This window comes from Doryrhamphus excisus, linkage group LG21 (genome assembly GCF_037039965.1).
Source record: "Doryrhamphus excisus strain RoL-2023G ecotype Guam linkage group LG21, RoL_Dexc_Guam_v1.1, whole genome shotgun sequence".
Lineage (NCBI taxonomy): Eukaryota > Metazoa > Chordata > Actinopteri > Syngnathiformes > Syngnathidae > Doryrhamphus > Doryrhamphus excisus.
This window is the reverse complement of record NC_136377.1, coordinates 1,918,403-1,988,586: the sequence shown is the minus strand read 5'-3', so window position 1 is coordinate 1,988,586 and position 70,184 is coordinate 1,918,403. Positions and strand designations below refer to the sequence as shown.

General features: G+C 41.3%; 6 protein-coding genes and 1 long non-coding RNA gene across 13 annotated transcripts; 4 read left to right on the top strand and 3 right to left on the bottom strand.

Moving 5' to 3' along the window:
• Positions 1-17,214: 17,214 nt before the first annotated feature.
• Positions 17,215-18,778, top strand: ptrh2 (peptidyl-tRNA hydrolase 2). Its single transcript, XM_058088272.2, has 2 exons — positions 17,215-17,290; positions 17,675-18,778. The coding sequence occupies exon 2, from the start codon at positions 17,686-17,688 to the stop codon at positions 18,199-18,201; it is 516 nt and encodes a 171-aa protein (XP_057944255.2). The 5' UTR covers positions 17,215-17,290; positions 17,675-17,685; the 3' UTR covers positions 18,202-18,778.
• Positions 18,779-18,889: 111 nt separating this feature from the next.
• cltca (clathrin, heavy chain a (Hc)) lies at positions 18,890-42,862 on the bottom strand. The gene is made up of 30 exons (XM_058088257.2): positions 42,568-42,862; positions 37,351-37,558; positions 34,067-34,335; positions 33,800-33,961; positions 33,596-33,709; positions 33,306-33,479; positions 31,117-31,314; positions 30,129-30,329; positions 29,882-30,034; positions 29,666-29,788; positions 29,214-29,351; positions 28,963-29,127; positions 28,686-28,866; positions 27,792-27,955; positions 26,316-26,441; positions 26,111-26,253; positions 25,735-25,969; positions 25,527-25,649; positions 25,197-25,342; positions 24,922-25,105; positions 24,645-24,837; positions 23,813-23,970; positions 23,469-23,741; positions 23,087-23,404; positions 22,715-22,846; positions 22,525-22,635; positions 22,273-22,443; positions 21,975-22,196; positions 20,605-20,680; positions 18,890-20,070 (listed from the first exon to the last, which is right to left on the bottom strand). Exons 1-30 carry the CDS (start codon positions 42,607-42,609, stop codon positions 19,937-19,939), a joined length of 5,037 nt encoding a protein of 1,678 aa, XP_057944240.2. The 5' UTR covers positions 42,610-42,862; the 3' UTR covers positions 18,890-19,936.
• Positions 42,222-53,031, top strand: nherf4b (NHERF family PDZ scaffold protein 4b). 3 transcript variants are annotated; one of them, XM_078787808.1, is made up of 11 exons: positions 42,222-42,239; positions 46,754-46,822; positions 47,941-47,999; positions 48,070-48,275; positions 48,421-48,625; positions 49,400-49,536; positions 50,167-50,371; positions 50,451-50,647; positions 51,808-52,014; positions 52,092-52,292; positions 52,562-53,031. In XM_078787808.1, the coding sequence occupies exons 2-11, from the start codon at positions 46,782-46,784 to the stop codon at positions 52,589-52,591; spliced, it is 1,488 nt and encodes a 495-aa protein (XP_078643934.1). In that variant the 5' UTR covers positions 42,222-42,239; positions 46,754-46,781; the 3' UTR covers positions 52,592-53,031. The 3 variants fall into 3 exon arrangements, with proteins under 3 accessions (XP_078643934.1, XP_078643933.1, XP_057944252.2); XM_078787807.1 differs by lacking the exon at positions 42,222-42,239 and adding an exon at positions 45,721-45,797; XM_058088269.2 differs by lacking the exon at positions 42,222-42,239 and adding an exon at positions 45,778-45,797 and having other exon boundaries at positions 46,754-46,834.
• On the bottom strand, positions 47,825-54,359 carry LOC131138913 (uncharacterized). 4 transcript variants are annotated; one of them, XR_013625207.1, is made up of 6 exons: positions 54,281-54,338; positions 52,359-52,442; positions 52,182-52,285; positions 51,892-52,048; positions 48,528-48,616; positions 47,825-48,140 (listed from the first exon to the last, which is right to left on the bottom strand). It is a non-coding gene; the product is annotated as an uncharacterized LOC131138913 (long non-coding RNA). The 4 variants fall into 4 exon arrangements; XR_013625209.1 differs by having other exon boundaries at positions 52,182-52,308; positions 54,281-54,328; XR_013625208.1 differs by having other exon boundaries at positions 52,359-52,435; positions 54,281-54,311.
• Positions 53,896-57,051, top strand: LOC131138904 (polyubiquitin-A-like). The gene is made up of 2 exons (XM_058088258.2): positions 53,896-54,112; positions 54,660-57,051. The coding sequence occupies exon 2, from the start codon at positions 54,668-54,670 to the stop codon at positions 56,951-56,953; it is 2,286 nt and encodes a 761-aa protein (XP_057944241.2). The 5' UTR covers positions 53,896-54,112; positions 54,660-54,667; the 3' UTR covers positions 56,954-57,051.
• Positions 57,052-57,477: 426 nt separating this feature from the next.
• atp5l (ATP synthase, H+ transporting, mitochondrial F0 complex, subunit g) lies at positions 57,478-59,336 on the top strand. Its single transcript, XM_058088273.2, has 3 exons — positions 57,478-57,642; positions 57,983-58,143; positions 59,144-59,336. The coding sequence occupies exons 1-3, from the start codon at positions 57,591-57,593 to the stop codon at positions 59,240-59,242; spliced, it is 312 nt and encodes a 103-aa protein (XP_057944256.1). The 5' UTR covers positions 57,478-57,590; the 3' UTR covers positions 59,243-59,336.
• Positions 58,376-67,985, bottom strand: ftr82 (finTRIM family, member 82). 2 transcript variants are annotated; one of them, XM_058088259.2, is made up of 7 exons: positions 67,242-67,979; positions 64,129-64,224; positions 62,531-62,764; positions 60,993-61,152; positions 60,859-60,915; positions 60,703-60,780; positions 59,470-60,636 (listed from the first exon to the last, which is right to left on the bottom strand). In XM_058088259.2, the coding sequence occupies exons 1-7, from the start codon at positions 67,836-67,838 to the stop codon at positions 60,116-60,118; spliced, it is 1,743 nt and encodes a 580-aa protein (XP_057944242.2). In that variant the 5' UTR covers positions 67,839-67,979; the 3' UTR covers positions 59,470-60,115. The 2 variants fall into 2 exon arrangements, with proteins under 2 accessions (XP_078643932.1, XP_057944242.2); XM_078787806.1 differs by having other exon boundaries at positions 58,376-60,636; positions 60,703-60,915; positions 67,242-67,985.
• Positions 67,986-70,184: the final 2,199 nt, after the last annotated feature.

Below are 70,184 nucleotides of genomic sequence, written 5' to 3'. Positions count from 1 at the left end.
TATAGGTGGTAATAATGAAGGTAAAGACTGTTGCAATTATAGTCATGTACTTTTACTGTTGTTTTTTGCTTGTTACTGAAACTTGTCTTGTATATTTCTTAGCTATACCTTTTGAGGTACTTTCATTCATTCATTCATTCATTTTCTACCGCTTATCCTCACAAGGGTCGGAGGCAGTGCTGGAGCCTATCCCAGCTGTCTTCGGGCGAGAGGCGGGGTACACCCTGGACTGGTGGCCAGCCAATCACAGGTTTCCTCCCACATTCCAAAAACATGCTAGGTTAATTAGCGACTCCAAATTGTCCATAGGTATGAATGTGAGTGTGAATGGTTGTTTGTCTATATGTGCCCTGTGATTGGCTGGCCACCAGTCCAGGGTGTACCCCGCCTCTTGCCCGAAGAGTGCCAACATGGCAAAGTTTCGATGATGACAAAAGGTACTCACCTACATCAGTGCTTCCCGGTCATCATGATGAGGCGTTGTTCACGCCATTCCTGTCCTCAACTTCACATTATCGGGGTGATGGCGGGACGTCCTACTCGGGAATGACTTGGCAGGAGAGGCTTGGGGAATCCATGGCTGATAAACCACGGTCTCTCTGATGCTGTGTGGAGACAGACCAACAGGGGGAAAGTCTTTAAAAACAAGAGTTTACACAAAACTATGGCCAACTAGTCGTTTGCATTTCTGAATGACACGCCAACCAAGGGGAACCATGTTGGCAGGCGGAGGCCCCACTCCATTATATCCTAACGATAATCATTTGACACCACTAAAGAGCCAAACCGTTCCTGTCCGGACATGCCTCCTCAACTGGATCTCAGACAAAAGCTGTCCTATCTTGTTCCTCTGGTGTCCGTCCTTCCTAGTCTTTGACCATGAACCGATGAAGAAGCGGTTGTCTTCTGAGACAACCTTACGACCTTACGATCCAGACGTTCTTCCGTTTTAAAAATGGAGGCAAGCAATCGGCACTGGACTGCTAAGGAAAGTTTGTTTTTGATCCTAACTAAATTTCATAAACAAAAAACTCGCAATATAGAGTTATTCCAACAAGTGAAAGAAAAAATCGGGGAAGTCGGTATCACATGATGTTGAGGTTTACGTTTTACTGGGCATGCCCCATTGACTATTCTGTTGGATTATAGCGGCGCATGTAGACAAGAGCTTGGAATATTCCTTTCCATGGATACCATTGCTTTCGGAAAGGTCATTCAGAAAGAGAAAAACTCATGTAAACGTGGCTACTGACCTGAATAAATGAGAAGAATCACAGACCTCCAAACGTTGGTAAGTCGGATCTGGGTGAAAACGTAATGTACTACCCAATCCCCACCAATGTGTGGCGCTGTAAACAATCCTATCTAATCTCTCCAGCCATGACTGATTATTATTTAACAGCAGATGAGCCCCTACTTGGATCGCTCTGTGAGACTGTCTGCTTTTTTATTTCATTTATGGCTCTTTGTAATTTACTCCTTTTAATTAAAGCTGTGAGTCAAAGGAGGGCTAAGGCGGAGTGGGATGGGTTTCTGGCACATTCTGACAGTTTGTTGAGCTGCCAGCTTTGTGATCTTGACCTGATAAAGGCCAACGACTTACAGTCAAACACGTCTCATTCCACTCGGATCACACACACAACCTTCGTTGCAATGCTGGGAACACGAATATTTGGTACACGGGAAACCTTTTTAAACATCATTGCTTTAAGAAGGAACTTAAAGTTCACGACACCAAAACATCAATCCTGTTTTCACCGTGAAAAATAACACTGAATGTTGACATACTGTATTTAAACCCTTTAAGGAAGTGACATTACCTTGAGGACCCTCCCCATCTTGGAAATACGCATGGAATATTTACATGTTTATGTCATAAAATTATATATTGTGGTGTGCACGAGTTTGTAAGGATCAGGTAGCGTCGTCAACACATTGGAAACCGCAGGAGGTCTAACAGTCTGATTCAGGGTGTCATTTTACAAAGAACACTAAAATCATCACACAGCAACTTAACACTCAAAAATAAATACACAGGACAAGTACCAATACGAGTTTAAAATAAAAAAACACCTATTTTAACTTCTTCTCCATGAGAAGAAAACATGTCTAACAAGTCATTTCATGCAACATTTTCCAGCAGGAAGATGTCAGGCAAGACGTGACTACCCGGTTTTTAAGTGTGATGCTGTGCACTGTATGCCTGTAGTAGCTTCTTTGTGTGTAAAACTCCATTTAATAAACACTAAAATCATCGCACAGCAACTTAACACTCAAAAATAAATACACAAAACAAGTACCGATACAGGTTTAAAATAAAAAAACAGCTATGTTAACTTCTTCTCCATAAGAAGAAAACATGTCACACTAACAAGTCATTCCATGCAACATTTTCCAGCAGGAAGATGTCAGGCAAGACATGACTACCCGGTTTTTAAGTGTGATGCTGTGCACTGTATGCCTGTAGTAGCTTCTTTGTGTGTAAAACTCCATTTAATAAACACTAAAATCATCGCACAGCAACTTAACACTCAAAAATAAATACACAAAACAAGTACCGATACAGGTTTAAAATAAAAAAAACAGCTATGTTAACTTCTTCTCCATAAGAAGAAAACATGTCACACTAACAAGTCATTCCATGCAACATTTTCCAGCAGGAAGATGTCAGGCAAGACATGACTACCCGGTTTTTAAGTGTGATGCTGTGCACTGTATGCCTGTAGTAGCTTCTTTGTGTGTAAAACTCCATTTAATAAACACTAAAATCATCGCACAGCAACTTAACGCTCAAAAATAAATACACAAAACAAGTACCAATACAGGTTTAAAATAAAAAAACAGCTATATTAACTTCTTCTCCATAAGAAGAAAATATGTAGCAATACCAGTTGAAAGTAAACAAAAGTTGAAATGTGTACCAATACAAGTGTAAAGTAAAAAAAAAAATATTATTTTAGCTTCTTAGTTAAAATGTTTGTTTTTTAATTTTACATTCATATAGGTACTTGTCTTGTATATTTCTTAGCTATACCTTTTGAGGTACTTTTCTTGTATATTTCTTAGCTATACCTTTCGAGGTACTTTTGGTTATGACGACTTGTGTCATACAAAATTGTGCGACTGCTCAGGCTCCACAAGGGACGGCCCCTTGGATGATTGACAGCTATAATCAAACAGGTTAGTAACAGTTGAGCGGGTGACAAAGGGGGGCCACAGTGTAACACTGTGTGTGCTGCGTTTGTTTCAGCTCCTGCGCACATGCGTGTGTAGGAAGGGTGCCGGTGACGCACTGAGGCAGTTAGGCGTTACGCAATGGTGCACCGATGCAATCTGGTGGAACTGGGGTGGGGTGGGACACGAGTCCCGGACTTACATTGGGCGAGGCAGGACAGGACCTGACACACACGGGAGGGCCGGACAATGGCGTACGTGCAATGTCTTTGTATGCCGTGGAGCTGACACCCTTTTCGTGACACACATTAGCTTCTGGACTGTCGCTTCAAAGTCATTTCCTGAGAATCACATTTACTCCATATTTCATAAATAAACATTTTTTTGCTCTTTCAGAAGCACTGTTTCCTCGCTAGCTAATGGCTAGCCCTTGCAATGTGGTGTAAACAATGAATAATGGCGTCTAGAAGGGTGCTATTTATTATCTATGGGGCTATAATAATGTTAATGGACAGAAACAGGTTTTCTATGCTCCAACTATGAAGATATCCAATTTATGAAATTAATTTTGGAGCCGATTAACCGCGATAAACGAGGGATAAATGTATTGTAAATCACACAAATCATCATCAGTATCCTAATGGAAACAAAATTAATAATGGCGTCTAAAAGGGTGTTATTTATTGTCTACGGGGCTATAATAATGTTAAAAAACATATTTAGAAGGTCGGAAACAGGTTTTCTATACTCCAAAAATATGAAAATATCCAATTTATGAAATTAATTTTAGAGCCAATTAACCGCTATAAACGAGGAATAAATGTATTGTAAATCACACAAATCAGTATCCCAATGGAAACAAAATGAATAATGGCGTCTAAAAGGGTGTTATTTATTGTCTATTGGGCTATAATAATGTTAAAAAACTAATTTAGAAGGTCGGAAACAAGTTTTTATGAAAATATCCAATTAATGAAATTAATTTTGGAGCCGATTAACCGCTATAAACAAGGGATAAATGTATTGTAAATCACACAAATCATCATCAGTATCCCAATGGAAAAACAAAATGAGTGATAATGCACATCACTACTAGCAGGTACCGCCGCAAAACAGGAAACAGAACGCCAAAATAAGAGCACAAAAACATGAAGTCAATAAAAAACAAAACGTCATACAGAACATAGCAAAGCCTCCATTGAGATGAACAGGTGACGAGATCCGTGCCTAACATGACGAGGAAGGAAACTGGAATGATAGCGATTGTTGTGTTTGTTTACGAGGCATTGGTTGCACGTCATGCGTTGAGCCGAACAGACAATTCTCTGCAGCTTCGTTAAACACCACCTGTGTGTAAAATCCCCAACCGCGTGAAAAACGTCCCGGTATTTCAAGGAACTCAAGACTCCTGGTGAAATGCGTGTCAGTTGTCAGTTGGAGCCGGCAAGGGAATTCACATGCGTTTCCTTGAAAATTTATGACTGACTGTTATTTTGTTTCGTTTGCTTCCTCGCATTATGTCATATGTATGCAGGTGATTGTTCCCTAGTGTGCAAAAACAACACGTGGGGTCTGTAAAAGTGAAGTCTAAATGAGCTCGTCAACACATTGGAAACCGCAGGAGGTCACTATTCAATATAACAGTCTGACTCGGGGTGTCATCTTGCAAAGAACACTAAAATCATCGCACAGCAACTTAACACTCAAAAATGAAGTCTAAATGAGCTTCTCAACGCATTAGAAACCGCGGGAGGTCATTATTCAATATCACAGTCTGACTCGGGGTGTCATCTTGCAAAGAACACTAAAATCATCGCACAGCAACTTAACACTCAAAAATAAACACACAAGACAAGTACCGATACGAGTTTAAAATAAAAAACAGCTATTTTAACTTCTTCTCCATAAGAAGGAAATATGTCTAACAAGTCATTCCATGCAACATTTTCCAGCAGGAAGATGTCAGGCAAGACATGACTACTCGGTTTGTGAGTACGACGCTGTGCACTGTATGCCTGTAGTCGCTGCCACTTATACTCCAGTGCGACTTATTTATGTTTTTTTCTACCTAATTATGCATTTTTGGCCTTGTGCGACTTATACTCCGGAGCGACTTAGTCCAGAAAATACGGTATTTTAATATAATAACAATCGGTTTTCTTGAAATGTACTGTATCTTTTCACAAAAAGCTATTTTTCTCTATTTTCTCCTGTAGTTGGGAGCTGATATTTTCCTGAAACTTACTTAAGTTCTACTGCTCAATACTAAAGAACAAAAAAACATAGAATTACAATTTTTTTTTTGACTGACCTGGTAGCTTCCGTGTTTATGTAGCCGTAGAACACAATATTCTGGAGTGTATAAGTTAAAATATCTAAAATCCAAATAATTTGAAAACTAAAATTCGCTTAAAGCCTCATAAAAATGTAAAGTAACGTAAGGAAAAGTAAAGTCAAAGAAAGGTCAATTATTTATGTTGAAATGTTTTGATATTTATATAGCATTTGAAAATAGACCTGTAAAAAATTTATAGTAAAGTTGCTAAAAAGTTGCAAAGAACTCTGACCCTTACTCTAAAAAGCATCGGAATCAAGGAAACAAAACAAAGAATCGGAAATTCAAACCACGCCCAACCCTATGTACCGTATGTACATATGTATGTACATTATATATAAGAGCTTATATACACCACCTTGTCTACAGTATCAAAGCATTACAGTAGACACGCTCTCTGCGGTCCTGGCCTCCATTCTCTCAATGACACGTATCAAAGTGACAAACAGAGGTTAAAAAAAACAAAAAGTTGGCAAGTGGAAAATTTACTGGGAATCATCGAGCGCCACGCGGGCATGTGAGTCATATCTCAAACAAAGCGAGTAGGCCTTCACGCAGGCCAGCGTGCAGGTGTTTGTTCATGGAATTTCACTATGAGACACACTAGCGTAGCAGTCAGGTGAGCTGGAAATGCAGCTAGCCCGTCTGGTGGATACTAAAGTGTGTGTGTGTGTGTGTGTGTGTGTGTGTGTGTGTGTGTGTGTGTGGACCTTTAGGATGCTTCAAGTGATGTTCAAGCTGAAGCTCCCAAAGCAACCTTTACATTACATTTCCATGTCCTTTAATGGGACCCGTGCCGCCGTGTGCTTAGCTTTACATCCCAGGATACGACTTTCCCAAATTTTCTCCACAATTTTTAATGAATTAATATAAAAGAAGCTATCAAAATATTGCTTTTAACCTTAAAGTTGCTGCAAAAAACCTGACGTATTTGTCTTTAGACTCAAAAACAGCAATAACGAAAGTCAATAATAGCCAAAATAGCCAAAAATGCTACAAGGTAACCTAGCGTCTGTGCATGAATGTGTATGAAAATAGGCTTGAATGGATTGTATGAATGAAATATGAATGGATGTCAGTGTCACTTATTTATGTTTATGTATATTTAGGCTCTTTTTTTAATAACTTGTATGTATGGCCGTCAATCATGCACTATTGGTTTGCAATATAATTTTGTTGTATCATAACAAAAAGTATATATATAATCATTTATAATTTATATATATATATAATATTTTTATATATATAATATATATAATTTATAATTTATATATATATAATATAAAAATATATTAAAAAAAATATAGAATATTATATATATATATATGTAAAATTATAAATATATATATATAAAATTATAAATGATATAATTGAATTGAATGAATGAAGTAAATCATTGAAAGGGTGACGTTTATTGACCATGTAAATAGAATAGAACAGAATAGAATTATCATTTATAATTTATATATATATTATATAAAATAATATATATATATATATTTTTTCTATTCTATTTACATGGTCAATAAACGTCACCCTTTCAATGATTGACTTCATTCATTCAATTCAAGGAAAAGCGGAACAACCAATAGGAAAGCCAGTCTTTGTGACACCGTATGAACATCCTGACCCCCCCCACCTCCGTGGCCCCCTCCTGAAATGATATCACTCCAACGCTCTTGCCCCGACTTTACTGTTTTCATGGCGTGTGAATTAAGAACCAGCCCCCCCCCCCTCCAGAGCAGCGGGTTAAAATACACTTGATGCCGTGCCAAGCGAGAAGTGTGCTTTTTTTTCCTCTTTTTTTCCTCTCCCAACGCTGCATGGTTTTATCTTTCTCCAACAAGGAGTTGATATCCCACCGTCACAGCGGGATGCACACACTCAAAGGGGACATACTCTACAAACACCGACCCCGGGGGCCATTTTTCGGCCCTCGGTATATATTCGAGCCTTGTTTGTCACTCTCCGGGACCACTAGGGAAAGAAAAAAAAACATTTGATTTGATTTCATATCAACATTTGCAATAAAAGTGACCTATGTAATTATTATATGAGATTCCAACCCCTTTAATACCGACCGTTTTAGATAATTTTGACTGATCTTTAAAGATACACAGAATATTGTGTTCCATGGCTGTATAAACACGGATCCTACCAACGGAAAGATGACACTCTTGTCTTTTATCAGAAAAAAAAAGTTTATTTCTACCTTTTTCTATCCTTTAGTTATCAGCAATAAAAGATAGGGAAGTTTCAGGAAGGTGGTGGGGATTGATCTCGCTGCCACGTCGCGTCTTTGGGCTCAGTCATGTCAAGAATCACATCTTCAATGAAAGTAAAAGGAACCTTATTTTTATTTGATTTATTTGTTATCATTTGTGTGCATTTTCTGTACAGAAAACTAATTGTAAATCTCTGGGGAACATGGATTCAGTTAGCATCCGTTTTGGTTAGAGTCAGACCCTGTGGTAGGAACTAATGACGCGAACCAAGGTTCCACTGCATATGACGAATATGTACAAATGAAAAAACTCTAATAGATGTTTTTATGATTCGGTTGTCATTGAATGTTTTCACCAAAATTTTGCCTCGGTTTTCGTACAACATTGTACGTAAAAAAAGTTTGGCCTGTACTGTTTCATTCTGCAAAATTACGTCCCCAAAAAACAACCTGCTTATTTTATGATTTCTTTTTTTAAAGATACAAGCACAAGAAACATGACTGAAAAAAAAGAAAAATGTTGAAAAAAATGCATCTCAGCTTTGAGATATTCTGACTAATTTATAATTGGATACTAATTGTATAATAATTGGATGTTTTTACCGTTTATCTACTTTGGATTGTTTTTCCGCCCCTTTAATGTACAAAATGTAGCCAAGTGGCCCCGCCCGCGTCCTTCTGTTTTTCTGCATCAGGACCTCGCTGGAAAAACTTTGGACACCCCTGGACTAAACCAACCCCAAGACCGTTACAGTGCTGCTGTCTTCAGTGACTGATGAGAGCATTTCAGGCTTTGCACCGCCCTCTACTGGAGATATTCTAGTACTGCAAATACAAGGCTTCCTGCCGACCACAGCATGCAGTTAGTGAGTGATGTGTGTTATTAGCCACAAAGCACCAGATAGCATATTAGAATAGGGATTACCTCCATTACCCAACACTACCAGAGAGGATGTTTCATTTTTAGGAAACTTACAATACTGGAAATTGACGGAAAATTATTAGAATCGGATGGGGCTGGGAAAAAAAAGGGAAATTTTAACCAAAAGAATAGAACATTAAATTAAGCCTTTTTCTATTTCATTCTGAAGATTTTGGGGCTGTCGCTTGGCAACTACAGAAGTCATACTTGTAGGTGGCCCCCAGCGTTTGGATCCACTCTACTTTACAGATGCGGTCAAAATTCTGAAGGTTTTGGGGCTGTCGCTTGGCAACTACAGAAGTCATACTTGTAGTTGGCCCCCAGCGTTTGGATCCACTCTACTTTACAGATGATCTCCCAATCCTGAAGGTTTTGGGGCTTTCGCTTGGCAACTACAGAAGTCATACTTGTGTTTGGTCACCGGCGTTTGGATCCACTCTTCTTTACAGATGCGGTCAAAATTCTGAAGGTTTTGAGGCTGTCGCTTGGCAACTACAAAAGTAATACTTGTAATTGGCCACCAGCATTTGGATCCACTCCTCTTTACAGATGCCCTCAAAATTTGGAATGTTATGGGGCTGTCACTTGGCAACTAAAGAAGTCATACTTGTAGTTGGTCACCAGTGTTTGGATCCACTCTTCTTTGCAGATGTGCTCAAAATTCTGAAGGTTTTGGGGCTGTCGCTTGGCAACTACAGAAGTCATACTTGTAGTTGGTCACCAGTGTTTGGATCCACTCTTCTTTACAGGTGCGGTCAAAATTCAGAAGGTTTTGGGGCTGTCGTTTGGCAACTACAGAAGTCATACTTGTAGTTGGTCACCGGCGTTTGGATGCACTCTTCTTTGCAGGTGCGCTCAAAATTTGGAAGGTTTTGAGGCTGTTGCTTGGCAACTACAGAAGTCATACTTGTAGTTGTTGAATGTGCCCGCAGGCCCAAAAAGCCAGCCTCTGGCCGCCAATGGCCCCCGTGCTACACTTTGGACACATCCGAATTACAATATATTGAAGGAAAGGTTTTTTGGCGCCCCCTAGAGCCCCTCAGCACCCCTAGCATGTGATTGAATAAGCAGGCTCAGAGTACAAAACCCTCAGGAAGTGAGGAGGGGTCTAAAGGGTATAAAGAGGTGGCCCCCCACTGAACATGAGGTCCAGGATTTGAACGCAGCATTGATGACTGAGCAGACCCCTGAGCCATAATCTATGCTAGCTTCTCAAAAGACTCTGCTTACAGACCAGGTTTTAGCTTGCTTGGATCAAGTTGCCATGGCGACCGCACCTTGCTGGGGCCTGTCATCCAGTTTCAAGTCGCTTCTTCAGACATTTCAACAACTCTGCTGCCCTCTACTGGTCATTTCCACACATCACTGACAGGCCACACTCAAAAGCACAGGTCACATGGTCTCACGTCATTAAAAAAAAGAACAACAATGTCTTATTATGTCTCTCTTATGGTGTCTACTGCAGTATATTGGCTAATACAAGTGTAAAGGTGACTATAGGGGTGTTATTTCATGTCTAGAGGGCTCTAATCATGTTTAAAACCACACTGAGAAAGTCGCAAACATGTTTTCTATGATCGAACTAGGAAAGATTCCATTTATAAATAAAGAATCCTACTTGGTGGTTTAAACAAGGGATTACTGTAGATGCTAACAAAGTGCGGCCTGGGGGCCATTTTGGGCCTGCAGCTGTTTTTTAATTGGCATATTACTGAGAATTATTGAGCTATAAAAATAATATTTGCCTTGTCAGCAATAATGTCAATAAATTGTGATGAAATGTATGAAAGCGCCTTTTACTTTCAGCAGTTTTAGAGCTCTTTTGCTTAAAGAAAACGATCAAAAACATCATTTTATTCATTCATTGGCGCTAATTGTTTAAACGCTCCAAACACAGAAATCATACCAAACCAAATAGAAAAAATATATATCACATTTAGTAGCATAAAGTTGAAATATTAATGTAAGACTCATAATAAACAAACAAACTAAATCTAATTGGAAAATTGAGTTGAGGAAAAAAGTAATAAAGTCAAAATATTCTGGTGAAATAGTTGGAAAACATTTGCAGATGAGAATAAAGTCAAAATATTTAAAAAAAAAAAGTGAGGGAAAAGTCACAATTTCACAAGAATAAACTCATAATAATAAGATGGGAAAATAATGTAATATTAGTTAATAGTTGAAATATTAAAGAAATAATGTATTTGTAAAAGTCTGAATATTATGAAACTAAATAATTTGGGGGCTAAAAATTGGGAATAATGTGGGGGAGGGTCACAACATTGTGGGAATAAAGTCTAGAATAAAGTAAATATTATATACTATTAAATCAATGATTATGAAATCCAATTATATATTATTAAATATATCAATATTAAATATTGAAAATGTCATCTGTCGATGTATTAAACAAAAAAAGAATGTATCTGCATCAGCATCCTTCTTTAAAATCAATGAAACATTCGAAAAGAGCAACAGCAGCAAAGAGCACAGAGTTCCCTGATGAACCCAATGACACCAAACCCTGCAGTAGCCACTAACGCTCACTAGATGGCGACATTCTGCCTTGAAACTCGCCCACAAACGTGAGACGGGTCACGGAAAGAGTAAGCACACTTCACAATAATGACAATAATGGGGAGGGGAGCATTTAAAAACAAAAACAGCAAAATGAGAGCCTGGTACTTCACGGCGGGACGAGCGTGCATGTCCAGACAGCTATGACGAACAGATGGGAGACCAACGCCAGCAGATGTCTGTGGTCTCTGATCTAATCAACACTACATAGACCCCCCCCCCTTTTCATGAAACACCCAGCAAAAACCCACAAAGAGGAAAGATTTGGAATGACAGAGAAATATCCTCATGCGTAGTCCGCTCCGTCAGAGGGGTCATGGAGTGTGACTGTTCCAGGACTGCCTGTCAAAACAGAGCAGCTATCACAGCCACACTCACTAAAGATCACCAAGGATCACCAAAGCCTCACCAAGGATCACCAAGGCTCACCAAGGCTACGACAGCAACAACCTTTTTTTTTTTCAGAGCTGCGTCACAACACCAGCATCACACACACACGCCGGGAAAAGAACACAAACATCACACCCCAGTGCTGCACAACTTGTCGGAGGAAAATGCCTTACCGAGTCAGGAGGCAAAGATGTGGGAAGAGGAGTGAAGATGCCGTGGATCCCGTCCCGCTGCAGGGGCCTCCCTCGGAGAAGGACAGTCGGGCAAACCACATGGCAGGGACGCACTAACTGAGAGTGAGCAAAACAAGGAAGACAAGAGGGGTGGGAGAGTGTGGGGTGGTGGGAGGGAGGGGGGGGAGGGACAGACACCGAGTTAAGAGAAGGTAGAGAGGAGTGTACAAAACATCCACTTTAAAGGGTGGGAGAGGGCAAGAAGGGGTGGGGGGGTGTTGAGTTTAGAGGACACCACTGTAGGGCAAGAAGAACTGCACCGTGATACAATCATATTACACAACTGTTGGAGTAATATTCCTCTTCCCGGTCATGCACCCACCCCCCATCCACCCACCCAACCCCACCCATGGAGGAGGAGGCATGAGATGACCGAAAGTTGGAAGTGGAAGAGGCTCAACTTCCCAGGAAACCCAGCAACATAAAAACAGTCACTGCCATGCCATGCGGCTACTGGGAAGTGATTGCACAACACTTGACTCTGTGGCCAGGGGAGGGGTGGGGGGGTGCCGAAGGGGGGGGGCTATAGCGCCAGGTTTCAAAATGTGACAGGCAGGAAAAATAGAAAAGTCATTGAGGCCATGGGAGGGGTCTAATAGACCTGTATGGCCCTATCATTTCCGGAAAATGTGCTTAAATGTGCATATGCGTAATATTCAAACCCCCCGCTCAAAAAAAAGCAACAGGTTATGTATTTTTCCCGTCGTTTGTTTGTTTGCGTTCAAAAGTTCTGTCTGGATTTGGATGAAATTTTCAGGAATTGTCAGAAATCGGATATGAAAGAACTGACAACATTGTGGAAATCTTTCAAATTGTACGATGCTAGCTGTTAGCATGCTAATGTTTGCATTTTTATCCGTTTTCATGGGTAAACAACTATATGAACATTTAGCGCTATCGTGCTGGTGTTAGCATGCTAATGTTAACAGAGTAGCGTTTCTCGCGATTTTCATAGTTTGACACTATTGTGCGAGGCGTTGACATGCTAATGTTTGCATTTTTATCCTTTTTCATGGGTAGACACCTATAGGAACATTTACCACTATTATGCTAGGTGTTAGCATGCTAATGTTTGCATTTTTATCCGTTTTCATGGGTAGACACCTATATGAACATGCTAGTGTTAGCATACTAATGTTAACAGAGTAGCATTTCTAGCCATTTTCATAGTTGGACACTATTATACTAGGTGTTAGCATGCTAATGTTTGCATTTTTATCCGTTTTCATGGGTAGACACCTATATGAACATGCTGATGTTAGCATGCTAATGTTAGCAGAGTAGCGTTTCTAGCCATTTTCATAGTTTGACACTTTTATGCTAGGGGTTAGCATGTTAATGTTTGCATTTTCATCCGTTTTCATGGGTAAAAAACTATATGAACATTTAGCACTACCATGCTGGTGTTAATATGCTAATGTTAGCAGAGTAGCGTTTCAAGCCATTTTCATAGTTTGACATTATTATGCTAGGTGTTAGCATGCTAATGTTTGCATTTGTATAACTTTTAATGGTAGACACCTATATGAACATGCTGGTGTTAGCATGCTAATGTTAGCAGAGTAGCGTTTCTAGCCATTTTCATAGTTTGACACTATTATGCTAGGTGTTAGCATGCTAATGTTTGCATTTTTATCCGTTTTCATGGGTAGACACCTATATGAACATTTAGCGTTGTCATGCTGGTGTTAGCATGCTAATGTTTGCATTTGTATAACTTTTAATGATAGACACCTATATGGACATGCTGGTGTTAGCATGCTAATGTTAGCAGAGTAGCGTTTCTAGCCATTTTCATAGTTTGACACTATTATGCTAGGTGTTAGCATGCTAATGTTTGCATTTTTATCCGTTTTCATGGGTAGACACCTATATGAACATTTAGCGCTGCCATGCTGGTATCGATCTGAGCTTTACAGAAGAACATGACACCCTCCAAAGGTTAGAGTTCCTGTTGACCACGAGTGTAATATCTGGGGAATGTCTCATTTTATGTGTTGAAAGAGGGTTTCTCTCCTCCCCGGCCTCCATGTGAAGGAGGACAAACGTGGAGCAGGCTGTAACCTTGGGCCTAATGTAACAAGGTCCTCCCGTATGCTCTTGAGCCACGCGTGGAGCCATGTGCTCGGCGTGTTGGTAAACGGCACTTCCTCTCACTGAGCGCACTACTGGCGGCGGCGGTGGCTTGTGGCGCGCCACATCCTCTTGTCGTTTTACAAAATAAACACGCTGTCGTCACACACTTTACAAAACCACCCCCCCGAGTGCACGCACCGACCTCCCTCGGGGGCCCCTCGGTGTTATATTCGTTATTGTGCAGCCCGTGGAATTTGTCCTTCATCGTCTGGTGTGAAGAATCCGCAACCTCCAGCAGCGTCTAGTCCAATCAGCACGCGTGATAATGATGAAGGGCAGCGAGAGAAAACTGATAAAGACGCAGAGTTAAATACTTCATTAGACCTCTGAGGGGAGACTAAACAATAATGGGGGTGGGGGGGGCTTGTGAGACCGTCAAGGTCGCCTGCTGTCTGTTGTGATGTGTGGTATGAAGCTGTGCTCTTCAACACAGATCACATTATCTTTGGAGTTCTACACGTATTTGGAGCGACGGCAAACAGGGAGCACCAACTTATTTTATTTTTTTACGATAGCACTAAATGTATCTGTGGCAGTCCACCACAAATACATGAATGTATGGGAAGCACTGCAATATTCTAATTCATACTGAAATCAAGTTGAATGTTTCGCTTTAGTGAAAGTGACACTATGGCAGAGATGCAACAATTAATTGGTGAATCGGTGATTAATCAATTATCCAGTTAATTAATCAACTAATTTGGAAAATGTACATTTTTTTATTTACATTCGACAGGTTGAAATATTTCCATTTATAAATGTTTTAAATGATTAATCAGATTTTAAAAAATATTAATCAAATAGATAAATCATTTTCATTTAAAATGTAATTTTTGTAACATTTATAAATAAAAATGATTAATCAAATACATTAATCTTTTATAATTTAAAAATGTAAGTTTTTGTAATTTATAAATAAAAAAAGATTAACAAATCATTAATCAAATAAATTATTTTTAATTTTAAAATTTAATTTTCACAACATTGATAAATAAAAAGGGATTAACAAATAGATTAAAAAATGATTAATCAAATAGATAACTTTTTTAAGTGTCATTTTTTTAACATTTATGAATCGAAATTATTACTCAATTTGATTAATCCTTTTTTTAATCTATTTGCTCATACTTTTTTTTTTATTTATAAATATATAAATAAATATTATATATATATATAAACATCCTGATTCCAGCCTGTCAAATGTTTAATTTCCTTTGTGTTTTAGCCAGATTTTCTGATATGTTGAGGATCAAACCACAAACCAATTGTGTTTGGTTCATATGGATTTGGTTACTAGATTAATCAAAACAACAAGCTTCAAATTAATGGACTCAGAAAAATAACCATTATTTGCAGCCCTAATCATAAGAATAAAGTAAAAACTACCCCTAACACCCTAACATGTCTCCACTAGTACAACACACACATACAATATGGCTTAATCCTACGATATGATGGATGGGTTCAAAGTTTCACCGTGTTAATCAGTGCCAAAACATGAGAAAAAAACCTGCGTGGGTAAGACATAATAGCTCCGGCTCTTGATTGCGCAACCTTTTCTACCAAAACAACTCAGACCTGTTGAGTAACTTTTAAAAGAGAGAGAGCATATAAACCTCAGGACGAAGGCTCTAATAGGGCGCACCCTGGTTGCACACACCTGAGATAAGCATGGAAGATTCAATGAATTCTATATTTCCATAATCTTACACGGGGACCGAAAGAAGATGAGAGTTTCATCAATCGGCTGCAACAAACCACAGGAGAGCCAGTCTAATTAAAGGGCCAGAAATAAACAAATGACTTGGCTTACAGCGTCGTTCTGAGACGCTGCTGCTGGTTTCATGTAACAAAAACACCTCTGACTTAAGGGAAGTCTGATGGCAGTGCTATTAGAGGAAATTAAAGTATGACTGTATAGCCAGTCTGGACTCTGCGTTGTGTTCTTTTGTAAATAGACGAGGTGGAAGGCTGCAATTTCTTCGCCAACCAGAAGATGGCGTTTGTTTCTGTGCACAACAAACAAAATGTACAGCAGCTTTAGCACAAGTTTCCTACAGAAAAGAATAGTACATAAAAAACGAATTCCTTAAAACTAACTCATACAACAACGGTAACTTTTACATGTCGTACATAAAACAACTACGTACTCGGGGTGAAACGTGTAACATATTAATATTTTATATGTAATTAACAATCGCTGCCACCACCGACTAGCATACCTTGTCCTCAGCAGTCCAAACGCGCCAGAAAGGCCGGAAGTGACATCACACGGTGTCAAAGTTCACACACAAAAAAATGCAAATGCAATAATTGACCATTTTAAAAAATGCATAAACAAATACATAAAAGGAACGAATTATTGGTGAAATAAAATTAAACTAAAGTAAACTAACACATAATACAAGCACGTACTGGGGGTGAAACGTGTAACATATTAATATTTTATATGTAATTAACAATCGCTGACACCACCGACTAGCATACCTCGTCCTCAGCAGTCCAAACGCGCCAGAAAGACCGGAAGTGACATCGCACGGTGTCAAAGTTCACACAACAAAAATAAATGCAAATACAATAATTGACCTTTTTAGAAAATGCATAAAGCGACAAATACAAACCAATTATTGGTGAAATAAAATGAAACTAAAGTAAACTAACACATCGGTTACATCTGTAGCTCTGGACCACAATTAATGAAGGGATAAAGGCTGTAGAACAAACACTTCACCACACCAGTAACATTTGTTTTCATCTTTAAAATCATTTAAAAGTCATTGAAATCGTGGTCAAATGATGGTCTCAGTATTTATCTCTCTTGTCATTAACTACCATAGGACCTACTGTATATGAAGGCACCTGTTGGGTTGGTAGCTGCGCCATTACGTCCGCCATATTGGATGTGGCAAATCTGCCCTTAAACTAATGCAAGGAAATAGACCGAACTTGACGAAGTTAATACCTTTTATTCACCCAGTGATAGCCAAATATAATTTATTTTTCAGTCTTACCCGTTAAAGGTAATCCTATGAGATCTAATTTGGAATGTAAACCGGTTGGTATACATTTTGTAGTTATCCTCTCCGTTTGCTGTTGGCACAACCAATATGGCGGCGACGTTGACGTGATTCAACGCCATTGTCATCCGGGTACTGACGGCTCACTGCATGACACGCCCTTCTGCAATCAATTGAGACAGCCTGAGGGTGGCGGTAATACAGGTTTGCAGACTTCCGGTTTTTGATAGCAGAAGAAGAAGAAGCTTAGTTCCACTGTCGGCGTGTTGAACAGTTTCAGTGAGTAAATATTTGCAATTGTTGAGAACCATAACTGAATAAATCTTTCAAAGGGTGTCGATGCATGCATTGTGACAAATAAGTCAGCTGACGTCAGTGTCATTGTTTTAAGGACGCGTTCCGCTGACGTAGTGTTTGCATGTGCTAACTGAAGCTAATGCTAACTCGCCATGCTTGAAATGAAAATAAATGTATGTTGAGCTACTCAGTGTGCCGCATATATTGAAGTACATTATGGGAAAAAATGCTTGATATTATATCACAAAGTTGGGAAAAACTTGATTAAATGTTAAATAAGTTATCAACAGGTCAACATTTTCATGGTAGCACAGAAATCTGCAAAGTGGGTGAGTTTCATCTTTTTTACTTTGATTTATTCTCCAGGTTTTAACAACATGGACGTGCTGTATGGCCCAATGGGCTTGGGTGTTGTCACAGGACTTGGCTGCGGTATCCTCCTAGGTTGGCATCTGCGGACTCGTTTGGGTCCGGCCTCCAGAAACCTGATGGCGTCTATGGGGAACGGGTCCGGTGAAGCAAGCGTGATGGGAGAAGGCGGCGAGTTCAAGATGATCCTGGTGGTCCGCAGCGATCTGAAGATGGGCAAAGGCAAGGTGGCGGCCCAGTGCGCCCATGCCGCGGTGGCGGCTTACAAGCAGGTGCAGCGTAGGAACCCGGACCTCCTTAAACAGTGGGAGTACTGCGGCCAGCCCAAAGTGGTGGTCAAGTCTCCCGACGAGGACACTCTCATTCATCTTCTGGGCCACGCCAAGGAAATGGGGCTTCCTGTGAGCCTGATCCAGGACGCAGGGAGGACACAGATTGCTCCAGGGTCTCGCACGGTGCTTGGTATCGGGCCAGGCCCGGCTGATCTCATCGATAAAGTCACCGGAGACCTGAAGCTGTACTGAGTTGTCAGCTGAACTTCTTGCATACAGTTTTTGTACCGCATTCTGACTATAAAAGTCATGTGTTGCCATCAAATGTATATACTTTCAGCAAATAGCCACCACCTCCTATGCTGTAGTCTATTTTGACATGTCATTACCAGTTCATAGTCACCTCCCCAGAACTGGAAATGGAGCAAAAAGATGAAATGTTGCTAATAAGAGAGCAACATTTCTTATTCATACGACATACCACCTCCTTAAGAGGTGGGGGGGGCTAAAGTACAAGCGCAGTCACCACATCTCCAGGACCTAAGTGATCCATTAAAAGCTGTTTTTGATACTACAGTGGAACCTGAGCGTCAATTCCTTCCAGAAGGTCCGACTCAAACCCAATCCACTGAGGAAAACTATGTTTCCACTGTACCAGACTTGAACCCGCGTTAAATGCATGTTTACTACATATACATGGCGAAGTGTTTACCAATGAGTTAACAGAATAAGAAAATACTGGGATCAAACCCACACCGGGGCAGCAGCTGTACCATTACACCACCAGGGACCGACCAATGAGTTAGTGACGTCGACCAGTCTTCTGCATGCTGTCAATCATTGCAATTTTTTTTGTGTTTTCCAGTATTAGGTTGACAATGTGCATCCTTTGCCCCCCCCCCCTCCCTATGCAAAAATTCCATTGTTTGTGACGTAAGACTTTTTGACAAACCAGAAGCCTTTATTTTTTTTTAGTGGAAAACAAAACCGCCGTTTCATTCATTACAATCCTGATTATGCACAATCAAGTATCCTAGGTGCACAATTTCATTCTAGGATCATTTCAACGAGATTATAAGTTGGAAAAAAAAAAAAAACGAGTTAATGATTTCTCTGTATAGATGCAAACTTGTGATATATGTACTTCAAATGACCACACGAGTCCTGTCTGTGACGTGTCTGAATGACGTTGTGAGAAACCGGGGCAGCGAACCAAGAGTATCGAGCAACACCCCCCTCTCCTGAGTTGGAATGGTCCCGCGTTACAAGAGCATTTAAAGCGCCATGGCATCGGTCTGGATGTAGAAAGTCCTGCATAGACTGGAAAGAGTCGACCTTTTCGTAAAATACGCTCCTAAGACGAATCGGTGGGTGGGGGGCCAGGGGGTGGGGACGTGACTGGGGACAAATGTAGTGTTTGCGGACTGTGGTGGTCACGAGATCAAATGGAGAGAGGAGCACGAGTGGGTTTTGTGACAAGAATATACAATATTAAATGCGTTTTACAGTCGGAGGAAGCTGCGCGCGCACACGACAAAAAGGAAGAGGCTCTACATTAATTTCTTCTCACTATGAGTGCAAATCAGATGCTTCACAACAGACCTTATTTTTAAACCGAGAAGAGAACTCGCTCTTCTCCCTCGCCCCCCCGCCCCTCCCCCGCCAAACCCTATTGTACATAAACCATTCACCATTCAAAACAAAATAGAAGAAATTAATCTAGTCAATACGGAATGTGAGAAAATTCAACTTTGTGATTAAATCTTTGAAAAATAAAACATGAGTCCTTCATGAAAGCTTTAAGGGAAGAAAGTACAAAAAAAAGTAAGGGCTTTGTTTCTTTGTATGATCCCTAGTTTGTGCTCATGTAGAGGGGGGCAGAGAGACAGACAATAACGGTCTGGTGAAAAAGCCTGTGGCCCGTGGATGGATAGTAGCTCCAGCCTGCGTGTGGAGGATATCGGGTGGGTTTTTTTTGGGGGGGTCTTTACATGCCGTAGCCGAAGCCTGGCGCAGCAGCTGGCTGACCGTATCCCGCAGGCGCCTGGTAGCCGTAGCCGTACGCTTGTTGAGGGGCCACGGGTACGCTGGGGCCCGCTGTGAGCATCAGCTGGGGTGTGCCTGCAAAGAACAGGCGAAGTAAAAGCTACGTTAGAGACGCGAGTGCATCCACTAGGGCAACCAAAATGCATTGGCCCGCCACAAATACATTTGGACTGCCACAGATACATTTGCTGCAACTTGCTCACCCCCACTCAAACCCATTATACCTGCTTATAAAATGCTTTATTAATAGTCGGATATTAAAATGTGTATTTTTTTTTAAATCTGCACACTTACAAGCAGATAGGAAACATCACAAATCGTTTTTTTTCACCCAACACCTGTAAGTCAGTTAAATTTAGGTTTAAAATCATGAGATAACGTCGCAAATTTCTTACGACTCGAAGCGCCTAGCCTAGAAGAAATATTTGGAAAAAGACACTTTTACATGTGTTAAGTTACAAAATGTGTCAGTATGTGGCCCTTATTGGAAAAAGGACACCGCCGCTTTAAGGGATCTGACTGATCAATGATTCCATGACTTTTCGTCCACATAGTGACCCAATGTACGTTTGGTTCCCCATTTAAACAGGCATTGAGGAGGATGGTTACCATAGACGATAGGTTGTGTCTCTGTTGCCTGCTCCTCCTCTTTCCTTAGCGACTCTGAGGTTTCGAGCTTGTCCACCTACAAGATATAGAAAACGGGCTTGAGGAACACGTACGTTTGAAAGAACAGTGTGAAGCTACATTGGCCAAAGGGTACAATCATGTTGACGTCCATCATGACATTTCAAGTGGAAACTGAAACAGGATTAAAACCTTGTTCATTCAATTCAGTGTAAACAGGAGCTGTCCCATGCTGTGTCTAAAAGTTTACATCGCAAGAAAGTGGAGGAGGGGGAGGGGGGTTCAAGGGGCGACTCCGGCCCGCATTTGAAAAAGTACCAAAACAGGAACCGCCCTGTGCTGCAAATTCTCAGAATTCACGTTGTCACACATGCTCATGCCCAGTCAGCCATCCAAAGAACGTTTGGAGGAGCCAAATCCAGCCTTCATGCGGTGCATAATGTATAATCATGGACGAGGGGTCACGCCAGTGCAGCCCGCAGATGCTGCAGCGTGGATGCTGGCTTGACCGAAGGGTGAAAAATAATTATTCAAAAGCCAGAAAATTGATATGTGATTGCAAATATATTGAAAACACTGCTTCTTTTCCTTCAAAGTCAAAATGCAACACCTTTGCTAGCTACAGCGGTCCGTCGTTTACCGCAGTTAATTGGTTCCAGACCCAACCGCAACATGCAAATGTACGCAAAGTAGGAGACCTTCTAGACATGAAACATCCATACAGTTACTTGTACACTTGTACAACCCAATACAATTGACATATTAATACAAATGATTAGACATTACATAGACTAGCACGTTAGCATTGACAGCATATTTACAGTGTGCATCATGGCCAATTATGCAAATTAGACAATTATGTCGTCTACCCACGCCAACCCACAGACAGATTACGGTCCTGTGGGAAACAATGTTAATGCCATGCTGTTAATGGTGTTTAACCATTGGGCAGTCTGCACTGGTGGCCATTTTCACACCTTGCAAAAAAAAAAAAAAAAAAAAAAAAGTACAACCATGCATGACAAAGGCTGCAGTCCTCATAGCTAAATCAAACATGTGCAGTGCATGTTCACCTGCTCCTCAATTGCATCAACCTGCAAGAGAAGATGTGCAGCACAGAGGAGGGTTAAAAACGTTTGCTACTTGGAGTGCATTTTACGTCCAGGTATTTATATCGAAATGTTAAGAAGCTAAATATAAAGAAAGGTTATCAAAATGTTGTCGGTATCGGCTTGGAGGGGAAAAAAATACATCTTTAATTTGAACCTTCAAAAGTTCAACAAGTTTTCAACTGTTATACATTTTCATATGTACAACAGTAAGTAAGTAAGTCCAAATCCGATGTGACCCACCTTACTGAGGTATTCCCTCATGACCTGAATGAAGTATGGCATAGAAAAGTCAATGATGTTGTGCCGCCACGAAGTCTCCAGCACCACGTCAGGCCGCAGCAGGTCATAGCAGGTGAATAAGCAGGCAGCAAAGCACTCCTTCTTGTTCTCCTGCAGGAACCAGGACAGCAGCTCCTCGGCCAGCTCCGTGTCTTTAGACTCCGATGCGTACTGCATGGCATCCTGCAGGGGGAGGAACCCCAACACGGTCAGTTTTATGAGAAGCATATGTGATGCTTGGTTGAGGGGAAAAGCGCACCTTGTAGAGCTTGTCCTTCTTGCAGAGCTCCACGCTCTGTTTCCAGCGGTTGTTGCCCTTGAAGAGATACGCGGCAATTCTTCTGAACTCAATCAGCTCGTGCTTCTCCAAACGCTGCGCCAGTGAGATGTTGTCAAAGTTGTCATAGGCATCTATGGATGTCCTCAAAGCCTGTAAGTGAGATTAAAAAAAAAACAAAGTGACGCATCTGAATGGTGTTCTGGACAGCAATATATAAAGCAGCTTGCTCACCTGATAGTCCTCCTCTGTGATGAAGAGGTTGTTAAGTGCTTCATTGACAGACTTGTTGTTGTGGTTCTGCACCGAGCGCAGATAGGGCTTGACCAGTGGCATCTGTTTCACCTGTGGAACCGACATGTGCAAGCGATTACGCGCGTGACACACACCGTGAGCCAGCTAGATAAGATAAACAAACAGTTACCTTGCTGAAGAAGTTGACAGCGCGGGAGTGGTCCAGTCTTGGAGACAGCACGAGAAGTAGATCATTCAGTAACAAGGGTTTGAACTCCAAATAGAACTGGACTGCTTTGTAGTACAGCTCAACATTGGCCACCTGCAAAGAAAGGTTCAAGACGGAGAGTATAAACATACTATGAAGGAAAACAACATGTAAGCTAACTGGATTACTATTATAAATGATGACTTCATTTAATAATTTGTAATTCTCGTAATTATGCCTTCACTTTCTGACAATTCCGACTTACCATTGGCATATGTTTATTCTTTCCAAATTCCCACCCCATTTGTGATCATGTAAACGTACGAGACCTCCGGACATGATATCCAAAGATACCTTAGTTATGATGTCTTTGAACTGTCCTTCCTTCCAGGCGTCTGTTGGGTGGTTCATCATGGTGATGATGGCGTTGTCATATTCCTCGTACTTGTCGTACAGGAAAACAAGCTCGGCCCACAGGTGCGCTTGTTCCGCCGCTCTCAGGACCTTGGGGATGTTCACCCGGGACCAGAAGAGCTCCAGGTGTTCCCGCATCTTCTGGGGTTTGAACTTGGAGTAAAGGATGGCCAGCTCCGTGAACATGCCCATGTGGGCACGCTCCAGGCCCAGAGCAGCCTCCAGCATTGTGATCAGCTCCTCGAAATATCCGCGGTCCTGAGAGGGAGGATGACAACAGGTCAGTGAGGAGGTCAGCGTCATCTTTCTCCTTCTTACTTACCTGGTAGTAATTGATGAGCTCTTCCAGCTCGTCTGCGTGCACCACAATGTGGAGGCCGCACATCTGAGCCAGTCGGAATTCCTGGCCATCCACACAGGCGAAGCAGACCTCCTTCCAGGTGCGGGTGCTGTTGGCCTTACGGGCACCATCCACGGCAGCCTGGTATTCTCCGAGGTGCACAAGGGTTGAAGCCAGGCGACCGAAGTTGGAGACGTTGTTGTATAACAGCTTGGCGGCCTCGAACATTTTCTCATCATAGCAGCGGTCGCCGACCTATCAGATGAAAAATATAAGAGCGGGCAGCACATATTGACGTGGCGCGCACGTTTGGCAACAGGGCGAACCTGCTGAATGTGAGCGTTGTTGGGTCCGTTGATGAACTCTTCCAGCTCGGCCAGACGATTGGTCTTTGCCAAGGCAAAGATCAGCTCCGTCTCGACATAGGACTCACGGGCCTTCTTGCGGGCCATCTGGAGGAATTTGACCAAGTCCTCCCAGTTACCTAAAACCAAGTATGAGGTTATTGATGTGTGGAGCCAGACTTGTGACATCCTCAGACTAAGTCGACTGAAAACATCGTACAGTATACAGCAAGGCAACACATCATACGTTATCTCATGCCAGGCATTTCAAGACTTCCCTACTGAAAGTTAAAGTAAGCGTACATTCAAACATTTGTTACCCGACCACTCATTGGAATGCAAGCGATGTATCGCTGTCATCGTTTGACAAAATAAAGCTGTGATTACCATACAAGTACAATGAATCATGTAAAGTAATAATTATTAATACATTAGTCTCCTTGCAGTTAATTGGTTCCAGAATGGAATTTAAGTCCTAAAAACAAACATTCTATAGCCTTCCAAACATGAAAAAAATGGAGTTTCAATACCTTTTAGGCAGCTGCACGCACACTCCAAAATGGCTTATTAAGGCAATGATTATTAAAATATGTATCTTTTTGTGTCCACTAGGTGGCACCAGTTAATGAACTTCCTAGTGCCGGACTGTATTGTTGTATCTAGGGTCATGTGAACTACAAAATATTTCATCATTCATCTCCTGAAAGGGGATGCAAACACGTATAGGTGCCTGCCCAAGATTCCATAAAAAAAGCAGATTGCAAATGCTATGAAATATGAATGCTTGTTTGGTTTCAACGACCTCTCTGCTTACCGCTCTTATCGGCAGCCTGCACCACCTCCATGTATGCAGAGGGGTCGTCGGCTTTGATGTAAGAGTCTATGGCCTCTTTGACCAGGCCCTTCTGGAGTTGAGCCTTGGCCAGTTGGCTCCACACAGCGGGTTCATTGCAGCGCTCCGCAAACTCATATGCTCGGTCCAGGTTGCTAATGTGTTCAATCAGCACCTGAGCGAAAAGGAAACAGGATGATCAAAACATGCCGATCAAATATTTGGGGTGTTCAGACGCGAGCAGGAGTAGTGGGCTTACCTGCACGGCAGATGTGTTGACGTCAAACTTCCTAAAAATGGCAAAGGCTTCCTCAAACAGCTCATTGCTGATGGCGATGTTTGCAATATCGGGAGCGTCATAGTTGTCAAGTCTGTTGATGTACTCCATCACACGTGTGCGGTCGGCTTTGATCGCAGTCAGAATCAACAGATTCTGCAGATTTCTGTCAACAAAAGCAGCGCACACAGATCCCTTCAGCACTCATAACGTCTCTGTAAGACTTGAACACCACCGTGGATGCTGCAGGTAAACACCTGTGTTCACTGAAGACCGAGTTGTCCAACACTATCTTTTCCAGCAACTCGATGAGCTCATTGGGCAAATCTGCAGTCATGAAGGCCTTCACTGTGACCGACACCTCTTCTGGGTCCTGCGTCTCTGACAGTGCTGTCTGTACCACCTGGGAGACACGAGAGACACACAGTGGAAGGAGCCGTGCTGTAAATCTACCTCTGCAATATGAGCTAGTGCTAGCTAGTAGTGTGTATACTGTGTTATATATTGAGTTTGAGACCCCTGGCGCACTGAAAACCTGTTAAGACATGATCGCAGCCCTCTAGGCATGAGTCGATCAAAGGCGATACCTGATCAATGAGTGGTCGTCTGTAAGGGTTGGTCTCGAGCAGCACACTGGCCCACAGGTCGGGATCCTTGCGACGTACGAGATAGCGAGACAAGCTCTTAAACAGCGAGTTCTCGTTGCAGACCTGTACGGGCGGGGGGGAAAAACAACTCCGTGTCATTGGAAAAGGGGAGGCACAAAATGGGGATGAAAGAGAAATCGGGCCTCACGTTGATCAACTCCTGGTCACACTGTCCCCTCTCGTAGGCCACGCAGGCCAAGTGGGGGTCTCGCTTCTCGCAGTACTTGCCGACAACACGGCTGTCATAGTACGGGTTTTCTCTCAAGAAGCGTTCAGGGTTGTTGTTGCTGTCAATGTAGATCTTGGCCAGGGCATTGTGGGTAGCCGGCTCCTCGCAGCCCTCGTGTATGCGAGACTCCAGCCAAGGCAACAGCAGCTTCAGTCTTCAGGGGGGGGGAAAGAACACAGATGAGAATGTATACCAGAGGTGTCCAAAGTGCCGCCTGGTGACCCTTGACAGCCCGGACAAGCGTGATTGGAACAGAAAGACTCCCGCCATCTAAATTGATGTATCTGCTCCGTACCTGTTCCTCTTTTCCACCTCAGCCACAAGTTCATCAGTTGAAAATTGGCCCCGGACGACCAGAATGAGGCTCTTGATGACGTCTTCGGAGCAGTCCACGTCTAACAGACCACCGACCACAACAGGCAGACGGCTTGGATTCACCTGAAAACACAGACAACGTGTCGGGTGGCGTCGTGTGCCAGGACAGGTCATTTGGGCCTTACCTTCTGAACATAGATCTCGATGTATTTCTGCAGGTTGTTGCGGTACAAATACAGTACAAGGTCGTGGACAAAGTCAAAGCGGTCACAGACGATGATGAGCGGCAGCTGGTCAGTCAGTTTAGCTTCCTGTCCATGCAAACAAAAGCAAAGACAAAAAAAATGTTTGATTACAACCACAGGATAAATCCACACAGCTTTAAGTACATTTTTAAACTTTACTGCTATAACAATGTTTCATTAAACTGGAATTTAATTTCTCAAAGTTTTCAACATAGGCGGGGCATTTTACTACTACAAAGACTACAGTGTAAATTTTTCTATAAATTAAGAGACGGAAAGCTGAGAGGTCCTCTGAACCCACAATGCACTGCTGTGCTGACACTGCGACCATCTAACACAGGATTACCAAACTGGGATTGTGCAACTCGTATAATCCAATAACATGCTGCACAGGCTCCTAGTGCACGGTTAAACACTGGACACAAACACCACAAATCTTTACTTACAGATACAAGCTCACATACGGAGTTCGGGAAACTACTCGCTTCAACACTGACTGCAGTCACACACACTAAACATCCAATGGCTAGCTAGGACCAAGTAACAATACTCGAGTACTTGTTACATCCCTGTGCGCAGATGGATTGGCAGTGTCTCAGTATATGATATATTATCACACCCTCCAGAATTTGGCAAAGACGCAATACTTTAAGAGTAACCTTAAGCAGTAAAATTAAAAAGTAAAATTATTATCATTTTAAAAATTTTGCCCATCATTCACAATTCCTTTGTGAAACATGAACACATATTTCTTTGCACTTTTCTGTGCGTTATAATGTGATAAAACAAGTTAATACGAGCTAGCTCGAATATACGTCATTGGGCGCCCTTCCCCATTTTGAAAAAAAAAAAAAAAAAAACAAAAAAACACACCAACAGTGTTCCATTTCCATAACCGACCTGTATATTAACCAAGCTTCAGCGATATTGTTATAGTAGCAGTACCCTTTAAAATTAGCAGTAAGATTTGGCACAATCACGCATTTTTTTAAATTTTTTATTATTTTAGAAAATGCTTCCACAAAGACCTGGCATTTAAAAAAAAAAGGCTTGCACAATACTGGAGGGACTGATATTATATACCCCCTCAAATCCCAGTTTCAATCCTTTGCTTCAGGTTAACAGAGAGGGATGAAAACAAAAGAGGGGGAGCTCCTTTACTGTGGGGACACACATTTACCTGATACATGTCCTGCCCATTCCAAAGACAAAAGAGGAAAAGCACAAGAACAATTCTTGAGACCAAAACAATGCTTCCTGGTGGAAGTGCTACTTTCGTGACTACTATGGTGATATACTCATTGAGTTTAAATGTAATTGATGCTTTTCTGGTATTTAACATTTAACTGTGTAATGCAGTCCTAACAAAAAGAGAGAGCTTTTTAAAATACAAAAGCAGTTTAAAAAAAGTTTTACCTTCAGGAAGTTCTTGACACGCTCGGGATCATAACAGTTGCTCTCACGACAGATACGCTCCACTTCCTTGATCTGGCCTGTCTTGCAAGCGGCCTGGATGTATTTGAAGTGAACCTCAGGGTCCTGGCTGAAGTTGACGATGGAGCCCAAGAAGTAGAACAGACCTGAGAGATGCAGATAGACGGTTCATACGAGGCCATGAGCATCTAGAATGTACACATGGCAATTTAACTTTTTCCATCGAGGGCCACATACTAAAAAAATGAAAGGTTAATGCACGGGTAAATTTGATATTTTGTACAACATTCTTCTCAAATAATCTTCCTAAATTTTCTTTTTGTAATATGAATTATTCCTATAATATTTTGACTTCATTCATGTAACTTTTCTTGCAACTCAATTGTCAAAAAATTACTTTATTCGTCATTTGTTTGTTCCTCGCATTGAGACTTTAAAAATGTCTTTTTTTCTTTAATATTTTAACTGTAAGCCACTAAAATGACATGATTTTTCCTCTAACATTAGCTTATTCATGTAATAATGACTTGTTCTTTTTAGATTACAAATTTTTTCTCCTAATATTTGAAACTAAAACATTTTGTTAAATTATATTTTTAGCATGTGCCGCGGGCCAATAAAAAAAAGTCACATTACTGAAATTGCCCCCAGGTCGCACTTTGGACACCCCTGGTTTAACTACTCACAATATCAACAATTTAAATCTTATTGCCAATCAATCATTGATTGTTCTGCCTCTGTTCTGGCCTAATTGCTGAGCATACTTTGAGGGCGTGACTCCGAGCACATGACAAAGGGGAGGCGATTAGCGGGTTTCAAAAGCAGAAATAACATTTCAAATAATGTAGTGGAATAATGACGTGCAGGCTCTCTCACCTTCAAAGCTCTTAAAGGACTCAAAGAGCTCGGTGAGAGACTGTGTGGTGAGCTGCTCGTGGTACTTGGAGGCCACTTGCACACAAATCTGCAGGTTCTGGCGGATGTTGGCTGACAGCATGGCTCTGAGGCACTCCAGAGAGTCCTCCACAGACAACGAACCAAAGAAGTTCACCAGCCACTGGAGTTTGAAGAGACAAAGGCGGCTTTGGTTGTATCGCATCTCTTCAGGGGTTGATCAGATGGAATAATCTGAAGATGATTTCAATAGTCCCACCTCAGGGTTGAGAAGGTGAGTGTGCACCACAGCACGCTTGATGTCATACAGGTCAGTGTAGTGCTCCAACGCCCTTTGCAGCAGACCGGCCTTCTCACAAAGCTGGGCAATGTGTGCACGGTCATAGTTGGTGAACATTTGGTTGCCCAGAATGGCGTCGGCAACCTACATTCACGACAAAGCACAAATAATGTTTGTAAACGCAATAGCCAGGCTCTAACGACGTCACATAATTTCTGCAAAGCGTCAACCTGTGGAGCGTGCATGAGGTTCATCTCCAGCAGGCGGGTCTGCAGAGGTCCTTCCGATGGTCTGTTGTTCTTCAGGGCATCCAGCAGGAATGAAGTGCACTGCTGGATCAGGTTGTATTCCATGAATACATCCACAATCTGTGCAAACAGAGAGAGATGATCAGTCACTTCGTACCAACAAAAATATACATAACCAGGTGGTCTGTCATTTACTGCGTTCCATGGTCACAAACGTGCTGCCAAAAATTAATTAAAAATGCATTAATTTTGGTCCGTGAACAAGCGACTCGCTCTAGAACTAGTTGCACTAGGTGCACCCAACTGCCAGGTTCCCGATCCTGCTTGTGATCCTAACTTGTGTCTGGTGTTTCATTACTGTATTTTAATTGAGATGTAAGATCTGACTTGTACCAGAACTCAGACCACCTGTAATGTAGTGAAGCGTATCTAACCTGTGTGATGTCAGCCAAGGGCTCTTCATCCTGCACCAGCATCTGGGCAAACTGTAGGCCCTGCTCTGGATTGATCCGCATGACATTCCTAAGAAGAAAGATCCAGTCTGGAGTGTAGCCCACCTTGGAGAGAAAATACAGTTTTGCCAGGTTTTTATCATCAAACATTTCAATTGGGCCTCGTGTTAGCTGATGGAAATGGCCGGCTGAACATACCTTTTTGGCATAAAGGACAATCTTGGGGAACTGACCAGTCTCCGCAAAACACTGAATGACCTTGTTGGGGACATTGGCTCTCAGGTAGACACTCAGCGCCAAGGTAGGATCAACTGCTTTCACCAGATCGCCCAACTCCTCCGAGCACTCCAACTGAAACATTACACAAGAAAAATCAGCACTGAATTGTAAATATAGTCAAATATACATGACTCGATGCTTCTTCTGAATACATGATCTTGGATACCTTGTCTTCCTTCAGCCACTTCTCCAAAAGCTGCTTTCTCCCCTGCTGGAGGACAGGCCTGCAAAGCTCCAGGGATTCAAACTTGTTCAGCTGGCCCTGGTCCAACAAAATGCCAAAGTACTGCAGCAAGGGGGAAGTCTGGCCCGGTTGAGTAGGCACGCCCTGGAAGCGACGGATGGTGTCTGGGGTTCGCAGGATACCCTGTGAGAAAAATCAGACAGAAAAGACACACTGAAGGACCACAACCCCAGAACAAAAGTTCGTCATTCATCCTCGCTCCGACATATTTCTCTCGATTCAGGGCAGCCAGTCTGACAGCTCATCTTTTCTGACACGTGTGTACGATCGTGCCAAGTGCTGCTAGTAAGTTGCCTAATTAGCCTTCAATTTATTTCTTTTATTTAACCTTTATTTAAACTTTGCAAGGGGTAAAAAAATGAGTGGAAGAGAAGAAGCCAACACTAACAGAATTAAAGTTTTTTTTTTTTAAGAATAAAGTCAAAAATTGTTACAAAAATATATAATATATTACAAAAAAGTAATATAATACAATAATACAAAATAAAATTGAAAAAGAATGTTGAAATATTTAGAAAATTAGTAAGTAATAATACTCTAGCTATATAACAAAGCTGAGATGTAGGTTTTTTTTTCTTGAAATATAACATCTTAGCATATCTAGATGGCTTGGGTGACAAAATATCCTTTCAGTTTTCACTATGTGACCCACACTAGAAAGTTTGGGCATCCCTGAAATGGAGTGTCCTTGTAGACGGGTTCTCTCTGATGAATGCAGCAGAGAAGACATTGTGTGGGGTTAGTCTTATTAAAATGAAACTGGTTCTAAATATCAGTGAACCTTGAATCATTAATAATAACTGTGTGGATTACCCATGAAAAGCAACTCATTTTGAGAATCCCTAATCCTAATATAGCAGGGGACATACGACAGCAAGGTGCTGATGCTGATGGGGGGGAGGGGGGGTACCTTTGGTGCGTTGGCAGCCACCTTGGCCGCCTCGGAGTAGTTGCCAGCTGCAAACAGGTTGTTAAATTTGCGAGCAAAGAGCTCCTCGGCGCCGGCCAGGTTGTTGCGGACGGCCAAACGCAGAGCCAGATCGGGATTCTGCAGCACATTAGTGATGTATGGTATGATGTTTTCTTCCTCCACGCAGACCGATAGCACCTACATTAAACGGACACAGACAGAGACAACGTTTCAATCAAATCCATGATACCAAGGCTGCTTATTTTGTTAAGTTTGCCTTAAACGTCTGTTCTGATAGCACACAGGACACATCCAGGTAGAGGGAATGTTGCCATCCACAGAGAACAAGCTGTGCCGGATGGCCTTTTAACTAAACATCGCAAGCATCTAACAAATACCTTAATCACATTCTAAAGCAAACTCTGCTGAATCTCACAGTGGCGCATACACAGCACCAAATCTCTGTCTGGCCTCGGGCTGTGCCGACTGACTGCAAATGTATTTAGAGTGGGTCAGTGTAACGCATGGCTTTTGTGAGCGGCCTGGCATCTGAACGAAAAGGCAGTTGAAAGGAGCGGCTGCCGCTCAGTGGCCTTTTGGGAACGAGGGAGGCAGGGGGGAGGGGGGGGGGGGGGTTAAGGAGAAAGACGGTCTGTGTTGAACCCCTCCACAGACCAGCCCAGCAGGAGTTACTTCATTCTTCTACTAATTAGCGGAAGGAACTCAAAATACAAAAGCTACAGTACTCCATGTATAAAAAAAGACCATGTTCATTTTGACTGACACCACATTAATTTAAAAATACAGTCTCCCTCATTTATCACTGTTAATTGGTTCTCGACATGGCAGCTATGAGTGAATTTCTGTAAAGTAGGATTCAATATTAATAAATGGAATATTTTCGTATATGGTATAGAAAACCTGTTTCCAATCTTTTACAAACAAGTTTTAACATTATTAGAGCACTCTAGACATGACATAACCATATAGTCACCTTTGTATTACTCAATATAGTAGATATAATAGAGGACATACTAGACAAATACATTTATTATTGCATTATTGTTTTTGTATGCCAAGTCAATCATTGGAATCAGTATTATTGTAAATATGTTATTCATCTATGAGATAACAACGCAACATGGTCAAACAAGGTCAAAATGCTTAGGAAAAGTTGGATTATAAAACATGCCTGTGCTGAACGCTGCGTCAACCTTTGATTGACATACTCTACATATTACCTACAGGGTAACAATCAAAGACGTCCCTGACTGGGGCTGTGGCATCAGGTGACCACCTGCCAAGCCAAACATACACATCAAATATTAGCTCGAGGCTGTTTATGCTGTGCTGATACAAAAGATCAGACAGCCATTGTGGCTGGATGAGAGGACCTGCACTAAGAGGATTGAAGGCGCCAGGCTGCACCTCGCCATTTAAAATCATGCGCTCGCTAATGGTGGGCATTTTGAGCTGAAGCTTGAACCAACTCTTTCCCCTCTACTAGAAATAAAAAGCCCCCTCGCAAAAGATAGTAAAGGCAGCGTATCGCTGTAGTTATGTCAGAGTTTTGTTGGCCGTTTAGTTGTGCTACCTAATTATGTACATTGATGAATTGGTGGTCATCTAATTGGAAGAGGATAAACAAAACTTTAGGTTTCTAATATGACCTGTGTTCTGCAAGTGGCAGCATTGTACCTGACTCTGTATCAGGTTACTAAAACTGATGGCGGCCTATTTTGGCAAAAAGACACAGGGAGGGTTGCCCTATTATTTTCCAGATGGCTGCCACTGTCGACCCGTTTGTGTGCATGTGCTGTGTACACACAAATCTGCAGTTCACTGCCCCGACATACAGCGAGATCAGTCCCTGCCTTCGGATCAGCTTTCCCCGTCTTCCTCAATTATTCATGTGCCGTGTGGCCTGGCTGGAATTTTCTCCGTCAGCTGGCTGGATCCAGTTCTCCTTTCTGGTTCAGCTTTACAACACACGGCCCTCTCTTTAAGTGACACATTACACCTTGGATCTTTGGATCATTTTCAATGCTTTGCTGACGGCCGTACGACAAGGCAGCGTGTGCCGATAGGACGCCAACAAAAACACAAGATGCTGTGGTCATTTGCATTTTAGGTTATCGTACCGTCAAAATGTCATATTGGCCCATAACAACAAAAGTTCATCCACTTACCTGTCCCTTCCTGTTGACGCCGATGATGCCTGAGGTGGCCTCGTGCGGGGCAGTGACAAAGATGGTCTCTCCACTGATGCGGTTCATGTAGATGCAGGTGCCCGTTTCCAAGTCGTACAGGTGAATGTAGCCGTATTTGGTGATGAGGAAAACCACATCCTGCTTTGAGCTTATCTGTTGAGGGGAAAAAATATGTTAAAAATGTGAAAATGTACATTTGTCATTTAATGTGAAAGCTCTGCGTAGAGCTTTGCATCTTGCGGCAAACAAAAAACATTTTTTAGGCCTACCTGCATGGCAACAGGGAAGTCGTTTTGGGCTTCCGGAGGGAAGAACACATCCACTGCTTTCTTTGGAAATGGCTGGTTGCCAGTTGGTGGGGTTCCCACTTCAATGATGTGCAACTGGGAAATGCGGGGATGGGTGAATGGTCAGCTCTTTGACAAATGAAAATGCATATCACATTCAAATTTGTTTACTTGACGTTCACTCACTTTCCCACCAGCCTGGCCTCTGACGGCAAAGCAGAAAAGGGTTGACTCCTCAGTATTGCCCTCCATCTTGAACTGGGCGAAGCTGGCTGCGTGGCCTTCAATAGGCTGGGAAACCTTTCTGTCCACAGAGTACAACTGCATGGCTCCCACCACCCGATTTTGCTAATAAACGGCAAACAAGAACGACGTCAATATTTATTTCGCAAACTGGTGGCTATTGGCTTTTATGGAGGTTATTTTTAGAACCAGGAAGTAGTGATGAATTACCTGTGCTGAGATACCAATGAGGAGGAGCCACTTTTGCTTGGCGTCAGTGCGGTAGTTGATAATCTGGCAGCCTGCCAGACTGGAGTGTCGGTCAAAGACTTTGATGGGCTGCGAGTCGCCCTCCATGCTCCAATGGTAGACAGCGGTGTCGGTCACAAGTGCGACCGTGTTCAGGGAGATCCACTTCCAAAAGGTGACGTCGTCGGTCATCGTGTGCGCCTTCATTTTGCTCTTCATCTCAATGTTGAAGATCTGAAGCGTTTTGGCGGCTAGATGTGGGAGAAAGAGGGCAAGAGAGCCAGACCCAAAGACCATTATAGTTTCCAATAATTAAGCACAGGTCAAACACCAAATTCTAAGTGAAGCTGAATAATCAGCGGTAGGAATCGGGCGACCATGCCGTGGTGACAGATTGGGAATGAGGTATGAGTTGTCCAAAGACAAATAAAATAAACGGAGACAGCCCCACAACAGACACAAGCGTGGTTGTAGTGCTAGTCATAACGTGACTCATTCAATGTGTTCTATCATCTTGCATTATAAATTTGTGGTGATCCATTTTATCTGCATTTTATTTAAAATGCGTTTGACACCGCAAGTGTGTGTGGTCATGAGTGAACAGTTGCGATGTGAAATCGGAGACCGTCAACATCAAGCTAGTTACCGGGGGGAGGAGTAAACCGGACTTGTATACTTGATGCGGCGACATAATCCAGGCGTTTTTAGACCTTTTAGGGGTGTCTCAGTTATTTGCAATTAGCGGGTGGTCTCAGAATAGCCTCTGCAAATAGCGCTGATATACTGTACATCGTTTACAGTCTGATTTAAGCTCCCATACACCCGACTACTTGTCAATTAAAGGTTCACGCATCATCTCAAATATAAATCAATGGATCGTGAGAGTGACACTTTTGTAAAAGAAGTTAAAGGGTGGGGGGGGTGTAGATTAATTAGACAATGGATTTCCAATGGCTGCTTTCTTTGAAGAACTAAACATTAAATGACAACAAAAAAAAGTAAGTTAGTTTTACTCACCTTGAGTTTTAATCAGTCGGGAGTTAATTTTGTGAGTGTAAGATGAATTAAGCAGTGTGACTTCCTCGTTTGATCATCATGATTCATGATTCGTTAACACAGTGAGAATGCAAGGACCAAGGCGAAAGAGCACAAGTGTCAAGATCACTTTGCCATCACTAAGCCATGAGAGGCAAACAGACCACTTGCAGCAGCAGCAGCGGCAGCCAAATTTCAAAGAGCAAGCACAGTGGGATATTAAAGTGATTCATGATCAGCTGTTCAAGGGGTTTGTGTGTGCATTGTGATTATTCCTCGGTTTCATGGTGCATCATGTGATCAGCTTCATTGTCAAGCTTCATTAAAAGAGCGGTCCTGCCGACAGCGATCATCTAAGTTATTCATAAACTCTTTTCATATTATGGCAGTCAGAGCCGCTTCTACCATTTACTCTGCACCAAGTTTGCTCTACCAATGAATGACCAGCAGTGGTTTGCATGGCCGATACACTGAAGTTGCTGGGCTCTTTAAAATCTCACTTGCTCTGAAGGTGCAGCCTAACTTCACATACATCAGTATGGGGTTATAGCTGAATATGAATTTGTATCCCATCAGTTGAGAATTGCATGTAGGTGTGTCAAAACACGATCAATTAAAGATATTAAAAATAAGTGGGAAAACAACAGCAACACATTGGATAGACGGCATGGATTTAACATGAAAATTAAGACAAAATATAAATTGAAATGACAATAGTGCCATATGTAAAATAGGTTCTCAATCACTTTGACATAAAATAAAAATGATGAAATGCCAGCAAGCTATATGGTCATGGAAGCTAAATCCTGTTTACTTGTATATCACGCTTTGGTGGTCTTTAAAATAAATGTGACTAAAACCTTGTTCATGTCTTTCTGCTTGGTTTATTACCAAAGCAGGGATGAGTGAATAAATTCAATAATTTAGAAGTGCTTTTAAAAAAAAGGAAGAAAAAAAAAACAGGATTTTGCTTCCACGATGTTGTAGTAAATTTGAACTCACCGTCTGCAAACATAAGAAAGCAGTAAGGAAAACAAAGAACACAGAAAAGACAAAAACAAAAAGTCAAAGCAATCATGGATGCTAAACAAAAAATAAAAATATGCGTATATCAAATTGTTCTACGACAAACGTTCACTAAACATATACACTCCTCAACAAAATCTCAAGTGTGGGGGAAAATGACCATGGACTATGGTCAGGGATTACAACCAAATTTTGCAAGTAGAGAATCAAATTGTCAAAAAATAAATGTCTCCAATTTATTAAAAACTAATGAAATAATAAATATAAAAACTAATGTCCATGACCTCCTTCTTGATGGAAACGGCAAAAATGCTATGAACGTAGCAGTTCTCTTGCAAGGCGCCATTACTATTGAGGTTGAACGCAGTAAGACACAGATTTTAAATTCCTCAAAACATCGAGTGGTAGACCCCAACAAAAGGGAAGGTTGTTGGAAGCGTTGTCCTGTTAAGACACAGCCATCATCGCACAACCTGGGGCAACGTTGTACTTTTCCCCCCAGTCTTCAGATTAAGTTCAAGAGTATATGCTGATAAAACACATCTAACCAAATTTAGCTGGATTTGTATGGATACTGAAAACCATTTTTCTTATGGAATATTGCTAGGAAAAATGTCAGGCTGAAGACTAAAGCAGGGGTCCCCAAATCACTGGTTCAGCCCCGTTCACGGGTACCGGGAATCCAATGCAGTAGGAAAGTCATACCTTTTAAAACTGAATTTTATATATTTTGGTATGGTAATTTTTGTATTTTGTAAATTCCAGATCATCAAGTACACCTGAATATATGCTGCAACCACCAAATTTAAAGAGAGAAAAATAAAAGGTACATATGTAGGCCGCACTTGTCAGGTGTCATTTTAAGCATCATGGGAACCGTAGTCCTTTCAGCCATAAATGAGTTGCATCATTGTTCAACGTGTGTGGAAAAGGTGGCAGCTAAATATTCCGAAATTTACAGTATGTCAAATTCAATGTAAATGAATATCCATTTTGGAAATAATGCATTACTTTCTTTAAAAATAAACCACAATCAATGGGTGCCTAATACCGCTTGATATGACATTGTGCTTTTCTTTGTTTTACACATCGATATATGACGATGACATCAGATGACCATGGGCTCAAAAAGGTTGGGGACCACTGTGCTAAAGGCCTTATCATAAAGCTCCGATGACTACCAGGTTGCAAATACACTGCCTTACCTTTTAGCGCGATGACCTTGCTGGCTGGATTCATGATGGCGCTGTCGGCTGAGATGGGCCTGCGGATGGGTGTATTGGGATCCGCCATGTCAATGATCACCACCTGAGACTGCTCGCCAACCTTCTCACGGACACAGATGAATTTATCCGACTCCATTGTTAGGGTGCTGAAACCGATGTTGGCCGGGTTGATGCCCAGGTTTTGGAGCTAAATTGGGGGGGGAAATAAAGGTCCACATCAAGCAGTACTTTCATACTGTCATAACTGTCACAGTTGAGGAAAAAAGGCCTATGGGAATATGTATTCAAGCACCAGAAAGAAAAAGGAAGGGCAGCAGAGAAAAAAACTCTAAATTGAACTGCTGTCATTGATAAGCAGTGGCAGTTGGCGTTATCACACATTTGGACGAGCAGCAATGATCCTTGATTTGGAGTTACTGTTAGACGGCTTTCAAATGTGCTTCATGAATTATATCCTGCCCTCAGAGCATGTAAGCATGTACGCTCCACATAACACACGGGCATATTACTTGTATTGGTTGTCAGCTAATGACAGCGATTTGGCGACTAGCATTACCTATTACTGAATGATATCCTACCATAACAACAGCACGACTACTGCTTTGGTGTATGTGCACGCAGCGCTACGAAACATATAACATATGACTATATGACACATCTGGGAATGCTAACCATGAATGGCATTTTTGGTAGAAAAAAATTAAATCTTGAGCCAATTGCAAACCGTCCCTTGATACCTTCTTATGTAAAGAGAGGATGACACAGAAGACTGTTAATTCATGGTTTAGTGGTGCCTTTTGTTTTTTCATTAAAAAAAAAAACGGAGGCTTGCAGCTGGATGATGGCGGTTATTCTAAGTTACATAATGCTTTTCATAGCGAGACCATGTGCTACCTCTTTCACTTTCCGTCTGTGACCACCTGCCATTATCTCATGTTTTCATTTAACAACAGAACATGATGTTATTGACTTGCAGATCCCTGAGTTCTAGAACACTAACCCCCCGTTTATCCCAGTTAACTGGTTGCAGACTGGACCGTGATAAGTACATTTCCGAAAAGTTTGAATGGCAAATTTTCATAGAGCATAAAAAAACCTGTTTACGACCTACACAAACGGTCCCATTATGTGTTTGTGAGACAGGAAGAACAGGTAACGCCAAATTTTAAAATAGAAAACTTGACTCGCATCTATCTGTGGTGGTCTGAATGCATTTGTGGCAGGCCACAACAAATGAATGAATGCATGGGAAACACTCCGGTACACTGGGTGGCTGGCTTCTTTACGCCTCATATGCACTTGGTGTAGCAGAGAATAAGATGTAGCAGGAGGGATCTGAGGCGAAGGTAAGCAACGCCATCATAAAGACCTCTCGGTACAAATATGTGGGCAAACAAAGTGGTGGTCTGAACAGCTCTAACTTATGTGATGTTAACCTGTCTGGCAATAAATCCACAGTTACCCCAGGGTTTCCCCCCATTGGGATATAATCATTCCTGACATCTCCAGTAGAACTGTGACTGCTTACCATTTCCTTCAAAAAGGAAAGAAAAATCTTGCTCAGCATAAAAAAAGCCCTTCGTTATGTCGATCACATGTAAAGTTCACGGAAGGGCAGGGAAGGATGTGCTGTGTAATGTGCTGAGGCTTGCACCACTTCACAGCCATATTCCACAACAGGAAACTTGGGACTATTGTCTGTGGAGTCTGAAACAGGCTTGCCAAGGGCTGCCTCCTCCATACGATGTGCTACTAAGGACATGTGACCAGCTCGAGAGTAAGTAGCAAGAGGACCGCTTTCACTGTTAGATAAAGAGACCGGAGGGGGGAGAGGAAGAATTGCAAGCATTTTTTTAAGAGTTATCTCCTTCCAAGCCCGATTTTGAAGAGGTGATTTGTGGCCTGCAGTTTTACTTTCCTCCCAAATGAAGCCTTTTATCTGACATTTTCATGATGCTGCTCAATGTCAAGTATTCAGCATATCTGTGTGCTTCCCCAGCTAGTCACGAGATATCAGCTGGGCCGTTCCAAGCAAAGTTCAAAGGCCAAATGCTAACCTTGTGGAAGTATAAAAGATGACAGCAGAAGTAAATCAACATTTTAACACATTATTGGCTTTTTTTACACACATTTTGCCAAGTTGCCGAGTGAAGAGATGTGGCTAAAGGGTAATTACAATTGTCATTTGTCATCACTGTTTTTCATTTGTATTCACGTACCCTCTACTACAATTAGTGTACCCAAACTTGGGAACCTCCCCTCGACATTATATCCAGGCTTCATTTCTACAGTGTTAAAATATATGACGAATAAAAATGGTTTCATGAAATGTGAGGGCTGTACTCGCTTTTGTCAGATGTTGTAAATTAAACATGTAGCTGTGGCAGGTGCTAAGGAAAACACATTTCGCCTGGCAATTAAAGGTCTTAACGAGTAGTCAACACCACACTATATAAATGGATGATATATAAAACGCAAGCTTAGCAAGTTCACATGACTGCAAAGAGTGAAAAGGGGAAGGTAATTCTTAGCTTCTGCCACAGAATGGGGGAAAGAACTGTCACTATTGAAAATGCATTAGGGATTTGTGTTCTCTACAGTTTGACGAATCAAAGAAACAGGAAAAACATTAGATTTATTATTATTTTTTATTTTTTGGAAGATGCTATAGAAGTGTTTCAAAACGGGTTTTTAGAATGAAACATGAAATGCTTTGAAAAAATGCAGAACTGACATCATACGAACTGAGACTTCAGGTTGTAAATTCAGTTGCGCCTTTCATTCATGACTCCGCACATATTTGTATTGTATAATACAAAAAATGGTGTATCCTGCTACGTTGGGGGTCTTCTTGTGGGGTTTAATGCAACGAAACAAGGATGAAACATATGCAGCACATGCATTAGTGATAGTTGCCAGAGAGCCCAAGGGAGTATATAGCCTCTTTTACGATGACCACCATACATGATAGCGATGATAGCGATATTGATAGCGATGCCGGCACATGATTTTACATTACAATCCGGTGCCTTAGCATTGCTGCTGCTCCTACTCCTGTAGTGGAATAATTCCGCTTGTATAAAAAGGTGCAACAGTGACGTGAGGGTGAACTAGGCTTTTCGTACTGTGCCAGATTTGGGCGCGATTACCCTCCCTCTCTTGGCCCCCGCTGACCTGCACACTCACACTGAGCATTCGTGCTTAGGCCCGTCTGCTTGTGCCATCACTTATACACCGGTGTGTTACTGCAATGCCTGTGACTGGATGAACAAAATGCAAAAAGAGTATTCATCGAGGGAGCGGAGATCCAGACATGTAGGGACTTTATTCAAGTCTTGCACAATAAACCACGCCTTTCGATGTATATGTTGGATATATGCATCCTGACTGTTCAGACTTCAATAACATTGGATAACATGATCAGATTTACATCTGCATGTAAACAAAAACAAAGACTGAGTCGCCTTTGTAAAAATTATTTTTAGTGCTTTATTTATTACTTTGTTATTGTTTTTGCCATACCGACCCCTTAAGCAAGTGTGCAGCTATGGATGTTCATCTTGTTACGTAGCTGTTAGCTTTGAGCACCCTTTCGCTACGCGGCGCTATGGAGGAGATATGGAGGAGGAGAGGCTGCATAGCGGAAGTGAACAGCAAAAAGGACAGTAAAAAAGGTTGTTGTATAAAGACAGTAACCGTGTTTACCGTCTGTCGTCATGGGGAGCGTGAGACGGAAGCGGTCATGGCGCTAAGCCGGCTTCAGAGAGACTCCCGTGAGTGCAGCATGAGTGCACCCAAGACTGAACATTAGATTAACTATTTCGATATTTATTTAAAGATAACATAATATTTTATTATATTGTTCTGTAAGATTGTTTACATATTAATAAAACTTTGCATGCATATTTGGCATTTGTCTTGGAAAAAAAATATGGGTATATGTTTCATATATCGATATTGAACCTAAATATTTTGAGGTATGAGTTTTGGTCCATATCGCCCAGCCCTAGTACCATCTATTCCTGACTTTCAACACAGCACACAACTGTGGTTTCAACACATCATGAGTATTTCCCCATATTGGCCGCGCTGGATCTCCACTTTCTCTTATACCACAATTTTAGTGGTTTTGAACCTGCGACTTTTTCATATATCTTGAAAATAGGTGACCGGCCCATGCCTGAACAAATGTGCAACTTCTTTAGCCTTTTAAAAAATGACATGCACATGCATCACAGACATTTATGCAAAATAGATGATGCACCATGAACCTCCCACCGCCACAACCCAGCAACACAAATGTATTGCAGTCCTGTAGGAAACACTGATGACCATTCGTGCCCCCCACTGGACCATCTCTCCCAATTATGACACATCGGCCCAATGTATTAAAAAGGCTTAAAAAAGGCAAATGAAATGAAATCTACAGTATAGTTAGCAAACTAAATAAATGCTAAACTCAGATGTAAAATGCATGCGTTGCTTTGACTGGCATGCCAATATTAAGTTCTGTTCATGGCAAAATAAAAGTTGATAATTAAATGTGACCGTGTCATCCTAATGACAGTTACAGGTCCAACTCTGTCGAATATTATTAAGATGACTAACATTGCTATCTCATTCATGTTTGCCTCAAGGTTGGCGTTTCATTCATCTAAATGAGGCAATAGATCGTCCTATTAATGCAACTGTTTCAAGGCGTTCCGACTGCATATAGACTTATCAATTATAAGAGAAAAAATAAAATAAAGAGAACAGATTACTGTATTGTGACAGTGAACGATCATACAGTTACAACAACTGGATGGTCCTGAGAACGCCAACTTGCTACGATGATCCGAGAACGTCCTTTAAGTACTGCCCCATAGGTAGGAACCTAAATGCTCAGCTAAAATCAAACAAATAATGGTTGGTAACGTACTTCCGGTCGATAATTTTCGCCAAATTGTAATCTACCACCGCATTAAAAGGAAATAGGGCGGCTTTCTGAAGTGTTAGCAAGAAGGCTAGATGCTAACTAAGATAAACGTCATCCACCCAGTCCGGCTAGTTAGCATAGCTCGTGAGGCTAACTTTACTTGTTAGCAATGTTTGACTCGGGCCGGGAAGTCTCTTGTGCCACAAGCAAAATCATACCGAGTGCGAATTTATAAAACATCCCACACAAAAAACATAACTATTAATCCACCCACTCACCTGCAGGTGCTCTTGAAATCGAATTGGCAGGATCTGAGCCATGGCGGTTCCTCTCACTCTCCTCCGGTTTCTTCGAAAGCTAACAAACTACGGCTTCTCTCAGATCCCAGCCGGGCAGCCAGGGAGACTCTGATATTAAGTTCTAACGATGCAAGTGAGAGTGTTGTCGGTGTGATGGTATTTTTACAATCGTCACTTGGCGCTATACTTGCGAGCTTCCCCTGGCGAATGACGGGCTACACCGACACCCTGGATCTGCAATGGCGGTGGAGGTTAGCTAGCACGGAAAACATCCCGGAAATGGAAGTGCCCAATGAGGCGGATGAATACAGACTGACACTTTAAAAAAAAGTGTATTCCGGCATTCGCGGTTGTCTTCAGATCACTACCTGAATAATGTTTTTTAACAAAATTTAGAAACGTTAGTAAAATACAGAATTTTAAAACAAGGCTCTCAAGAAATTGATGATATTCTCGGAACTATTTCTTACTCGCGCCTTGATTTTTGCCACATCATTCGTCAGTATGATGAACGTCATAGGAATTGCACACTTGTTTCTCTTGGCCAATTAGATCACACCTTACAAGCCGGGAATTAAAATCATCTCAATCAAAAACTATCAATCCAGAAATTGTGATTCCGGTAAAGTTGCATACTTATATTATTTTTATTTATGTTTATTTTGTGTTCCATAAACTTCTACAGCAGGGGTCTCAAACTCAATTTACTTGGGGGCCACTGGAGCTAGGGTCTGGGTGAGACTGGGCCGCATCAGGTTTTCAAAAAAAAAACAAAAAAATGCATTTATTAAAACAGAAAAATGAATAAAATTTGCTTTGGTTCTGATTTTCTACAAGAAAAGCTCTGATAAAACATTCCACTGTTCTCAAATATCTTACTTTTTATTTTTCTACACAAAATAAGATGAAAAATAAATAAACAAATCAAGAATAAAGAAAACCAATCAGTAATAAATAAATGTAATAATAATAATAAAACGGTAAATAATAAAAACTTAAGAAACTACATATAGTTGGTGGGTAGACAAATGATTTTTTCAGATTAAAATGAACAAAGCATTATTAGAGCCATGTAGACATGAAAAAACACAACTATAGTCACATTTATACTCTTTTTATTTACAACATATTGCGCAACTGCAGGGTCTTGAGACACATGCTAACTCGCAAACTAGAGAGCTAGCGACCTAAACGGTAGCCTACAAGTTATTTCCTTTAAACTTAAATAGCCAAAAACTTACCACTTCCACACGGATAGGGAGGATAACTATTAACAGTTATTTAACCTTTAACATGAACATGAATCAAACGTAATCATTTTTTCTGGGTACATGATACCATACAGCATCCATATCAAACTTGCGCGGGGCCGCACTAACATTAAACTTTCATATCAAGGCGGGGGGCCTCAAACTAGTGTCCTGCGGGCCACATTTGGCCCGCGGGCCGCATGTTTGAGATACAACTCTCCTTGAGTAAAATCAGTTTTGGTGAGTTCAGCATAGTATGTGCTAGCTTGAGTGAGTCCTCATTTCCCTTTTTAACATCCACAATTTCTATGAGTAGAGGATGTTACCTTTATTGCTCAATGTAACACAAAATGCTGGGTAAGCAAGAGTTCTTTTTTTTTTTGTTTATATCTTTTGCTGATCCAGCATATAGTATCATCTAGATACAAAACACTTGTACGACTGTGTGTAATACGGTAAATCCTATAAAATCCTTTCTTTTCCAAAACAGGTTCTTGAAGAAAATAATTTCACGTTTCATAAAAAACATTCATGGTTGACATTCAGCAGTAAATGACATTTTAATGAATGACCTCCAGCTCCAGCAAGCATGACAGCGTATTCATTTGTTTTTTTTGTGTGTGTGTGTGTCACAATAACAAAAGTGGCCTTCGGATGCTGTTAGTATAAAAAAAAAACAGCATTACACGCCAATGCTGTGGCCAAGATTTGGGTACAGAAGGGAGCTCTGTCTTCCTGTGGGTGGTTCCACCTCAGCGACTGAAAAGGGCCACCACTTGCATCCAGATAGCTGTGCCGAAGTCTAATAGACACTTCATTGACTTCTCTGCCCTCTTACTAATTCCACCGTCCCCGCCTTCTCCCGTGGCAGCCATTGGCCAATGAACTGCTCCCCTTGGAATAATGCATTATGAGTAGAAATTACTGTTCAACTTGTATTGGTGCTTGTCTTGTATATTTCTTAGCTAACCTTCTTCACTATTAGTAATAGTTCTGAAGGACAGGAGATGTCACCAGATTAGTAGTTGCTGCCGCGAGATTGAAGTTCCTGTTGTAGGCTCACACCAGCTCCGGGCAGGGCAGCACCTGCTCCAGCAGCAAACTGGACCAGATCAGGACCGGAGCCACAACGGATTCAGTGTGTGATGTAAGTCTATAAGCTACAGGGTTCAAAGTTTAAATAAAAAAAAAGTAGCAGCAAAGTGATGCTAAATGTCAGATGATAGCTAATTGTGCTTGGCCAAACAATCCATATTTTCATTTCTGACTTCATTGATTTCAGGGAGTTATGAGGAGAACCTTTGACCCACTTAGAGATGAAGTTACTAATTGACTCAGCTGGGCCTTTGCTCCTTGCAAAGGGTGAGCTGGTGCAAGTTTTATTTGAAGCATAACGCCATCTAGTGGGCTCAAGCTTCAATAAAAATAAATAAAAATAAATAAAAATAAATAAAAATAAATAAAAATAAATAAAAATAAAAATAAAAATAAAAATAAAAATAAAAATAAAAATAAAAATAAAAATAAAAATAAAAATAAAAATAAAAATAAAAATTGCAGCTTCATTTTGCTTTTTTAAATGACTTTTTAAAATATATACAATATATTATAAAAATATATATATCCTAAAAATATAAATATGTACAAAAAAATCAACATGAAACAGCCCAGTTCGTCAATGCTGCCTGAGCATACAGTATTTATGTTGTTTTGATTGCACTAATAGCATCGACCGAGACCAAGATGGCTCCCGAGCGCCTGTACGACCTTGACCCTCGTGACGACGCACAGATAAAGCAAAAGTCGGAAAGCGAGCTACTTTGTTGGAATTGAAGGTTCAGCAGGAACAGTTTAAACATTGCCTTGCCCCTGGCGCCCTTGGGGGGAGGAGCGGCCCTATTTTGGATGCCTCCTACTTCTTTCTCCGTGTGGTGACACTGGGGCACAGCATGATGTCAGGTACAGTCACCGCATATTTTATTATGGTCTCTATTATATTATTATTATTATGTTATTTTTTGTTTTCATGGCTTCCCTGTGTATACTCCTATTTATGGGCATATTCACCTTAAAAAGACTATGATAGAACGTGTGATAAGAAGTCGTGAACACGGCAGAAATGGACGAGATGTTGCTGACACGGTTAGTCAAATAGATAAGCAGTGAGAGATTAGAGAGCCGGGGTAAGATGACAATGCATCCAGGAATATCAAGCCGTAGTTCCTTGAAGCTCTGAAGATGTTTTCGCCATTTGTGAATGATTGCTCTCGCTGTGGTTGGCTGGAGTCCCAAAGCTTTAGAAGTGGCTTTATGACCTTTTCCAGACTGATAGATCTCAATTCATGTAGGTTTAGAGTTGATATGCTCAAGTGCATCCGTTTGCCATTGACGTGAGGTTCATTTCCAGTAAAATGATTCTTTGCATGTTGTTGTGGTGTCTTTTGTGACCCCTTGAGATGAGGCGACGTTATGTTCTTGGGGTCATTTTGGTCCGGCGACCACTCCTGGGAAGGTTCACCAATGTTCTATGTTTTCGTAATTTGTGAATGATGGCTCTCGCTGTGGTTGGCTGGAGTCCCAAAGCTTTAGAAGTGGCTTTATGACCTTTTCCAGACTGATAGATCTCAATTCATGTAGGTTTAGAGTTGATATGCTCAAGTGCATCCGTTTGCATTTACTTGAGGTTCACTTCCAGTAAAAAATAAATAATGCAATAAAGGCGTGTACCGGTATTGTATTTTATCCGGCAGTACTGTCTGTAGTTTCTAGGAAAACTACTTTCTTTATCAGTTAACCACAAATGATTAACACTGTTCTAGGAGAGTACAAGGACAAAAGATTATTCATCTGAAGTTAAACCCTCCTTTATGATAGTACTTCAGCTGAAGTGTGCACGCATTTGTACTCCCTGGCAGGCTCAAAAACGGCTTCTCTGGAAAACCGATGCCTCAGCCGAGTGGACCTGGACTGACATCCAGAGAGCTGTAAGTTGATATGTATATACTCGACCTCCATATCGTGACTCTGCTTGGCTTTTCAACGCTTTGCTGCAAAGACAATCACTTGAATTGATCTTTGTTTTTCAAGGGTTGCTGGAAATGAAAGGGTGGACGGAATAAGTCTTGCTTTTGGTCTGAACTGTTTACATCAGGGGTGTCCAAACCTTTCCCAGCGAAGGTCACATAGTGAAAAGTGAAAGCAGCACATGTAGATACGCTAAAAAGGGAACATTCTTGTAAAATTGCAGCTACTATCTCAACTGTAAATGTTCTTCTAATCGAGATTTTATTCCCACAATATTTTGACTTTATTCACATAATATTATAACTTTTTCCCAATCAAAAATTTCAAAAATGTATTTTTTGTATATTAAAAAATAATATTATGTCTTTTACAAACACACACACATCTTTTTGCTTTAATTATTTCACCTCTAAAATGACATTATTCTTCCTTGTTTATATTACCAGTTCATTCTTGTAAAATTGTGACTTTTTTTCCTAATTTGATTCTGAATTCTAAAATATTATTAATTAATAAAATATTAATGTTAATATTTGGGCTTTTTCCATTTTTTTAACTTTTCCTCTTTAAAATTTTCTTTTGTAATTATAATATTTTGACTTTATTCAGGTAATATTTTAACGTTGTGTCTAATAATAATAATAATAATATAACTTATATATTGTGTCTGTTTTTTAGCATTATTAATACAACTTTTAATTTTTTTGTTCCTTTTTTTGCTGTTTTTGTTTTATATATAATATAACTATTTTTGATTATTATAAAAATATTATAAGATTCTTATATATAATTTTTATATTATATATTTTTATTTATATTATAAAACATATGTTATATTTCTAATATAAAATATTATATTATAAAATTACAAATAATAATTATTTTTTATTATTGTAAAAAATAATTAAAATTAAAAAATTAATAATTATTATTTAATTATTTTTGTTAAATTCGATTTTTTTCTATTTGTATAGTCAGGTATTCTATGTTTTTGCTCACTTTGACATGTGATTCCCTTTTTTTTTTTAAATTCTATATTGAACTTACAAATGATCTGACTTGACTTTTTTCTGTGAAGGAAGTTTACATTTAATCCTAAAGAGGGAATAGACAACCCACTGATGGTCATTACGGAAGGTAACGCGTCCATCAGCTTCTAACGGTCCCGTGTTGGAATAAGGCCGTTCAAGGACTTTTCCTCCCCCAGAGTCGACCCCCAGGCCACGTCTCTGCGTGCTGAAAAAGGAGGAAGGCCAGTCTTACGGCTTCCATCTGCGTCTGGAATGGATCCAACAAGGTCACATCATCAGGAAAGTGGTCTCCGGGGGGGTGGCAGAGCGTTGTGGACTTGAAGATGGAGACAGGCTTCTTGAGGTCAACAACGTCTATGTCGCGGATGCTCCTCACCAGGAGGTAAACATATTTGGGGTTTTTTTTTCTGGGGAGCTCAAGACCGACTTCACGATCGCCGCTTCTCTCTTCTCGCCACTTTTGCAACCATCAACTCCCGACCAATCACATTATTCAAAGCACCGGGATTCATTTTTTTCCGAATCAGGTGGCCAAGAGAATAAGGCAGAGCGGACACCACTTGTGTTTGTTGGTGCTGGACGGAGACGAGTACGAGAGGGCGCTGGCCCGGGGTCAGAACCTGCGTGACCTTACCCGAGCGCATAAGAGCGAAGACTTGGAGCCACCCAGACTGTGTCACATCATCAGGGATCCCGTCTCCGGTCTGGGCATCAGCTTCACACCTGTGGGAGGTAATAATCAATTCCTGCAGGTATTCATCCAAAAAACCTGTAAATATGTCATTTATACTCCATTTCAGTCCTCTAGACATAAAATATTGACTTTTAGACTCATATTATCCAATAAAGTTGACATAATAACAGGCGTTTATCGTAATTAAAGGGATAGTTGGGATTTTATGACGTCCCCATCAGAAGTGTAGTACTTCGTCCATTGTTCTCTTAAACCGTAGTCGTTTGGAAAAGAAAACAGTCTCACTCAGATCTTATGAACATCCAGCAGCAACACAACATTTTGGCATGACCGCTATGGAGACATACTGTATACTGAATCTAGTCGGTAACTACCTCAAAAAGTGTGTTTAATCCGCTTAGGATGAGTGCTACTACCGTCATTACGGAAATGACGCTAAGCTGCAAGCTAGTTTTGTCACGGCTAGCGCCATAAACTATGTAATTTTTAAAAACATTTTCACAAACATTTTCATGTATATTACCTACAATTGTGACTTTTTTCCTGTTAGAATTTAAAAAATCTCACTTTATTCTCATATTTTTAATATATAAATAATATAATATAATGGGTTTTTTTCATGTTCATGTTTTTTTTACCTACAATTGCAACTTTTTTCCTGTTAGAATTTAAAAAAAACCTCACTATTTTCACTTTATTCTCATAATATTGAAGCATTTTTGTTCCATTTCTTCTGTTTTTAAATTTTCTTACTGTTTCAACTTAATAATTATTTTCATAATTATGACTATGTGTCTGTTTGTTTTCTGCAGCTGAAAAAGGTTGCTTCTCTGTCAACCTGGTTGCCGGGGGGGCGGCTGAAAAGTCCGGAGTCCGAAAGGCGGATCGCCTGGTGTGGATGAATGGAGCCACGGTTTCCGATCTATCGCACGCTGCACTCAGCAGGATGGTAATAATAATAATAGTTATTTCCAGCCACTGAATGCTGTTTACCTCCATTCCCAGGGTCTAAAGAGACATAACGTTAAAGGGCACCGATTATGATCATTTGGCGGATGCTCGTATAGCAGCTAGACACGATAACCCACACAGAAAGCTTTCCAGATCTTCCAGAATCTGCGCCTATTCCAGGTGTATCTCATTGGATTCGCCGCTTCCCAGTAAAACGGGCTGCTTTAATTTATTCCACCCACTCTGTTGTGATTAGTCACACTCCCGAGGACTTACAGACAGCAGCCGAAACCCGTAATCAAGCGACTCCAACCACTTCTGCCCGATGCTTGTTTAGACCTGAGTAAACATTTCCTGAGAGCCCTTAGCAACACCGTAAACAGAGTCAAGCAGAGTTGGTGGGCGAGGGCAGGCCTACAGCGTGTCTGGGCATGCCCATATAAGGAAGTTTAACACGAGAATACAACATTCTAACGACATTTATCGGTCTGAAAAGTGGACAAAGCATAATAGGTCCCCTTTAAATGTCGATTTTTCATAATGAGCCCAGAGGTTCTCCTCATCTTCTGAAATCACAATTAATTTCTTAGTAGGCAAAATGAAATCAAAATCTCTTATTTTGTTGCAGATGAAAAAATGCGGCAATCACATCACCATCCTCGTGATCGACAGCGAGAGTGAGAAGAAATACGCCAAGTTAAATATGCCCATTCTCCCTTGTATGGCCGTTCCACATAACCTGCCCTACAGCTCCAGAAAACTGCACATGGACTCTGCACCCGAGGGCTACGGTTTCCTACTCCGCTTTGAGAAGGCGGCATCGGGACGCACCGGTACGGGCTTCAAATGAACCTTAACCTGAACAAAATGGTGCCTTCTTGTCCTTCTTGACCGTTTCTTCGCCGACTACAGCTCACATGCTGCGTAACGTGGACGCCGGCAGTCCAGCAGAGAAGGCGGGGATGCGGGACGGCGAGGTGCTGCTGGAGGTCAACGAGGAGCCGGTGGAGTCGCTGCTGCACGATGAAATTGTGAAGGCGGTGAGAGAGAGTGGCCAACATATTTCTCTCACGACTATTACGCCTCAGGGTCAAGAGTTTTATACGCAGGTTGGTGACACTTTGCTTTCACCCTCGTAGGATTTCTTGTTTACAAATCAAATATTGTTGTAGCTAGAGCATAAATCGGTCATTTATACTCCATTTCAGTCCTCTAGACATAAAATAGTGACCTTTAGACTCATATTATCCAATAAAGTAGACGTAATAACAGGCGTTTATCGCAATTAAAGGGATAGTTGGGTTTTTATGACGTCCCCATCAGAAGTGTAGTACTTCGTCCATTGTTCTCTTAAACCGTAGTCGTTTGGAAAAGAAAACAGTCTCACTCAGATCTTGTGAACATCCAGCAGCAACACAACATTTTGGCATGACCGCTATTGAGACATACTGTATACTGAATCTCGTCGATAACTACCTCAAAAAGTGTGTTTAATCTGCTTTGGCTCAGTGCTACTACCATCATTACGGAAATTATGCTAAGCTGCAAGCTAGTTTGTCATGGCTAGCGCCATAAACTATGTAATAAAAAAAAATCACAAACATTTTCATGTTTTTTTTACCTACAATTGCGACTTTTTTCCTGTTAGAATAAAAAAAACTCACTATTTTCACTTTATTCTCATATTTTTAAAATATAATATAATATAATATTATATAATATTATATATATAATATGTATTTTTTTTCAATTTCTTCTGTTTTTAAAATGTCTTACTATTTCAACTTTCTTTATAATTATTTTCATAATAATGACTTTTTTCCTGTTAGAATAAAAAACCTCACTATTTTCACTTTATTCTCATATTTTTAATATATAAATAATATAATATAATATATAATATAATATAATATGTATTTTTTCTTCTTACAATTTCAACTTTCTTCATAATTATTTTCATAATTATGACTTTATTCACATTTAATCGAATAACACAATTTTCAAGATGTGCTGTATTTGTTCTTATATTACAACTTTACCTTTTCTTGTATCATTTCAATTTTATGCTACAAAAATGACATTTTTCTCATTAGATTACAGCTTTTTAGTTTAATACTTTAATACATTATTCTTGTTAAATTACTGTTGCTTAGTTTTCTTTTTAAATGATACATTGGGCCAATAAGAAACCCTCTGCAGGCCGCAGTTTGGACACCCCTGTTCTATCGTGTACCAGCGACGCTTCCCTTGTGTTCTGTTCTCGTTGCAGTTAGGCCTATCGCCTGACCTCTTCTGTGAGGATGAGGTTATCGAGCTGGGCGGCGGTGAAGCGGTCTACGGTGCAGAGCCTTACCCACAAAATGCCAAATGTGACCCGTCCAAGCCCGGCAGAGTCTGCTCCTTCCAAAAAGGTCCCTTGGGGTTCGGCTTCAACCTCGGTTGCGTCCCACAGCGTCCTGGCACCTTCATCAGTCAAGTCGGGTCAAAATCTGACACGTCCGAATTGTTCTCTATTTAAAACACAACGACAATGTCATTTATTCTGTTCTTCAGGTGGCCCCCGGGGGCCCGGGGGAGAAAGCAGGACTAAATGTGGGTGATGTAGTAGTGGAAGTTAACTGGAAAAATGTGGAGGACCAATACTTGGAAGATGTGATGGTACTGGTGAAGGAAGGTGGCCAGGAGCTTTCCTTACGGGTCATGGATGAAGTCAGCTACAAAATGGCTGACACGCCTTCTGTCACCAACTGTGGGGTAAGAACATGTCATACTACGTTTATACTACATTATACTACATTTACTTGAAGAATAAACCAGTACCTCGCTCATTTTGAAGCAGGTGGCTCCATCTTGTTTTGTACTTCTTCCTTTTTTGTTTCTTGTGTCGTTCCGCTCTCCTACAGCCTCCATTAGAATGACATGCAAATTAGATGATGATGTCATTGCATCACTGGCACTACAATAGGCTGCAGTCTTTGTTTATTTCTTAGTGTACATATTTACACAATTTCTGTTCTCGGCAGGAAGTCGACACAGAGGACTCACGTTTATGACTACTTGGACCTCCGATGGGATTTGAAACTCAGATTTTTCTCATCACAATGACATGCGTGCTCACGTTGAAGGACTTTGTAGCAAGAATTCACATAAGATATGCTAAAACTGCGTTGGTGGTAGCAGTAAAGTGTGGATGCTAAATCACACACCCCACAAATATCTGTACTGTATGCGGTGGTTTTGCGGAAGATGTGAGTACACGTTTTGTGTATGTGCTTTTTCTTGATATTTTCCTCCATTTTTTTCTTAATGTAAAATGTTCTATTATGGTAGTCATATATGTCTCGGTTGCATTTTCTACATGTCATTTAAAAGTTATATGAAATAAAATGATGTAAAATGTTCTATTATGATAGCCATATATGTCTCGGTTGCATTTTCCGCCATTTTCTACATGTCATTTAAACGTTATATGAAATAAAATACTTAATTTCTTCATGTAAAATGTTCTATTATGGTAGCCACATATGTCTCTGTTGCATTTTCCTCAATTTTCTACATGTCATTTAAAAGTTATATGAAATAAAATAATGTAAAATGTTCTATTATGATAGCCATAGATGTCTCGGTTGCATTTTCCACTATTTTCCAAAGGTCATTTAAAAGTTATATGAAATAAAATAATGTAAAATGTTCTATTATGATAGCCATATATGTCTCGGTTGCATTTTCCGCCATTTTCTACATGTCATTTAAAACTTATATGAAATAAAATACTTAATTTCTTAATGTAAAACGTTTTATTACGTAGCCATATATGTCTCTGTTGCATTTTCTGCCATTTTCTACATGCCATTTAAAAGTTATATGAAATAAAAATAATGTAAAATGTTCTATTATGGTAGCCATTTTTGTCTCGGTTTCATTTTCCGCCATTTTCTACATGTCATTTTAAAGTTATATGAAATAAAATACTTAATTTCTTAATCTAAAATGTTCTATTATGGTAGCCATATCTCAGGTAAATGTGATTTTATTTATTTTCATCAGCATGATATTGTAGCGTCGTTGCCGAAACTATGGAAATTTCACAACTGTGGTCGATAACAAGCTATTATTGCACAACAATAATGGCGACTGTCGGCCGTAACCACGCCTACAAAACCACAGCCAGCAAATCAACGCCCCCCACACCTGGTGCATTCACAGTCACCCCGGAACAGTCAGACACTGAAGAGCACAACATGTCAACGTGAACACGTCAGGGTCGCTACAATATTTTTAAAGTATCCAGAATTGTCCTCCTCCATATTTACATATTTAAAAAATGTATTATACGTACATTTATACACTTTTCGTGTATAACAACTGAATAAAAGCTGACGCGTCGCCATCATTTTGCGTCATTTCTTTGAATCAAACGTGACGTTTTTGTTTGGCTTTTATGACGATTATGATGACGAAGGCATAAAGCTCATTATCATGGTAATACTGGTAATGCCAAACGGCCACCGCAAAGTGCTGAACATCGGACATTTCCGCCTTGGCAGCTGATCCCGGTGCTATTCATACCAGTTGTAAGTACTTATGTTGATGGTTCAACGTACGTCTGTACCTTTTTACCCCTTAAAGCTCGCCATCACGTTATATCTTATGTAATGTTGTTTATATATATATACACACACACATAGACAATAGAAAGAGTTTCATAACGATGGGACACAAATCAACGTTATTCAACTTACAGAAATTCGCGCCGCACAGGTTCAACTGTTTAATACAGCCAACTTTTCTTCTCTCTCGGGCTCATGGGCTGACTATAACCTGCAGGTAAACGTTACTGCCCTCTGTAGGCCAACCATTGAATTACACATCAAGCTTTAACACCATAAACAATACAGTAGTTGAGTTGCTACAATACATTTGGGTAATACCAAGCGTTTTACAATACTTTGACATACTTTTACCATTACTAAACTACATTATCATTCAAATATGATATGATTAACTAATATCCAGATATTAAAACTAGTTCTTATTTTTTTAAACTCACACAATATCAACAAAAACATGTGCAATAAAATGGCCCCCATGGGTGATAGTAACAGACGTTGTTGTTCTCAGGTGCAAACATGCAGATCTTTGTGAAGACCCTTACCGGAAAGACCCTCACACTCAAAGTCGAGTTCACTGACACCATTGAGAATGTCAAGGCCAAAATCCAAGACAAGGAGGGCATTCCAACTGATCAGCAGAGACTGATCTTTGCTGGCAAGCAACTGGAGGATGATTGCACCCTTTCAGACTATAATATCCAGAAGGAGTCCACTCTCCACCATGTCCTGCGACTCAGAGGCGGCATGCAGATCTTTGTGAAGACTCTCACTGGAAAGACAATCACACTTGAGGTTGAAGCCAGTGACACTGTTGAGAACGTGAAGACCAAAATCCAGGACAAGGAAGGCATCCCCCCTGATCAACAAAGGCTGATATTTGCTGGAAAGCAACTGGAAGATGGCCGCACATTATCTGACTACAACATCCAGAAGGAGTCCACCCTCCATCTTGTCCTACGTCTCAGAGGTGGCATGCAGATCTTTGTGAAGACCCTCACTGGCAAAACCATCACCCTTGAAGTTGAAGCCAGTGACACAGTTGAGAATGTGAAGACCAAAATCCAAGATAAGGAAGGAATTCCCCCAGACCAGCAGAGGCTGATCTTTGCTGGTAAGCAACTGGAAGATGGCCGCACCTTGTCTGACTACAACATCCAGAAGGAGTCCACCCTCAATCTTGTCCTGCGTCTGAGGGGTGGCATGCAGATCCTTGTAAAGACTCTCACTGGAAAGACCATCACTCTTGAGGTTGAGGCCAGTGACACTGTTGAGAATGTGAAGACCAAAATCCAGGACAAGGAAGGCATTCCGCCAGATCAGCAGAGGCTGATCTTTGCTGGTAAGCAACTAGAAGATGGCCGCACCTTGTCTGACTACAACATCCAAAAGGAAGCTACTCTCCATCTAGTCCTGCGTCTCAGGGGCGGGATGCAGATCTTTGTGAAAACCCTCACTGGCAAGACCATCACCCTTGAGGTTGAGGCCAGTGACACTGTTGAGAATGTGAAGACCAAAATCCAAGACAAGGAAGGAATTCCCCCAGACCAGCAGAGGCTGATCTTTGCTGGTAAGCAACTGGAAGATGGTCGTACCTTGTCTGACTACAACATCCAGAAGGAAGCGACCCTTCATCTAGTCCTACGTCTCAGGGGTGGCATGCAGATCTTTGTGAAGACCCTAACTGGCAAGACCATCACCCTTGAAGTTGAAGCCAATGACACGGTTGAGAATGTGAAGACCAAAATCCAGGACAAGGAAGGAATTCCTCCTGACCAGCAGAGGCTGATCTTTGCTGGTAAGCAACTGGAAGATGGTCGTACCTTGTCTGACTACAACATCCAGAAGGAAGCGACCCTTCATCTAGTCCTACGTCTCAGGGGTGGCATGCAGATCTTTGTGAAGACCCTAACTGGCAAGACCATCACCCTTGAAGTTGAAGCCAATGACACGGTTGAGAATGTGAAGACCAAAATCCAGGACAAGGAAGGAATTCCTCCTGACCAGCAGAGGCTGATCTTTGCTGGTAAGCAACTGGAAGATGGTCGTACCTTGTCTGACTACAACATCCAGAAGGAAGCGACCCTTCATCTAGTCCTACGTCTCAGGGGTGGCATGCAGATCTTTGTGAAGACCCTAACTGGCAAGACCATCACCCTTGAAGTTGAAGCCAATGACACGGTTGAGAATGTGAAGACCAAAATCCAGGACAAGGAAGGAATTCCTCCTGATCAGCAGAGGCTGATCTTTGCCGGTAAGCAACTGGAAGATGGTCGCACTCTGGCTGACTACAACATCCAGAAGGAAGCAACCCTCCATCTTGTCCTGCGTCTGAGGGGCGGGATGCAGATCTTTGTGAAGACCCTAACAGGCAAGACCATCACCCTTGAAGTTGAAGCCAATGACACTGTTGAGAATGTGAAGACCAAAATCCAAGACGAGGAAGGAATTCCTCCTGACCAACAAAGGCTGATCTTTGCCGGTAAGCAACTGGAAGATGGACGCACCTTGTCTGACTACAACATCCAGAAAGAAGCGACCCTCCATCTTGTCCTTCGTTTGAGGGGCGGGATGCAGATCTTTGTGAAGACCCTGAGTGGAAAAACCATCACTCTTGAGGTTGAGTCTAGTGATACGGTTGAGAACGTGAAGACCAAAATCCAGGACAAAGAAGGAATCCCCCCAGACCAGCAGAGGCTGATCTTTGCTGGTAAGCAACTGGAAGATGGCCGCACCTTGTCTGACTACAACATCCAGAAGGAGTCCACTCTCCATCTAGTGCTGCGTTTGAGGGGCGGGCAGTAGAATATGTCAAGAGTCCGTGCTTAAACCTTTCAAGCAAATGTGTTCTGTATGACTTGCTTGATGTGCCTGAATAAATGACAAAACCTTCCGATGTTTAATTTTAGTTGTGTGTGTCTTTTGTAACCTTTTTCATTGATAATGTGAAACATGAACTCTTTTATTAAAGTTTTTGGTGTCCTAGTTTTGTCTTTATAGCTGTTGAGCTATAAGTTAATCTATTCCAAGATGGTTAACAGCATGTTAACAATCTTTACTAACTTTTAAGGTGACAAAACACTAGCTTGATGCATTAGCTTGGATGTGCTAAAGTGTGCCATATTTTAAGTAGCTGCTGGGTTTGGGGATGAATGTTGCTTTTTTTTAACAATTAGAGATGAGGGCATGATTAGCGTTGACTGCAAAAAGTATTAGCAGCTGGCTTTGTTGTCTACTAATTAGGACAAATTTTGTAGATTAGATTGTAGCGATTGGTAATTTCACAGCAATATTTTGTGTCCTTGTAGGTGGGACCTTGGGCAGTTTGTATACAGGCGGTTATTCGGGCAGCTCTGACTGGGGTCCTTCAGCTGGAGGTGACATTCAGTTGGCTAACAAGGAGCCAATTTCTTCCCCAGCGTGTGCTCTCAAAAATCGCATCATGGCGCAGGCAGTGCAGAAAATGGTTGCTAAAGTACCAACTATGATTGGTGGTAAGTGATTTTACTGTACTATTCTAGACATATGCGCCATGTTGAGCCGCTATTTTGTATTTTTAATTCTCCCTTGCCTTAGCATGACCTAGCTTAGCTGAATGCTAACCGGATAGTTCCGGTAGCTATTGCAGTTCCATGAGACACCTAAGATCTAACAGTTTATCTTATCAATGGTACGTTTAATAGTTTATCCATGGTACTTTTAAAATACTCTGTGATTGTCGATGACTAAATTTGAATTGAGCTTCATGTTTGGACGCTCAGTGCTTAAACATTAGCCATCCGGTAGTAACGCGCTTCCGTCGCGTTATGCTAACGTGGTATTATGGTCTCTCAGCCGCTGTCACGTACTCCAAACCCCGGCTAGCAACCTTCTGGCATTACGCTCGCGTCGAACTTGTTCCACCGACCCCAGCCGAGATCCCGAAGGCCATCGAGGGAGCGTCAAACCTTGTCAAGGCTTTCCAGGCTGGACGCCTCGGACAAACAACAGTGAAGGTGCGTTTACACTTTAACTTGGCAGAACACTTGCACAGTTTGATACATGATCCAAATTTCTTTATGAAAAGGTTAACTAAATAACAAAAATCAGATGTTATTTTAAAATAAATTCCATATTGTATTAGTAGTTTAGCATTTGTCGGTGTTAACATAACGGGTGTCGGTAGCTGTATAATGGACCTGTGATGTAGCAGGTATATGGACCAAAAGATAACACTTATTGGGTGGTTTTAAGTTTTATTCTGAAGTATAGAAAAATAAAATATCCTCTCGTATGTTCTCTTCTGCACCCCCATCAATGCCAAGCAAATTGACTCTTCCAGATAGACGCAAAACAAAGGCACCACAATTGGAACACACAATTTGGAAACACTGCCGACTAGTGGTTGAAGGAAGAACTGTGTGGGGTGAGGCGTGTCAGAAGAATCGTAACACAAGTATAAAACATAATTTTAAGTATAAAACATCATCTGCCTGAAGGGAAAGACTGTTGCATAAATAGGTAAAACCTTCTAATAAGGTATACAACGTTACAGTACTTAACTAAACTTTCACTACTCTAGATCCTCATTACCTAGCATTATGACGTCACCAGGCTTGGAAATGATCAGCGCCATGTCTCTGTGATACCCAACAAAATGAACCACTTTTCATACTCTTCCTCATGTCACGCAAACACCACCACCATCATTTACAGTAGGATACTGAACACCACAGCTTCTTTCTACGTTATTAGAAGTCTATTTCCTGCAGTGCATTCTTCGGTGGATTTGGCTACTTCCCTGTTTTTTATTTATTTTATCGAATTTTTTTTTTTACATTCCCGCTGGAATGGAACAGATGTTGAAGCCTTCGCTCATAAGGCTTCAATCCCTTTGTGGGTTTGCATGAAAAAGTTAATAATATACTTTACGCACTCCTGGTAATTCACCATGTCTGTTGTTTCATTTGCAAGCATTTATTTGTCAGAATAATATATGTTTTGTTTCCCCTGCAGGACGCTCTAAGGAACGGGCTGGTTGCCACAGAAGTGCTGATGTGGTTTTACATCGGAGAGTGCATTGGCAAAGGAGGAATTATTGGTTATGATGTTTAAACATTTGGATTGTCAGTCGTTTTTCTTGTCTCTTGAGCATCATATGCTCTACATCCTTCAAAATATCTGGGGATCAATAAAAAGATGTCTATTACATTAAAACTTGTCTTATCATTATATGCTTACATTTGTAGGAGGAGGGGGTATTCACCAAATTTGGATCAAGTGTATGAAATTTCCATAAATGTAACTAAAATGGCAGTATTGCTATATACAGTACAATACTGACTAAATATCACTTTCAATTGTTTTTATATTTGAATACCTGTCATCAGCCAGTAGGGGGAGCTCTCTGAATGCATGCAACAGTTATAATACTTACCTGTGTATGTAACTAATGGAAATTCAACATTTTCATTTAGCTCTTTATTCAAAACTAGGATATTTTTTTCCAAAAAACAAGACTCTCCTGGATAATTGAGTGACTTATTTTTCTGTAAATATGCATGCATAAAATTAAATAAGGGTTAGTTGAACTGTGAGAATGCAAATACAGGCTGTGGAAAATAGAATATATTTCTACAAATACTATTCGCCAGAGTGGATGGCTATCATTATTGTACAAACTTTCCATAAAGAGTAATGTGATAATGCATTCAATGATAATTTTCATAAGAAAATCCATCTGTGAGTACAGCACATGTGTAAAAATTGAATGCTATGACCAGGTTTTAAACATTACATTTACAGGGCTTTTGGTGAATATATTCCCAAAGTGATACAGAACAAAATGCAAAATCCATCATGAGATGCTTCAAAAATAATCTGGAAAATAACCAAACAATGTAACATTTGCAAAATGGTTATAAAAATATACATTCCAAAAGCAAACACCGGAATATCTTAATCGTAAGTGATTTTTTTTTTCAGTGTTCATTTTATGTTGCAGATTTTGACCGAGGTTCCGACTCCAAAACCCGGATAAAGGGGCTCAGTGAATGTGGTCTCGAACCTGTGCAGCAATGTCATGCTGCTGCCGATGCTATAAAATGCCAGCACGCCTGCAGGGTGATCCAAGTACACGCCTATTCTTGGGGAGTGGGGGCCGCTGACTGCTTTGTCCACCCTGTTGTGCCAGGCCGAGTACCCCGTGTCGGAGCAGAGGAGACTCCAGGATCTATCGTTGTAGCCCAGCAGACACAGCGAACCTTTGCCCTTCCGGCTGATGCTCCTGTAGGCCACTCCGATGGAGAACTCCCCGTTCCATTCGATCTCCCAGTAGAAACGACCTCCGGATAGCGCCTCCCGGCACAGAACCTGCGCAAAACTATCGAACCTTTCTGGGTTGTCTCCATAGGGCTGCAGGTCTCTGGTACGGATGACTTTTCTGCTGTGCTCTGAGATGTACAGCTCCTTGTAGGCTGTGATGGGATCCAACTTCAGCTGGCAGAAGTCTGCATCAGCAGTGAAAAGTTTTCAACCTTCTTCTGTTAAATTAGACAATGTAGATCTTGACTTACATTTGACGAAATCGGCTCTGCTCCTCGGTTCCGGAGTAGACGGCGCGCTGTCCACAGTCGTCATATTATGTTCTTTACCTGCAGATGAAGATTCGTACAATTGAACGTTACATTCAATACTTTGTGAGCGCTGCATTGAATATTTTAGAAGCCCACCTCTGCTCCTTCTGTCCAGTGTTCGACTCTCTGTAGTGTAGACCGGAACTTCATTCACTGTAATGCGGAGAGAGCGTTCACGTTTATTGGTGAAGCTACGCCACCAAGAAGAACTTCTGTTGCTAATATCAGACCTGTCTTGGAGATCTTCAGCAACTCCTCCCTTCCAAACTCTTCCAGTCGATCTTTAATCTCGGCTACAGCTTTTCTGACGGCCCCAAAGGAAAAGTCGGGGTTAACCGTCACCTTTGGTATGAAGCCGTCGTCGGTGGGCGTGCACAGGTAGTTGAAGTTCTGGGAATAATGACATTGTTTTAAACATAATCCAGACTCAGGTTGTGGGGGTTTCTAAGATAAGCTTTCTGGCAAGGGAGATCCATGATGTGTTTCCAGGTCTCCAACATGTTCCCTGAAGTTGGATAAACCCTGAACCCCCTTCCCAGTGTGGTGCCCAAGCCACTTCATCTGGATACCCTCGATGTGGAAGATGTTTCCCTTTTGGTCGCTCCCTAATGTTCATGACCGGAGGTGACGTGAGGAACGCAGATCAAAAATGGAGAGTCTACATCACTGCAGACGCCGCACCAATTTGCACTTAAACTTCTCAGTTTGGGGAGGGTTCTCATCCCCGACCTGTAGGGGGCACTCTACCCTTTTCTGGACCAGGACCGTGGACAAAGGGTAGCCCCGTGCCTTAAACTTAATTCATTCATTCATTTTCTACCACTTATCCTCACGAGGGTCGCAGGGGGTGCTGGAGCCTATCCCAGCTGTCTTCGGGCGAGAGGCGGGGTACACTCTGGACTGGTGGCCAGCCAATCACAGGGCACATATAGACAAACAACCATTCACACTCACATTCATACCTATGGACAATTTGGAGTCGCTAATTAACCTAGCATGTTTTTGGAATGTGGGAGGAAACCGTAGAAAACCCATGCATGCACGGGGAGAACATGCAAACTCCACACAGAGATGGCCGAGGGTGGAATTGAACCCTGGTCTCCTAGCTGTGAGGTCTGCGCGCTAAACACTCGACCGCCTTGCAGCCCTAACTCTCATTATGTCTACTGTATTGGGGAATATGAGTATAAAATTGACTATAGGGGTGTTAGTTCATGTCTAGAGGGCTCTACTAATGTTCATTCATTTATTTTCTACCGCTTTTCCTCACGAGGGTCGCGGGGGTGCTGGAGCCTATCCCAGCTGTCTTCGGGGGAGAGGCGGGGTACACCCTGGACTGGTGGCCAGCCAATCACAGGGCACATATAGACAAACAACCATTCACACTCACATTCATACCAAGGGACAATTTGGAGTGGCTAATTAACCTAGCATGTTTTTGGAATGTGGGAGGAAACCGGAGTACCCGGAGAAAACCCACGCATACACGGGGAGAACATGGTGGAATTGAACCCTGGTTTCCTAGCTGTGAGGTCTGCGCGCTAACCACTCGACCGCCGTGCCGCCCGCCTTAAACTTAATTTCCATTCAAATTGCAACATTAATAATAAGAGTAAAGCAGTTCACAACTAGTTTTATCGTCAATATGTCATTAATACAGTAGCTTATATTACTACTCTTATTAAAGCCATGCATTGTATGTTGAAATATACTAAGAAGTAGTGATTCCAGATGTACGTATGTATTTCTTCTCAAGCAGTTGTTCTACCTGCAAAAAGTGGATGTGGTCATCAGTACCATAAAGCTGCTTCAAGCCCGACTCTTTTTTCTTCAGTTCGTCAATCTCCTGTTCCAGACGCTCGATCAGAGCCTCGGCTTGGTTGAACGCGGCCTTCTCGTTGATGCCGATCAGCTTGGTCACCTCCGACCTCATCCTCTCGATGGAGCGAATCATGTCCTCGAACATCTTCTGACTCTCCAGCATCGCTCTCTGGGCCGAGTTCTGCACAGGACACGGGGAATGGGAACAATCTGCGTAAGCCATCGTTTTTTTTAAAAAACAAATGCTAAACAACCTGGTACTTTTGAAAAAAAGGCTATTGAATTTGTTGGCTAGTCAATGATAAATATATTTTTTTTAAATATTCAAAATAATAATAATAATAATGCAAATAAAACCATCAATAAAAAAAGATTGTTGTCCGTCATCTACAATTTTAAGTGCCTTCAATTGACTGGCAAAAAAATCAGGAATTACCGTATTTTCCAGACTATTAGTCACACTTTTTTTCCTAGGTTGGCTGTTCCTGCGACTTATACTCCAGAGCGACTTATAAATGAAAAAAGTGTTTATGTTCCATAAACACTGGACACCTTTTGTGTTCATGTTTATTTTTTGTTACCCGCAAAAAATGCGACTTATACTCTAGTGCGACTTATGTATGTTTTTTTCTACCTAATTATGCATTTTTGGCCTTGTGCGACTTATAGTCCAGAAAATACGGTGTATATATACCTTATTTTCCGGACTATAAGTTGCACTTTTTTTCCTAGGTTGGCTGTTCCTGCGACTTATACTCCAGAGCGACTTATAAATGAAAAAAGTGTTTATGTTCCATAAACATTGGACACCTTTTGTGTTCATGTTTATTTTTTGTGTAGCTGAATAAGCATTGTGTTAGCATATCTTACACCTATTCAGCCTGTTCTCTATTCTTTTATTCATGTTAGAACTTGCCTTCCAAGAGGACGTAATGTCTGTTTTGGTCAAGTAGTTTGGAAAATAAATTACCCTCAAAAAATGCGACTTATGTATGTTTTTTTCTACCTAATTACGCATTTTTGGCATTGTACGACTTATACTCCGGAGTGACTTATAGTCCAGAAAATACGATAATCGACTGAAAAAGAATTGTTACCGTCTAAATACCGTATTTTCCGGACTAAAAGTGGCAATTTTTTGTCGCCATCAACGATATTTCACTGTGTTGGATTGATGTCAACATGTTTTATAATGCAAACATATCAAAGTGGTCCCAATTTTGACGTCAACTTTAAACGTTTTTTTGGAAAAAGGAGGGGCCTGTGGCACATGCCGAAGGAAATAATTAAAATTTTGGAATGTCGACGCTAATAACGCAGAGTTGACATGCTTTAAATATTGGTTTTAGTCTTGTTTTTAACAAAATGAAAAATATCAACATTGATGTTTCAGTGTGTGGAGCCATGTTGAGGTTTGTTATTTTAGAATAAGGGTTTTAAAAAAAAAACACATGAAGTTCAAGCTATTCTGTTGTGATGCTTCAAACTGTGGAACTTTTTTTTTTTTTATAGAATCTGGACCCCTACATGATACATTGATGTTACCTTCAATGAATCCACCGCGGTCTTCAGCTCGTCCAGCTCCTTGACCCTCTCCTGGCATTTTTGCCTGATCTCAGCTGTGGAGATTCCCAAGAGTTTCTGGAACAAAGGAGAACGATGCCATTGATGATCATACACCATCACACCAGGTGCATACGTGGTAATGGTAATGGTTTAATTTCATTTGAACATGCATCAGATTACAATTGAATGCATCACATAATCAGTTCACAGTTCCACATGTCCAAAAGGAGTAGGAAGAAGCAAAGCTTATTAAATCCTACCCCTCCATCTGGTACTTTTACAATCAGTAACTGTTACATTTGTTCACTTCCTGCTTTCCATAATACCGTTTAAGTTTTTTTTTTTTTTATAATGCACCTCGTACCGAAGTACGAGGTGATATGACCATACAATGACATAATGGGTACCATAGTAACTGTCAATATAGTGATATATAATATAGCACATCATGGTGTGTTACATAGCCTTACACTGTACAGAGTTAACAACAAGCTCCACATACAGTCCCATTATAATGTGTTCATGAGCAAAGCCAAACATTCATTCATTTTCTATGCCGCTTGACCTCACCAGGGTCTTTGATCGCCAGTTTTGACAAACAACCTTTCACACACAATTTAGAGTCTCCAGTTTAGCTAACATGCTAACCTAACCTAACTTTGATATGTGGGAGGAAGCCCACGGGGAGAACGTGTAAACTCCGATGTTATGTTGAAAAACCTCAGGTTCGTATTTGTAGGCTTAGGAATAGCCATCCAACTTAGCATGTCTCATAAAGCCTATTCAAATAGTCTCCTCAGGACAGGCGGGTTTTATCTCCGAGGGGGTTTGTCATGGAATTCTGGCCATGTCAAGAATGTAAAAACCACCGCTGATTGCCCCCGCTCTCTTTTTTTTTTTTTTTTTTTTTTTTTTTAAAGAGATGTTTCAAGGTGCACTCCACACTGACACGCAGAATAGAGGTCCTTTCTAATTCAGCTTTATTCTCAAACCCGCCAAGCCATTCTTCAAGATAAGCTGGTGGAATGTTGGGAATCTGGCAGGGGTAAGCATGAGAGCGGGGGAGGGGGAGAGACGGTGTGAGATTTGTGAAACTCTGATTAGAGACGCCAGGCTGGTGTGTAGTAAAAGGAGATGAGGGGCTCAACGTGTAATAAACAATACCGATTTATACCACACTATCTCTCTCTCGAACGCGTCTGTTTAGTTTCACATGGATTGTGTTTGGCCGGGATTCGTGATCCCTGACTCCCTGGCATTCCAGTATCACTCCAGACCCCCTCCTCCCACAGGTGGGAAACGGAGAAGGAAGACAGTTTCTGTGTATCCATCCCGCAGATGGAACACTGTAGCTTTTCAGCGGTGATAGCTAAGACACTCCCCCCAAAAAAGCCATTCCAGCTAATCAGAGAGTCACATTTGTTTTGGCGGTGAATGCCTGCCAAGGTAGCTGATAGCGTTAGCAAAACGGGTCAAAGTACACGCAGCACTCGAAAGTTTGGACACACAATATGTGTGCTGACGTTTGACCGGTAGAGTAAAGTGGTGTGAAACAGTGTTTTGCCCCCATTTTGTTTGCATGTTTGTCACACTTAAATATTCAAGCTCATCAAATAAATGTAAATATTAGTCATTGACAACACAAAATACAGTTTTTAAATGAACATTTTCATTATTAACGGAGGAAAAACAAATTCCCTGTGTGGAAAAAGTCATTTCCCCCCGTTAAAACATAATTTAACAGTCTGGAAAAGCTTCAAAATGAATTTCTAAAGCTTTAGGACTCCAGCCAACCACAGCGAGAGCCATTATCCACAAACGGTGAAAACACAGAACAATGGTTAACATTCCCAGGAGTTGCCGGCTGGCCAAAATGACCCCAAGATCGCAGCGACGACTCATCCAAGAGGTCACAAAAGACCCCACAACAACATCCAAAGAACTACAGGCCCAACATGCAAACTCCACAACCATTCACACTAACATTCATTGTCCTATGGACAATTTGGAGTCGCTAATTAGCCTAGCATGTTTTTGGAATGGGGGAGGAAAGCGGAGTACTAGAAACCGGAGAACATGCAAACTCCACACAGAGATGGCCGAGGGTGGGATTGAACTCGGGTCACTTAACTATGAGGTCTGCGAGCTAACCACTAGACCGCCGTGCAGCCAGGAAACAATATTTATGCTTGAAATTTCTCTCCCTTTTTTTAGTGGGGAACTGGTATTTACCTGAAACTTGCATATGTTTCAACCATTCACACTCACATTCATACCAATGGACAATTTGGAGTCGCTAATTAGCCTAGCATGTTTTTGGAATGGGGGAAGAAACCCAAGTACCCGTAGAAAACTCACGCATGCACGGGGAGAACATGGTGGAATTGAACCCTGGTCTCCTAGCTGTGAGGTCTGCGAGCTAACCACTAGACCACTAGCTAACTAGACCACTAAGTAGCTAACTAGACCACTAGCTAGCCACTATGCAGCCAGGAAACAATATTTATGCTTGAAAATGATCTCCCTTTCTTTTTAGTGGGGAACTGGTATTTACCTGAAACTTACATATGTTCCAACCATTCACACTCACATTCATACCTATGGACAATTTGGAGTCGCTAATTAGCCTAGCATGTTTTTGGAATGGGGGAGGAAACCAGAAAGCATGCAAACTCCACACAGAGATGGCCGAGGGTGGGATTGAACTCGGGTTTCCTAGCTGTGAGGTCTGCGCGCTAACCACTAGACCGCCGTGCAGCCAGGAAACAATATTTATGCTTGAAATTTCTCTCCCTTTTTTTTAGTGGGGAACTGGTATTTACCTGAAACTTACATATGTTCCAACCATTCACACTCACATTCATACCTATGGGCAAACTCCACACAGAGATGGCCGAGGGTGGGATTGAACTCGGGTCTCCTAGCTGTGAGGTCTGCGCGCTAACCACTAGTCCACCGTGCAGCCAATTTCAGTATGTTTGATGATCGAAACAAGTGTATACACCACTAATATGTTGTACTGGAATGAGTACACAGTATTTGTACACAGTATCTACTGGTGTGTTTGCGTCCAGGCGACAGAAGGATCCTACCTGTTTCTCACTCCTCTCGGCCTCGGCGGAGACGATGTCGTGTCCCTTGTGTTCGCTGACCGTGCAGATGGCACAGATACACATCTGGTCGGTCCGGCAGAAGAGCTCCAAAGACTTCTGGTGCTGCGGGCAGATCTTCCTGTCCAGGTTCCCCAGCTCGTCCACCAACTTGTGCCTTTTGAAGGTGGCTGACTCGTAGTGAGGCTTCAGGTGCTTCTCGCAGTAAGACGCCAGACAGTTGAGACAGGACTTCACGGCCTTGAGTTTCTTCCCGGAGCAGAAGTCACACGGCACATCGCTCGGCCCGGCGTAGCCGTTCCCCTGGGGCGTGTTAACGTTGACGTTGAGGTTGAAACCGCTCTTTTTGATCTTCTCGGCCACCATACTGAGTGTGGCGTTGGGGCGCAGCACGGGCCTCTGAGTGAAGGTGATCTTGCACTGGGGGCAGATGTAAATCCCGGTGTAGTCTGCCTCGTTCCAGTATCCGCTGATGCAGTCCATGCAGAAGCTGTGGCCGCATGGGATAGCCACAGGGTCCCTCAGGAGGTTCACGCACAGGGTGCAGCTGAAGTAGTCCGGGGACGTGTGATCAGCCATTGTCAACTTTCACGACAGAAAAATGCCAGGAGCAGAGAGCGTAGAGTGGAGTCTGTGTGGGAGTCCGCCCTCCAGAGTTGTGTGGTACAGCCTGCCCGAGACAGGACCTACTTGTATTTCTGAATTCCAGAGGTTATTGATTGAAAGCAGACAAGGCCCGCCTCCTGCGCTGGGAGTATACGGGAGCCCTGCCCTGCTCAGATAAGCAGGTTGAGCAAGGGTGGAGAGTAAGAGAGAGAGAGAGTGAGAGAGTCATGCAGGAAGACAGGAAAGAGAGGAAACCGAAGGCCTCAGAATGAATGAAATGTGAAAAGTTTGAAACGTGAAAAGAAAAACGCTGGACGACGACGCCTCCGTTTCCCCCGCAGCTTACTTTTTCAACTCCTCCAGCGGCTCATCTCGGGGATGACTGGCGCACGCTTCTCCGCAGCTGTATTTCCACCTATTGTTGTCAGACAGAATCGCCATTGTCTGAAACCGGTTACAGTCCAACAAACACAGATGGGAGGCCGAGGTAGCGCTGGAATTTAAGGGACCACCCAATAAACAAACACGTTGCTAGCCCGAGCGTTTTCAGGAAAAACATCCCCATTTCCAGCTCCTGGAATGAAAGATCTTCCATGTTGTCTTAGCTAATTCCAGCATTTGATCGTTTTAGCAACTTTAATGCAGAAATTATATCAAAGTACCCCCCCCGCCCCTCTTCATTTTTGGACGTTTTATTATATTATAAATATATTTATATAAATATGCCAGCCGGCAACTCCTGAGAAGGTTAACCACTGTTCTGTGTTTTCACCGTTTGTGGATAATGGCTCTCACTGTGGTTGGCTGGAGTCCTAAAGCTTTACAAATATACCTTTAGAAGCTTTTCCAGACTGTTAAGTTATGTTTTAACGGGGGGGGGGGGGGGGGGGGGATTACTTTTTCACACGGCCACGTAGATTTTCATTTTTTTCCTCCGTTAATCATAAATATGTAATATAATATAATGTTTTATATATATATATATATATATACATACACCGTATTTTCCGGACTATAAGTCTATAAGACTATACGTTTTTTTCCTAGGTTGGCTGTTCCTGCGACTTATACTCCAGAGTGACTTATAAATGAATATTAAAAAAAAAGAGAAAATTTATGTTAAAACTAAAATCAAATGTGAAATATAAATGTTAAAATAAATATTAAATATATATAAATAATATAATGTAATATAATATAATGTAATATATATATATATCACATTTTCCGGACTATAAGTCACACTTTTTTCCTAGGTTGGCTGTTCCTGCGACTTATACTCCAGAGTGACTTATAAATGAATATTTAAAAAAAATAAGAAAATGAATGTTAAAACTAAAATCAAATGTGAAATATAAATGTTAAAATAAATGTTAAATATATATAAATAATACAATGTAATATAATATAATGTAATATATATATATAGGGTGTACCCCACCTCCTCTCGCCTGAAGACAGCTGGGATAGGTTCCAGCACCACCCGCAACCCTCGTGAGGATAAGCGGTAGAAAATGAATGAATGAATGAATAAACAAACAATTATCTCATTTTATGTCATTTTTTTATATTATTTATGATTTTATATCAGTTTTATATCATTTTATGTAAATTATATCATTTTAGCAACATACAGTTGGAATGCAAAAGTGATAATAATAATACCAGATACAAAGAAAAAGTCTAAATATGATGTGAAAAAGTCACAATCAATGAGGATTATTTGAGAAGGAAATTATCATAATAAATAAAAATAATAATAAATAATAATAAATATAAAACCCAGTAAAAAGGGTTGAATCTATATCAGAAAACTGGGATATCATTTTTCTTACATTCTTTCATTTTTTCATATGTGGCCCTTATTATTATTATTATTATTAGAAGAAGTCAAACCAGTCCAGTGCCCTTCCCGGGGGGGTCAATATGTAACTGCAAATATGTAGATAGCATCTGTTTGCTCATCAACAAGAGAAACGCATGCGGCCGTGCCGTGACGTGTCGTTCCGTGCCGTGTTGTGCAAACACAACATTCCTGCAAGACGCAGGTGTGTGTAAGTGTGTAGATGGTTAACATACTTGTGTGTTACATCACACGGAACGTCGCTTACTCCACAGGTGTAGAAAACCACAGAGAAAAGCAGCAGCATGAAGCACCTTCTGACATCATTAGCATCTTCACACTCTGCATTTGTTTTAAATTGATAATTTCTACAAAGTAAATACGATCTAAGCACTTTTCACTGCCCATCCTGCATGACTTCATGCGGATTACTTCTCCCATATTAGGTCAGCTTTTGATAGCCGCTTTTTCCTTCC

Bases quoted from the DNA above. Each gene is read 5' to 3' on its own strand.
- ptrh2 (XM_058088272.2), top strand. From the start codon at position 17,686: ATGGACGTGCTGTATGGCCCAATGGGCTTGGGTGTTGTCACAGGACTT.
- cltca (XM_058088257.2), bottom strand. From the start codon at position 42,609: ATGGCTCAGATCCTGCCAATTCGATTTCAAGAGCACCTGCAG. The intron at 27,956-28,685 runs GTGAGAGAGCCT...TGCATCTCTCAG, and splicing joins GTCCTTTAAGAGCTTTGAAG to GTCTGTTCTACTTCTTGGGC. The intron at 20,681-21,974 runs GTGGGTCACATC...TATATCTTGTAG, and splicing joins TGAGGGAATACCTCAGTAAG to GTGGACAAGCTCGAAACCTC.
- nherf4b (XM_078787808.1), top strand. From the start codon at position 46,782: ATGCCTCAGCCGAGTGGACCTGGACTGACATCCAGAGAGCT. The intron at 48,626-49,399 runs GTAATAATCAAT...TGTTTTCTGCAG, and splicing joins CAGCTTCACACCTGTGGGAG to CTGAAAAAGGTTGCTTCTCT. The intron at 50,372-50,450 runs GTACGGGCTTCA...CGCCGACTACAG, and splicing joins GGCGGCATCGGGACGCACCG to CTCACATGCTGCGTAACGTG.
- LOC131138904 (XM_058088258.2), top strand. From the start codon at position 54,668: ATGCAGATCTTTGTGAAGACCCTTACCGGAAAGACCCTCACACTCAAA.
- atp5l (XM_058088273.2), top strand. From the start codon at position 57,591: ATGGCGCAGGCAGTGCAGAAAATGGTTGCTAAAGTACCAACTATGATT. The intron at 57,643-57,982 runs GTAAGTGATTTT...ATGGTCTCTCAG, and splicing joins AGTACCAACTATGATTGGTG to CCGCTGTCACGTACTCCAAA. The intron at 58,144-59,143 runs GTGCGTTTACAC...TTTCCCCTGCAG, and splicing joins TCGGACAAACAACAGTGAAG to GACGCTCTAAGGAACGGGCT.
- ftr82 (XM_078787806.1), bottom strand. From the start codon at position 67,838: ATGGCTGATCACACGTCCCCGGACTACTTCAGCTGCACCCTGTGCGTG. The intron at 61,153-62,530 runs GTAGAACAACTG...CATTATTCCCAG, and splicing joins ACCACATCCACTTTTTGCAG to AACTTCAACTACCTGTGCAC. The intron at 60,916-60,992 runs GTCTGATATTAG...TCCGCATTACAG, and splicing joins GCTGAAGATCTCCAAGACAG to TGAATGAAGTTCCGGTCTAC.